Source organism: Siphateles boraxobius, unplaced genomic scaffold (genome assembly GCF_051911475.1).
Source record: "Siphateles boraxobius isolate OS27281-9 unplaced genomic scaffold, OSU_SipBor_1 1, whole genome shotgun sequence".
Lineage (NCBI taxonomy): Eukaryota > Metazoa > Chordata > Actinopteri > Cypriniformes > Leuciscidae > Siphateles > Siphateles boraxobius.
In genome coordinates this window covers 28,170,169-28,242,257 of record NW_027508699.1, presented here as the reverse complement: position 1 = coordinate 28,242,257, position 72,089 = coordinate 28,170,169, and the positions used below count along the sequence as shown (strand labels likewise).

At 45.4% G+C, this 72,089-nt stretch overlaps 1 protein-coding gene across 1 annotated transcript; it reads left to right on the top strand.

The window, feature by feature from the left end:
• The first annotated feature begins 42,041 nt into the window (after positions 1-42,041).
• On the top strand, positions 42,042-51,585 carry LOC143738138 (uncharacterized). Its single transcript, XM_077230455.1, has 6 exons — positions 42,042-42,099; positions 47,572-47,937; positions 48,138-48,203; positions 51,174-51,244; positions 51,399-51,442; positions 51,521-51,585. Exons 1-6 carry the CDS (start codon positions 42,042-42,044, stop codon positions 51,573-51,575), a joined length of 660 nt encoding a protein of 219 aa, XP_077086570.1. The 3' UTR covers positions 51,576-51,585.
• The last annotated feature ends 20,504 nt before the right edge of the window (positions 51,586-72,089 follow it).

Here is a 72,089-nt window from a genome sequence, read left to right as displayed (position 1 = left end):
TGAGAGTTGTAGCCCAGTGATACAAAACATGAAACATGTCGTACAAAAACCTTAAGCTCTTTTCACTTTGAACCACTCTAGTGAAAACCTAACGCATTCTCATCCTTTGGCGTCATATGTGACGCCATATGACAAAATGGCGAAATACTACGCACATGGCACCCTTTATCGTCAATATTACACGCACTGTGATGGGTAGGTTTAGGTGTGGGGTAGGATAGGGTCTGCGTCTCATATTCACTCTAAAGGATGCCAGTCAACTTTATGACGCCTTGGGTTCGCGTGTTATATTCACGCTAAAGGGTGCCATGTGCGTAGTATTTCGCCGTTTTGTCATATGGCGTCACATATGCCGCCAAAGGATGAGAACGGGCTCTGAAAACCACAATCAAAACCACAATCTATCCAGCCCCGAATATAATAAAATATGTGGTAACACCTGTGTGAGGAAATTAGGCCTGTTAAAAAACTTGAGGGAAACATTAAATATATTTAGATATCACGTTCTATTTGGTTCCTTAAGCACAAATACAGTGTTAAAATAATTGCTTAATTGCTTCATTGCCATCATACAGTAAAATAGGGAGCCAGTAGAGGGAGATCAGTTAAGCCTATCATTTGTTGTAGTGGTGCTGAGATCTCACACGATATTGGGACTCTTTAAGCAACTCTTTATTTCTTTAAGCGACTGTGTCTCTCAGCACCACTCCTATTGAGTTCATAGCTCTGCTGACTCTCCAACAACATCTAACCAATTGTTGGGTCTGTAGGGTTTATTTTCAAGGCAATGACTATTGAGTTTCTTCTGACAAGCCACAGTCAATGCTCAAATCTAGTTATCAAAAAACAAAGCCAAATATATTAAATATAGCTAAATGTATGTAAAAATCACTTTAAAGTAATAGGCTTTGTTATTCCAGTAAGTTTATATTTATTAATTTAAGACGCTTTTATCTAAATTGTCTTTATAATTTCTGTCAATAACATTCTTTAATAACAATTTAAAAACATTTGTTTTCATTTTACAGAAAGTCAAATAAACCTTTAAAGTCAGATAGAAAGTCAGAAGCTTTTGTCTCTCAAAAGAACACTTTAAAATTGAATGAAAACAATGTAATTTCAAAAGTTGGCCACTGTGTTGAGCAGTTTCCACCTCCATCTTGAGATGCTCAATGAAGTTCCTGCTGTATGTGTGTATCCTCTACAAACAGTTGTGCACTGGTAAACTTCAGTCTGATATTTTTATTTCCTGCTGTAGGCCTACATAAACATGTTAATCCTGGCTGAGGATTTTCCTTCGATGGCTGTAGTACTTGGTAAGTAACTTAACTGTTAAGTGAAACAAAATTGTATCCTTATGAGAAGATATATGAAAACCGTTTTGTTTTTTCTACTTTCTTTTATATTTCCAGACAGAATGCAATACACAATATTCTGTTGATCAGCCAACAAGAGTACAAACAGCTTCTGGTTAAACTTCACTGCACTTACAGTACCAGTGACCAATACCCTTTATTGTTACCAACATAAAACCAGTGGATTCCCAGTTTACATGCTCTAAAAACTCTCAACTGGATCAAGCAGCAGTGAACAAGAATTTGAGGAAAGATTTCATGCAGATCTCAACAAATCCTCAAGCTCAGTTTCTCTGACAATCCAGGATGTGTGTGTGTCTGCTGTTCACTGTGCTCTAAAGCCCATTGGACTGAAACGCATAAATATTCTGACAAGAACTAAGAGCTCTGACTTTTTAACATGAGCACTTTTTTGTCCTACTGTAATAGAATAAACCACTCCAGTGGGTGGAGCTGATTCACACTGTTGAGAGTATGAGACAGTGTTAAACATTTATTCAAATATTATTTATGTCTTCGCTGTCTGTCTGAAGACACAATGTTTCTCTTTACTTGGATAATAATGCAACTTTGCATGGGTAAGACATTCATTCATTCAATCAATCAATATTTTTATTATAAAAATATAAAGGCTTGTATATTTAGTTAAATTGAACAAATTGTATAAATCTGTTTAACTGTTTGATTAATTAGGGTCATTTGCTTTTTCACAGGAAATTGTTTTGGTGATACAATACAACCATTTACTTCAGAAAAACTTGTTTTTGGGGATGAAAATGTGACTCTCTCCTGTAATTACAGTCTCACTAGTGGCACTAGTGTTTCTCTCCATTGGTATCGTCAGTATCTGGGAGCAAAACTTGAATTTTTACTTCTTGTCACTGAATATTCTGGCAAATCTGAGCCTGATCTTCGTCTGAATTCAAAAGCTACAAAAGAGATCAAACGTGTGGATCTGGAGATCTCCTCTGCTGAAGTATCAGACTCTGCTGTGTATTACTGTGCTCTGGTGCCCACAGTGACAGGAAACATGACAACACTGTACAAAATCATTTCCTTATCTTGTTTAGTGAAAAAAGAAGGATACACAAAGGCAAAGACTAAGAGAGCTGTGATTAATACAGTACATAAAGTAGAACATATATAATTTGATAAATATGTAATGAGTCTAATACCAAGTCTACAGGAACCTATAGTTTAAGTTTCAATGCATTATCATGCATTACACATTGTGCAGGTGTAATGTGCCAAAAGATGGCAGTGCTCTCAGATAATAACTAAAGGAACTGCAACAATGAATAACAGAATTGAATTCACAGATTTAGAACTTATAATGTTGCTCAGAGAGGAGGGACTCAGTGTTCATTGATCTGACATGGTCTCATCGTGTCTGAAAGAGACTGTGGATGAAACGATTCAGTCTGACTCTTCTCACAGTGAACACTTGTACAATGGTTCTTCATTAAATTATTCTGTTCTTTGCTTCAGCTGGTGTTTGTTTGGTTAATTAGGATATCAGTTTTATATGTATATCAATGAGTTTTGTTTAAAATCTCTAACTAAAAAGTAACAAATGTACTTTTACAAATGTTTGCTTTTTTGGAAATGTCATAGAGCCAAACAAAACAGAAGTTGAAGTATGACCATATTAGTCCGGTTCTGTCAACACTGCATTGGCTCCCTATTAAACATCGTATACATTTTAAAATATTGCTGATTACTTACAAAGCACTAAATGGTTTAGCTCCCCAGTACTTGAGCGAGCTCTTAACGCATTATAGTCCTTCACGTCTATTGCGATCTTAAAAAGTTCTGGCCAGTTGATAATACCTAGAATATCTAAATCGACTGCTGACGGTATATCCTTTTCCTATTTAGCACCAAAACTTTGGAACAATCTTCCTAACATTATCCGGGAAGCAGACACAGTCTGTCAGTTCAAAGCTAGACTAAAAACACATCTCTTTGACCTAGCATTCACATAACACTCAATAGACTTCTATAATTCAATATTAGGCTGCTTAGATTAGGTCAGCTGGAACTGGGAACACTTCCTGATGATCCTGATGTACTCGTTACATCATAAGAAGAATGGCATCTACGCTAATTTTAGTGTCTTTGTTTATCCAGAGGTTTTCCCGCAGCCTGCCGGATCCAGGCCGTTTCCAGATCTGACGAAGGACTTTCGCCTGGACCTGATGACAATGCAGTGCTGAAGTGCCAACTAGCCTCTCCCTATGGAGGATCCCTATACCACTCTATAGATAAAGCATTGTGGAATTTTTCGGTTCGCGTACATACCCAAAGTGATAAGATAAAATACAATTCTGCATCAAAATTTATAGACAAGACAAGTAGTTTGTTTAGGCATGGTTTGTAAGGAATTACAAACCTGCGCACATATATACAAATGCACATAACTATAGAATCAATTCTTAATGCGCATCTGAACGCCATCAGCGTCTATCACAGGTTCACGTTTAAAGTCTGTTTAGAGAGAACGGTGTCGTCTTAGCGGCCCCTAATTTAATAACAAATGACCATTTAGACGGAAGTGAATCAATCAAAACTAACTTTAGCTGGAAAATGTTTTTTTCAAGAACCACTATAAAACTAAACCAATCTCTGTTACCTTAAATTATATTTTTATCTCTGTAAAGCTGCTTTGAAACAATCTACATTGTTAAAAGCGCTATATAAATGAGGATGACTTGACGTGACTACAGTGGTGGCTCAGGACCAAGGGATTCTCCCCGAGGGGAAATCCGCTCCGCACGATAAAAGTCACGCGGCCTTCGTGCTCTGGGCATGTGGAAATAAACTTGGTTCCTATCCAAAGGTCCTGTGCTGGGGGCTCTTTGTCGTCGCGTAACGCTAACGATGGATGCTTCCCTCACAGGGTGGGGGGCGTTCATGAGTGGTCGTCCAGCCCAAGGTCTGTGGCAGGACCATCATCTATCATGGCATATAAATTGTCTAGAGATGTTGGCGGTGTTTCAGGCTCTGAAACACTTCCTAGCAGACCTGAGAGGTCATCATGTGTTAGTTCAGTCAGACAACACGTCGGTGGTCTCTTATATACATCATCAAGGGGGCCTCCGGTCTCGCCGGCTTTACAAGTTGGCCCGTCAGATCCTCCTGTGGTCCCAAGGGAAGTTTCTATCACTGAGAGCAATGTATCTTCCTGGGTACTTGAATGTGGTAGCAGACTCCCTGTCGAGGCAGGGGCCGAGGCCGGGGGAATGGAGACTCCACCCCGAGGTGGTGGAGTTCCTTTGGTTGAGTTTCGGTCGCACCGAGGTGGACCTATTCACTTCCAAGGAGACCACGCATTGTCATCTGTAGTTCTCCATCAGTCATCCAGCCCCTCTGGGGTTGGACGCTATGGTGCAGCCGTGGTAGAGGTCACGTCTGTACGCCTTTCCCCCGATTGCTCTGCTACCAGGAGTTCTGGAGAGGGTTCGCCGAGACGGGGTCAGCCTTCTACTAGTAGCCCCGTTCTGGCCGCCCCCTCTGAGGGGGCCCAGCTCATAAGTTTAGGTCTCTCAACCGAGGCTGTTGAGACCATTCTTCACTCCAGAGCTCCATCCACAAGGAAGCTTTATGCCTTGAAGTGGAAACTCTTCACTTCTTGGTGTGGAGAACACCTGCAGGACCCAGTTAACTGCCCAGTGGGTGCAGTGCTGGAATTCCTGCAGGAGCGCTTCTTCACAGGGTTATCCCCCTCCACACTAAATGTGTATGTGGCGGCACTAGCTGCTTACCACGTCCCTTTCAGTGGAGTTTTTCTTGGGAGACACCCGCTTATAACTCGTTCCTTCGTGGCACTTTGAGGCTGAGGCCAGCAGTTCATACGAGGGTGCCGACCTGGGATCTGGCCATTGTATTAGAAGGTCTTTCCCTAGCTCCCTTTGAACATATCGAAGAAGTTACTGAGAAGTTTCTCACTCTTAAAACTATCTTTCTTCTTGCTATCTCCTCACTAAAAAGAATCGGAGATTTGCAGGCTCTGTCGGTTTCACCCTCATGCCTGGAATTTACGCCTGGCATGGTTAAGGCTTTTCTGCATCCTAGACAAGGTTACGTTCCCAAGGTCCCTACTAATGTTGTTAGACCTACAGTTCTGCAGGCTTTCTGTCCTCCTCCATTTTTTTCATCAGACCAGGAGAAACTTAATTTACTCTGCCCTGTTAGGGCGTTAGACGCTTATGTCCACAGAGCTGCCCTGTGGAGGAAATCAGAACAACTATTTGTGCGCTTTGGGCCACCTAGGAAAGGGTGTCTCGCGTCTAAATGAAGAATGAGCAAGTGGGTGGTCGAGGCCATCTCACTTGCTTATGAGTCGGCTGGTCAGCCTTCACCTTTGGCTGTACGAGCCCACTCAACCAGGAGTATAGCTGCTTCTAAAGCTTTATTGTCAGGAGTTTCCTTGAGTCATGTTTGTGATGCGGCTGGATGGTCTTCACCTTATACTTTTATTAACTCTCTGGGGTCGAGAAACGCGCCGGCGCGTTTTGCTGTTTTTTTTTCACATAGCAGCAACATAGACTTAAAATACTCCGTCATTTTTGGTCATATAAATAAAATCAATACATGATTATAAACTATAGAGGGTCTTCTTTTTTTGTGTACACTCACATTAACATCAAAACCGTGTGCTTTTGTAAAATGAAGAAAATAAACAGGGTGTGCTTTCTGCCTCTCTGTCTCCGTTAAATTTTTTTCTGGTGCAGGTCTCTAAACTTAAACAAAGCTCAGCGAATACTATTCACACAAGCATGAGCAAAATATCTTTATAATCATTTAAGTTTGTACTTTTAAAATATCTAATTCAAAACTAAAATAAATATTCTCTGTTTATGTAATCTATTAAAAAAGAGAGAGGTGTCAGCCGATCTCATTATCGTTCTCTTAGCTCATTATTCTGCTAATCTGACATGCCCACGGAGAGCGCGCGGTATTCAAACGCAAATGATCTGAAGCAACACATGCAAAGTGTCAACGCCCCTCATAAATGCGATAACACAACAAATGTAATCATCAGATTAATGTAGCCTACTATTTCTTCTTGCGAGGCTGTGTGAGGAGTAATCCTGGGACATTTACCTCAGAATGTGCTGTTTTTTTTCATTCCGAGGAGCAACGGATCCATCTGATAAGTAAATTCTTTATTATTATTGTTCTAATCTCGATATCATAGTGTATGTAAACCGCAAAAAGACCGTTTAAATATGAATCGCGTCTGTGTGTGAATGAATGAACTGAACAGTTTTTACCAAACCCTATTACTATACTGAGATGAGTGAAAATCGACTGAAATATGTTGAAATAACGTTAAAATGTCTTTGTATTAGCAACGTATTAAACTGCAAATTAATATTTATGCCCTAATATAGGCTCATAAAAACAACAAACGATATGTTACAGACGAAATATGAAAGACAACATTTTGTTGACTAGTTTTGGATATATTATTAACTGTATAATGTAAAATATGCTACTGCCACATTGAATAAGCTTTTGTTCACCAATTTCTGCTCAAATGTTATATATTAGGCTATGTTTGTTTTGTCAAAAATAGAGTCATCAAGTAGGATGCTATTATCCCAGATAGCAATGAGTCGGCGGACCGCCGGCGGCGCTCCGGATGCAGTAGAAGCGTCAGAATGGCGTAATCGCAAACACGTTTGACGGCGTTTTTAAAAGCGTTTTTAAAAGCGGCAGCCGCCTTCCTACCGCCTTCGTTCCGCGGCCGGCCCGCAGGCCAGCCGCCGTTCCGCCGCCGTTATACCGAAGGCAGACCTTCCGCGGCCCGTCTGAGGCAAACGCTATTTTCGAGCGAGCTGTCCCGCCGCTTATTGCACTTATATATATTTTTAATATTTATAGCATGCAGTTTATCAAGAATAATGATTGATCAAACCAGTCAAATTTCCATTTGGCATTTTAATTCCACATTTCAAAGTACTGTAACCGTCATTAAAACAAGATGTCAGATCACTGAAATATAACAGAAAAATACAAATACATATATACATACACACACACACACACACACACACACACACTAACATGCAGGTTTCCAATTAAATTTTGGTAAAAAAAAAACACTTGTAAAAAAACACAATTTTAAAAATTACAATACTTGCTAATAATATAGGGGGTCAGCTCTGGGATGAAAAGAATTACCAGTAAACACAAGTAATGAGGATATTTGGTACCAAAGAAAGTGAAGGATACCAAATAATTTGAGGTATAACATCATATTTACAAGTGATTTCTAACAATAGGATAAGTGGTAATAATTTAGAGTAAAGCTCTGGAGTAGAATATACCATTATAACTGCAATGCTGACCTGTGGCACAAGTATTTACAAGCTATATTTAACAATAGAATAACAGTTAAGCACTGTGACGGAATGAAGTAGAATATTTGGTACCAGGTAATGTGCAATATCAAGTATCAGAGGTATGAAATAGTATTCCAAGCTATTTTTAATAGAATAACAGTTAAGCACACTGATGGAATGAAGGTAGAATTTTTGGTACTAGTTAATGTGCAATATAAAATATCAGGCACGAAATAGGATTTACAAACTATAATAGAATCGTTAAGCACTGACGGAATGAAATAAGCCAATACTGAAGTCACGGCAAGTAGAATATTTGATACCAAATAATGTGCAGATATCAAGTATTAGATGTATAATCTAGGATTTACAAGCTATATTTAAAAATAGAATAGTTAAGCACTGTAACAAGTCTTTTTTAGAGGTCTTGATGTTACTGACTGCAGGATAAAAAAAGGGTTCCAGTTGTCAGTGATGCTGGGGTGTCAGCCTAGGTTTAAGGGGTCAGCTGTGGGTCCCTCTCAGCTGTGCGGCGCCTTTTTCCACCTTCACTGTCAGATGCTCCATTCAGGTAACGCATAACTAGGGCTGCAACAACTAATCGATAAAATTGATTATGAAAATCGTTGTCAACGAATGTCATTATCGATTAGTTGGTCTGCTTACGTCACGGGGAGCGTTTACTGGTACGCACACACACGCAAGGTCTCTCTCCCTCAGGCGCTCTGCCGAGCGCGCGCGCTACACGGTTTGGAGCAGTCTCTTCTGTCTCGCATGCGCGCTCTTGCTTGCGCGCTCTAGATTTCGGGAGTTTGAACTAATTCGCGGGCATCAGGGAGCCGCAATCAATATGCGGGAGACTCCCGGGACTTCCGGGATCTTGGGATGTCTGTATTTTGTCTCGAGCATCAGGTTGCGCAATCAGTTCGCTCGCAACGTAAGTGATGGATTAAAATAGCGCTACCGCAGAAATAGGTTAAATTAAAACGGTCTTTACAAAGCGAAGCACTAAATATAAAGGCAGTTAATAACAGCAGCAGTAAAATATTGTTTTTTAGTCACTGTACTCAGTGGTTTTCAGCGAATGCTTGTGCACTAATGCATCATTTCTCCTGTCCTTTACTCAAGCCTGTTAGCTTGCTGGGTAACGTTACCTCCATTCCGTTCTCTTTTTATAGCATTTGTCTACTAAGTTTTAATTGTTTTTCAAACGCGATCTACTGCGGCTCTACATTCACACAATTGTTTTCAGTCTTTCTATATTTATTTAATCAATTTATCCTTATATTATTTTTTTATATATTATATATTATATTCTTTATCCTTATATTCCTTATATATAATTAATTTTAAATAAAAATTAAATGAATTATATATTTTAGATGTTTTTAGTTTGTTTTTAGTTCAGATATTCACATCTGAACAACATGTCTGTGTAAATTTGTTTTAACAAAAATTGTGTTAAAACATAATATGTTGGATATCATTTTTTTTAACAATAATCATGTTTGTCAACTTCCATCAGCAATTATCATTAAAAACAATGCAAATATTGATATTAGTAAAACTCAATGTGTGGCTTTTGCACTTTTTAAAGTACACTTTTACACATAAATACCCTGATTTACGGTTTTATTTAGTTATAATAAAAAAAAATCTAATTTAATTTCTATCCGATTAATCGATTAATCGAAAAAATAATCGTCCGATTAATCGATTATCAAAATAATCGTTAGTTGCAGCCCTACGCGTAACGTTAACCTGGATCGCTTCAACAGTGGCATCCTGGGTCGCCGGGTTCTTCCGGATGGCTCCTGTAGAAAATAAAGATCTGTCATTCCATTTGAATGGCATAAGGTCATACACATCTACTTAAATATAAAAAAAATATCCAACTTACTTTGAACAATGGTCTTCAGGAAAAGGTCTCTAAAACATGCTTTATCCCCTACACCAGTCCAGGTTGTATTGATGGAAAGGTGATTAGAGAAGATACTCTGAAGCATTCGCCACACGGTTGTCTTTAGGTCCCTCCCACATGCGATTTCCAAAAACCGAAGCTGAAAATACGAAAATACAAAAAAACAAAAGTGTAACAAATTACATTTCTCTGAAGCTTCTCATAAATTTAAAATGTAACAGGCTGTGGATTCAGACTGTAGAATATGCAGTGTACAATCTTAATTTTTAGAAGAAAAAAAAAATGACTGTTTTTTTTTTTTTACTATGGTGTAACCCTGTCAATTTTGCCCCAATTAAGTCCTGAAATTATCTTTAATGCAAACACTTACAACTAGAGTAAAGTGCAATATCTAGTTCGCCAATAGGTGGCAGTGCATAGTAAATCGTTCTTCTTCTGCGGGTTTTCTAGATTCGTTTTTGCTTAGAAGAAGGCCTGGAAAAACGGGAGCCAGAGCAGAAGTAAACATTAAGATTTAAATCGATTTAGAAACGAAATACATTCTCGAGGTTGAACTACATTGGAGAATAGATGACCCCTGTTGTAAAACAAAGTTATCTCGGTGAGTGAAAACTATCAGTCTGTGTTGATTAGCTTGAAACTAAATTGGTGAAATGACTAAAAAAAGTTTACATTTCAACGTTACAGTGGATTGACAAAAAAACCAGTCTGGCTATCTACAATAGCTGTGGATGTTATTTAACAGGTACATTTTTGTTGTAAATTCTAATTTTGGTACAATGAAGAATGCATTTTGAAAGGAAATAATTTTGTTTTGTGTCAAGTATGCCAATTTTGAGTTACTATGCTATACTGTACTTTTGTTTGTCCAATTCCATTTTATTGATTTTTATTTTAAGTTGTATTATTGAACATATGGACTTTTAAATGATGAAAGATGGAAAAAGGACATTTAGTTGAACATTAGTTAATTTTCTGCACAATTCTGTGTAGACTGGTTTTTTTGTTAGGCTTTTCCTGGTCCGGGATCCCTGGTGTGTTTTCCACTGAAGCTGGATTCCTTTCTGCCCGCCCTGGTGCCTGGGTTTCTGGTCCACTGCCTCAACCAACAGCGCTGCAACGATTCCATTTGGGTGTTTTGATATGGACGCTAAGTATTGAAGGGGTGGTTGGACAGTTAAACATTTGAGTGCACTCAAGGGTAACTAATTTTTTTCCTTGAAAGTTTTTTTGTATTTTGTTTCATGAGATCTCAAAAGTGTTGTTGATCTGTTAACATCAATGGTATTAATGCTGTGTAAACTGAACTGAATATTGAATTTTTGAATAAGGAAAATTATTTGAATAAGAACTACATTCAATATTTAATCTATTGTCCTGTGCTTCCTTTGGAGTGAAATATTGAGTCTTTTGACTATATAATTTGTACATAACCAACCTCCTCATTGAATCTAGATTTAGATAACTCCTATAGTGGGTGTTTAGCCTGCCTATGCGCAGTACTACCACCGGAGGGTTACAGCGTTATAAGCGAAATCAGCACACTTACAAATTGTTCCTGGAGCTCTTTATCCTGCCTCATACTGTTGTCAAGTAACGCCAAATCTTCCTGGTTGTCTAGGGGGAGTAACAGATCCCCTGGTAGGGATAACTCTCCAACAGACACATTGGCACTGAAAATGTTGCAGCATAGTGTCCATTTTGTTGTCCATGCTACGCACACCATCACCACACTCTCCAAGACGTTGCAGCATTGGGGTCTGATCTGCACCTACAGGGGTTCCCAGAATAAAAGAATAAAGTAGTCAGTCCTGGTCCCTCAATTACTAAACTATGACAGTTATATCTAGGTCTACTACATGTACAGATGGCCCCAGTGGGAATTAAACCAACAACCAACGCCTGCGTTGTTTGCAAGTTGTACATGATTGCCCAGTGCGAGCAAACATCTTCAACATTGTCCCAACTTGCTTAACCTGCTCTCGAAGTGAGCCGCTGTCATCTGAAGCTACAAAATGAAAGGCATATGGTAATTTTGGACCTACATCACACACAAAAAAAGTTAAATTTAAGAAAGTGTGCATGTTCTCACCTGCTGGTGCATTGCTTTCCCTCAGGGCTTGTTTTCCATTCTGGAGTCTCTGGAAATCTACATTAAAAAAAAAAATATACAACTAAAGGCACTATTTTCAATACTGTTAAAACACTGGACACTAAGACATAGGCCTAGAATATACCTTCATAGCAGAAAACTTCATGCTGTACACGAGGTGCCAGGGGGGTCCAAGGGCCAATAACTGAGCGATGACTTTCTCCTATTGTTTAATCAGGCACCCAAGGAAGTTTTCAAATGGGAAGCATGAGATGTTAAAGGACACCATACTTTTTGGCATCTTGTCTGAGGTGCACCAAACCAATCCATGCATGTTGTATGTCACATGTTCTATTCCATAAAGCTTGCTGCAGTGATCAAAGAGAACCAATATTAACCACTGTTGCTACATTGTGAACTGAACTAGCAGCATACTTGTTCGGACAAACAAAATAATTTACACAACTTATATACATTATTATGTTATGTTTTGTTAGAAAAAAACACAAGTTATACGTAGTCTTTCTAGATGTAAAGCTTTGGCTAACTACTGTAAGTAGCGAATTACATTTCTACATGTAACGTTACTAGCAACATTGCTTAACCTCAGTGTGTAAAGTAACAAAGGCAAAACAGCATGTGTTAGCTAACACTTGCTAACGTTAGCTACTGGACTAGCAGCATACTGCAAGAACAAAGATTACTAACTTAGATATTTTAAAAAGATAAACTAAAAACAATGTAAACATAATACTGCGTTACACAAAAAGGAAACATATACTTACTTAAACGATGGTAGTCGATAACTTTGCTAGCTAGCAAACTGTAGGCTGTAGTAACTTCGGCAATCTTCTTCTTCTCTTGATTAATGGCGGATTGTAAGTTGGAACCAACTTTTAGGTGCATACCGCCACCTACCGTACAGGAGTTTGTAACACCGTGCTATTTAAGTGTTCTAATCTAACTGCGGCAAACTGATGCAATGTGCTCTAGTCATATCGTTAGGAGAGGGGCCAGCCTCAGTGGCTCCAGTGCGTCATCGAGCCACCGTTTTAGCCCCGCCCAAAAAATCCTGAACACAGCAATGGTGCAAAACTGTACGGCCTAACTCCACAATTCAGTACTTCACAGTTCACAGTCTTTGTAATGTGTTTTAGTAATACATTTTTAACATTTATATGTTATGTGTTTAGATTTTTTTAATTGCCTTTAAAAAAATAATCTGCTAAATTTTTCATACCATTAATTAAATATCTATTTTAAAACCTAATGAGAAAGATATTTCTTGCCAAGTAAGTTTTATTGCCAAATTATTTTTGGTTTATTGGTGCATGTCTCAAATGTGCATCAATCAAAGAAATGTAAATAATTTGTACCTGCATAAAATAATTCAATATATTTTACTGTATAATCTTCAGAGTTTCAAAGTAATTTAAATGTCATTTCCTAAACCTTATCATGGAATCAAGAGTCAAGAATCTGTTATAGCCTAAACCCTAATGGCTTTGGAGCAAAAAAAAAAAAAAAAATAGCCATGGCTGGTCGATTTTGAGAGTAGAAATCCTTGTATTTCAAAGCGGCTTGCCGCCAGCCGGCCGCGGTCCATTAGACGGAGGCAACCGCCAGAGAAAATGAAGCAGTCGGCCCGCCAGCTATTCGCCGGCGGCATCTCGCAAAAAATGTGAGTGACGAATTCGGCGGCAAACGTTTCATCCCCGCCAGCGAGACGCACCTATAGCCGACAGCTTAGGACCGGCGGCAAAAAGAAGCCGTGCGGATATTTTTTGCTATCTGGGTATAGTGTTTGTTCCAATGTAGGCTTTATTCAAACTAATGAATCCTTAACTTTGAAATATGTATGATAAAATGTATACTTTAGTTTTTACAAAGAAATATGAAATATCCATCTGAGAAGTAAGTTTTTTTATTAGTGTTCTAATTGCGATATCATAGTGTATGTAAACCGCAAAAAGACTGTTTAAATATGAATCGCGTCTGTGTGTGAATGAATGAACTGAACAGTTTTTACCAAACCCTATTGCTATACTGAGATGAGTGAAAATTGACTGAAATATGTTGAAATAACGTTAAAATGTCTTTGTATTAGCAACGTATTAAACTGCATATTAATATTTATATGCCCTAATATAGGCTATCATAAAAACAACAAACGATATGCCTATGTTACAGAAGAAATATGAAAGACAACATTGCGTTGACTAGTTTTTGGATAGATTATTAACTGTTTACTGTAAACTATAGACTACTGCCACATTGAATAAGCTTTTGTTCACCAATTTCTGCTCAAATGTTAAATATATTAGGCTATGTTTGTTTTGTCAAAAATAAAGTCATCAACTAGGATGCTATTATAGTGTTTGTTCCAATGTAGGCTTTATTCAAACCAATGAATCCTTAACTTTGAAATATGTATGATAAAATGTATACTTTAGTTTTTACAAAGAAATATTACACTTGAAATATTGTTATTTTAATTGTAACCTTTTTAATAAAATAGCAAATAATATATTTACAAGGTAGATGTAAACAAAATCTTAAAAGGTCAATATAAGCCTTCTCTTCAAATTATTTGTATTGTGTTTTATTAGTGAAAAATTTGGGGAGAGGATACATATCCAAAACTTTCTGAAAATACAGTATGAGAATTAACTACACAATTACTAGAAATGTTCACCTTGGATATTATACAATTTGCAAGCAAAAATACAAGTGGAAAAATACTATTTTTTTATAGATGTTTCCAACTGTGAACCAATTTTGTAGTATATATACACATTTCTTTTCTTGTGTCCTTGTATTCTTTCTTCAGTGATGGCTCAGTGGCTCAGTGACACACCTGTGAAAAGCTCATTATGCAGGCTCATTAAGCAGGTCTTTTGTCTTCACAGGTGTGAATCAGAGCATTATACATGAGTCACGCCCATTTCGCATATTGCCTTTCCAAACAAAAAGTGTTTTACTAAATTTAAATCAATGTATTGTTTTATGTGAATGATTTGGAAGGATGATTTTCAGATCATTTTGAAGCAAAAATCCTAGGCGAGAACATCCATTAGTCAAAGGTCTTGTGGACACATATTTAGTATGTGTTTTGTGGCCTTATTTCAGAGACTTTAAGTTTTAGTTTTTTCAATAACCATGCATAAACAATATTCTCTCAAAAATACAAACATGTACATACATCTTGCTAACATATTATGGTAGCCCTGTTTGTGCTATATAGAGTGAATTTACACCTTTGCTATTAACATGTTTATAAATAACCTTTAAAAAGCACAAATGTCAGAACACCTCCAGGACCCCAAAAACACATAGGACCCCAGAGGGTTAAGTTCTATGACCTAGACTTAAGTTCTACCCCTGGGGCACAGGTGCTCCCGTCCTCTGTGTGCTGGTTCTCACATGACGGTCACTTGGTCCTATGGCGACGTGGGTATTCGCGTTCCCGCAGCGTTCGACGCAGCTCGAAGTTCCCTTGAAAGGGAACGTCTCGGTTACGTATGTAACCCTAGTTCCCTGATAGGGAACGAGACGCTGCGTCGTTCCGCCATACTCCCGGCATTCCCGTTAGCGCTTCCTTCAGGCCTATCAGAAGCTGATGCGCTTGTGTTTTTGGGGTGCTTTATAGTTTCCTGGTCGATGACGTCACCCGCCTATGACGTTCCATCTCTCCATTGGGCTGATTCCATATGTGCTTCATACGCACAACGCAGGGGCGTTCCCGCAGCGTTCAACGCAGCGTCTCGTTCCCTATCAGGGAACTAGGGTTACATACGTAACCAAGGTGTTTCTTATACTCACCGAAAGTACTTCAAAAGATTCTGAGGTGTCTCATGTAAATCCAAGATTCACTGTTGAAAAAAAGGAACAAAACAAGTGTATCTGCTGATCTCCTCAAAGTATCAGACACTGCTCTGTGCTACTGTGGCCTTGAGCCCGCAGTCACAGGAAACACATCAGCTCTATACAAAAACCTGTTATAATGAGAGAGAAGAAAGAAACATAGAGACAGGGATGAAGACAGATGTAACTGACAATCACAGTATTATATATGCCAGAAAAGTAATAGAACCAATGAATGCAGGTACAGTAGCTACCAAAATCAAAAGGCAGAAACATATTTCTTTTATTTTAAATTATGAGGCCTGGATTTTTATGACAATGTGAAAGATGTACATTACATTCAATTACATAAAATTTTACTATGCAAAAAAAAAAAATTGTGTCCGCACAATTTGCCATTTGATAATTAATTGCGTTATCACAAATAAAACAACTCACTCCAAGCATGCAATATGCTTACAAAATCTTTAAAAATAATAATAATAATATTTGAATAGAGAGGGAATATCTTCAGGATGGCAGTTTTCACACACATTCACATAAAGATACTGCTGTTTCAAATCTTATATAATAAGAGACGATATTGTCATTCTACAATATTATGTTATGCATTTATATAGTATGACCTGTATTGAAAATATACTTGTATAATAAAAATCTAAAATACAACTGACATATTCTTTATGTAAAATGACATTCTATAACTAATTTTCATTAGTTATATTATGATATGTATGCTTATAATAAATAAGGAAACTAGACAAAGTGAAAAATATTTATTAAGTTAAAAAGTATTTAAACCAATATAGTCTCAATAAACTAATAACATTGGTATAATATTTCGGTGTACAGTGTGTTTCACTGGCCGAGAGTTGGACTTCATTGTGGCACTTGTTGAGTAGACTTTTTTGAACATTAATTTTTTTTTGTAGAAATACTCCATAGCATGCACTCTATGCATCATCATGGTTATCAATATCATGTTTGCACACATTCAGACAGCGGAACTGCATCAAGACAGTTTAATTAGCATTCTTCTCATGTTGTGTGTTATATGCAAAATTCTGTAATATTTCAAATAAAATCATAAACAGCAGCAGGAAGTTCAGCAAGGAGGAAGTTCCTGTGTGTGTTTCTGTGTGATCTTCAGTGACTTACAGCTCAGAGAACTGAGAGCCTCAACAGAGAACTGACCTGATCTGATTCAACATGGACAGATGCCTCATACTTATTCTCATTGTGGGAACAGGTGCATTAAATAATTAATGAAATTCTGTACATAAATAATGACTTTGTTTTTAATTCTCAATCCCCAAAGGCTACATTTATATACATTTATTTTTATGAATTTAGTCATTTGTATTCTTGTGAAACATGATTTGAAATGTGTTTGCAATATTATTTGTCAACCTTGCTTTCAGAAATCATTTCATTGTTGACAGGTTTGGTGTCTGGAGACAACATTGAGCCAGATAAAGGGACAGAAAAAAACTCTAAAGAAACAGAAACTGTCAAGCTGAGCTGCTCATATAGTGCAAGTAGTGAATATGTTTGGCTTTACTGGTACAGACAGTATCCAAACAAAGAACAACAATATTTATTACTCAAAAATGCACCAGCAGCTCCAGCATATGAAGACACCTCTGACCCTCGGTTTCAGTCGACTACATCACAAACATCCACTGAACTCACTATTAATGCTGTACGTCTGTCAGATTCAGCTCGCTATTATTGTGCTCTGAGAGTTGTAGCCCAGTGATACAAAACATGAAACATGTCGTACAAAAACCTTAAGCTCTTTTCACTTTGAACCACTCTAGTGAAAACCACAATCAAAACCACAATCTATCCAGCCCCGAATATAATAAAATATGTGGTAACACCTGTGTGAGGAAATTAGGCCTGTTAAAAAACTTGAGGGAAACATTAAATATATTTAGATATCACGTTCTATGTGGTTCCTTAAGCACAAATACAGTGTTAAAATAATTGCTTAATTGCTTCATTGCCATCATACAGTAAAATAGGGAGCCAGTAGAGGGAGATCAGTTAAGCCTATCATTTGTTGTAGTGGTGCTGAGATCTCACACGATATTAGGACTCTTTAAGCAACTCTTTATTTCTTTAAGCGACTGTGTCTCTCAGCACCACTTCTATTGAGTTCATAGCTCTGCTGACTCTCCAACAACATCTAACCAATTGTTGGGTCTGTAGGGTTTATTTTCAAGGCAATGACTATTGAGTTTCTTCTGACAAGCCACAGTCAATGCTCAAATCTAGTTATCAAAAAACAAAGCCAAATATATTAAATATAGCTAAATGTATGTAAAAATCACTTTAAAGTAATAGGCTTTGTTATTCCAGTAAGTTTATATCTATTAATTTAAGACGCTTTTATCTAAATTGTCTTTATAATTTCTGTCAATAACATTCTTTAATAACAATTTAAAAACATTTGTTTTCATTTTACAGAAAGTCAAATAAACCTTTAAAGTCAGATAGAAAGTCAGAAGCTTTTGTCTCTCAAAAGAACACTTTAGAATTGAATGAAAACAATGTAATTTCAGAAGTTGGCCACTGTGTTGAGCAGTTTCCACCTCCATCTTGAGATGCTCAATGAAGTTCCTGCTGTATGTGTGTATCCTCTACAAATAGTTGTGCACTGGTAAACTTCAGTCTGATATTTTTATTTCCTGCTGTAGGCCTACATAAACATGTTAATCCTGGCTGAGGATTTTCCTTCGATGGCTGTAGTACTTGGTAAGTAACTTAACTGTTAAGTGAAACAAAATTGTATCCTTATGAGAAGATATATGAAAACCGATTTGTTTTTTCTACTTTCTTTTATATTTCCAGACAGAATGCAATACACAATATTCTGTTGATCAGCCAACAAGAGTACAAACAGCTTCTGGTTAAACTTCACTGCACTTACAGTACCAGTGACCAATACCCTTTATTATTACCAACATAAAATCAGTGGATTCCCAGTTTACATGCTCTAAAAACTCTCAACTGGATCAAGCAGCAGTGAACAAGAATTTGAGAAAAGATTTCATGCAGATCTCAACAAATCCTCAAGCTCAGTTTCTCTGACAATCCAGGATGTGTGTGTGTCTGCTGTTTACTGTGCTCTAAAGCCCATTGGACTGAAACGCATAAATATTCTGACAAGAACTAAGAGCTCTGACTTTTTAACATGAGCACTTTTTTGTCCTACTGTAATAGAATAAACCACTCCAGTGGGTGGAGCTGATTCACACTGTTGAGAGTGTGAGACAGAGTAAAACATTTATTCAAATATTATTTTTGTCTTCGTTGTCTGTCTGAAGACACAATGTTTCTCTTTACTTGGATAATAATGCAACTTTGCATGGGTAAGACATTCATTCATTCAATCAATATTTTTATTATAAAAATATAAAGGCTTATATATTTAGTTAAATTGAACAAATTGTATAAATCTGTTTAACTGTTTGATTAATTAGGGTCATTTGCTTTTTCACAGGAAATTGTTTTGGTGATATAATACAACCATTTACTTCAGAAAAACTTGTTCCCTTTCGTTGTCACTCCGAGTTACGTCGGATGACGACGAATGGGGTTTCGCTTAGAACACCTATCGACTTCGAGTATTACAAAACGAGCCAATGGCAAAGAAATGCCATGGGTCTGCGGAATTTGCATGGCGTAACTCTGCCCCACCTCTTGGGTATAAAAGGAGGAAGCCGGCAACAAGCAGATATGTTTTCGCAACGGAGCCAAGAGTATTTCTTCACTCCACAGTCATCTCTGACTTCGCTCTACGAGACGAGCTTCTCTCTCCGGTGTTGGTGTGACGGCGATCTGCAGCGAGCTCACAGTGCCTGCTGATCTGTGCAGTAATCTGCCAGTGTGTGTGTGTCTCCCTGTGCGCGTCAACATCGCAGAGTTTTTTTCTCTCCTCTCATAAAAGAGCTCGCACGCGGCACGTCTTTTTAAAGACGGCTCGCCCCAGCATTTCTGGTTGCAGCGGACTGGTATCGGACTCTGATGGGCACGAGCGCTGTCTAGTGTGTTTGATCATGCTTGAACAGCGCTCGTGGGTGACTCATGTTCTCGCAAGGGAACGTGATCATCGCGTCATATATAGGTCGAGACTCGGTGAACTCGCAAGAGTGAGAGTCCCCTCATCCACCCCCCGATCTTCGGCTGGTGGCCAGGGTGACCTGAGGGTTACGGTCTGGAACAAGGCGCCGACTATGTGTCCCTGACCCCAGCCCCCCTCTTCAATGACGGTGCCCGCTAGTGAACTGCTGATTCCCGCGAGTCTACCCTCTGGTGGCCCGCGTGTTTCAGTTGAAGCTACAGAAGAAGATGCCATGTCTGTTGCAGCATCACTAGGTGGGCTTCAGTCTTCTGGAAGTGAGGGCTCGTCACAGCTGCCACCTTCTGGTGTGCATACGGCTGTGTCTGAGTCTGATCCGGAGATGACGGCCATGCTTTCCTGGGACGATTGGTTTTGGGTAAGGCCGCCGACCCTCGTCCGCGGCAAACCCCAATACCTCTCTTCCCGGACGTGCATGAGGAGATCTCGAAGTCCTAGAAGACCCCCTTGTCTTCTTAGGACCGCTCGCTGATCTTATCCGCCTTTCCTCCCCTCGATGGGGCCGCTGCCCTTGGGTACACTGGGGTTCCCCCGGCTGAACGCTCTGTTGCGATGCTATGTGTCCTCAGAGTGCTTCTTCTCGGCGCAATCCTAAGCACCCGCCCGTGGCCTGTAGTTTTTCGTCTACGCTTGTGGCGAGATCCTATAGTGCCACGGGACTGGCTGCCGCCTCACTGCATACCATGGTCATTCTGCTGGTCCACCTGACCCAGATGCTCATGGACCTGCACGAGGGCGGGACTGACCCAGGGCTCTTCACTGAGCTGCGCACCGTCACTGACCTTGCTCTCCGAGCGACGAAAGTGGCCGTACGCTCCCTGGGTCAGGTGATGCTCACGATTCTGTGGCTGAACCTGTCTGATGTGCTGGATGTCGCGCGGACCCGTCTGTCCGACATTCCCATATCCCAGGTCGGCCTCTCCGGCGGTGCGGTTGAGGGCTGGACCAACAGCTCTCAGCCGCTCATGAGCAGACTGACGTTGATTCTGTCCCGACGGCCCCGCCGTCCGCCCAGATCCCTCGGTCTGCCCACCGCCGAAGGCGCCCTCCCACGGCTCCCACCCCGCCCGTTCACCCGGGCCGGCTCTGGGGGCCGCGGGCGGACGCCACAGCCCCTCTCCAGCACCGCCCCCCGCCACACGGCGGGTTAAGCGGCGCTCCTGAGACGGGCTCCTCGGGGATGGAGCACACTGAGGTTGACTCTGTCCCGACGGCCCCGCCGTCCGCTCCGTACCCTCGGTCTGCCCACCGCCGAGGGCGCCCCCCCCGCGGCTCCCACCCCGCCCGCTCAGCCGGGCCGGCTCTGGAGGCCGCCGTCGGATGCCAAAACAGTCCTCTCCAGCCCCGCCCCCCGCTACACGCCGGGTTAAGCGGCGCTCTTGGGATGGCCTCCTCAGAGATGGGACTCAGTTCTTTCCAGGAGCTGGTAGCAGGACCACTCCTTTCCCCGGGTGAGGGCCGGGGAAGAATCCTTATTCTCCAAAGAACTGACTCTCCCGTCTCTGAGCACAGAGAGTTCGGACGTCACAGAGCGCCGCCCACATACCGTGCTCTCCTCGTCCCCCTCTGTCCCGGAGGTGGTTGACACGGCGTGCCGTCCACGACCGCTTCGCCCCTGTCCCCCTCTGTCGCCAGACCCTTGACAGAGCAGGCCCCCGTGGAACGCTGGTCCTTCCCTGGCCTCCTCTGTCAGGGTGCGGTTTTGACCTTGCCCCCACACCGGGCCGCTATGCCGTCCACGTCTGGGCCGGTCATCCCGCTTCGCTGCACCACCGGGGGGACGTCTGTGGTTCTCGACGCCGCTGGCACAGTTGGGAGCCTGCCTAGAGCTTCCCTATCTGTTCCGCTGGGTCGCGCGAACCATCGGCTCGGCTATGCGATTCAGTTCGCACGGTCTCCTCCCCACTTCAGGGGAGTCCGCTCCACTTTGGTCGATGGCTATGCCCTATCATGAGAGCGGAGGTTGCTACCCTACTGGCGAAGGGTGCGATTGAGACTGTCCCTCCAGCCGAAAGGAGGTCCGGGTGTACAGCCCCTACCTCATTGTCCCGGAGAAGTCTGGTGGGTTACGGCCAATCCTGGTCCGAACCGCTCCCTTCACAGGCTGCCGTTCAAGATGCTCCTGGCCAAACGCACTTCTGGATGTGTGCGGCCACAGGATTGGTTTGCAGCGATCGACCTGAAGGACGCCTACTTTTATGTCTCCGTTCTCCCTCGACTCAGACCATACCTACGGTTTGCTGTCAGGGCGCGCGCATATCAGTACGCTGTTTTCCCATTCGGGCTAGCCCTGTCTCTTCGCGCCTTCACAAGGTTGTTGAGGCTGCCTTTGTTCCTCCATGGGAACACGGGGTTCGCATCCTGAACTATCTCGGTGACTGGCTGTCTTAAGCTCACTCCTGAGACCAGGTTTGCGAATACAGGGACCCAGTGCTCCGGCACCTAGCTCGTATGGGCCTTCGGGTCAACCGGGGAAGGAGTAAACTTTGCCCCGTGCAGAGGGGCTCTTTTCTCGGTATGGACTTGGTCGCCTTCTCCACTCAGCCATTGCTGACTTGCCTGAGACTATCAAGCGCAAGAGTGCGGTTCCACTGAAGTTTCTTCAGATGCTCCTGGGGCATATGGCATCTGCAGCCGCGGTTCGCCGCTCAGATTGCTTCATATGAGACCGCTTCAGCTTTGGCTCCGCGACCGAGTCCCGAGGTGGGCATGGCAACACGGCACCCTCCGAGTACCAGTTACTCCGACCTGCCGTCAGACCTTCACCCCGTGGTCGAACCTCAGTTTTCTACGGGCCGGAGTGCCCCTGGAACGAGCTTCGCGGCATGTTGTTGTAACGACAGATGCCTCCTCCACGGGCTGGGGTGCCATGTGCAATGGACGTGCTGCCGCGGGCTCCTGGACAGGACCCCGACGCCTCTGGCACGTCAATTGCCTCGAGTTGCTGGCCGTACGTCTTGCTTTGCGCCGCTTCCGGGCCGTGCTCAAGAACCAACACGTACTAGCCCGTTCAGACAATACCGCCACTGTAGCGTACATCAACCATCAAGGTGGTCTACGCTCCCGCCGTATGTCGCAACTCGCCCGCCACCTCCTCATATGGAGTCAGAAGCATCTGAGGTCGCTTCATGCCATTTATATCCCCGGAGCCCTGAACTGTGCAGCCGACGAGCTCTCACGGCTTCAGCCCCTCCCGGGAGATTGGCGACTCCATCCCCAGTCGGTTCAGCTGATTTGGGACCAGTTCGGGGACAAACAGTTAGATCTGTTTGCCTCTCACGACTCGACCCATTGCGACCTGTATTATTCCCTGACCGAGGGCACGCTCGGCACGGATGCACTGGCGCACAGCTGGCCGCGGGGCCGCAAATATGCGTTTCCCCCAGTGAGCCTTCTTGCGCAGACCCTGCCCAAGGTCAGGGAGGACGAGGAGCAGGTCATTCTGGTCGCACCATACTGACCCGCCCGGACCTGGTTCTCCGAACTAGTACTCCTCGCGACAGCACCTCCTTGGCCGATTCCCCTGAGGAAGGACCTCCTTTCTCAGGGACGGGGCACCCTATGGCACCCTCGTCCCGATCTCTGGAACCTCCACGTGTGGCTCCTGGACGGGGCGAGGCAGGTTTGAGTACCCTACCACCAGCGGTGGCGGCTACTATCACCTCCGCTAGAGCGTCGTCCACGAGACACGTCTATGCGTTGAAGTGGAACCTCTTCGTCAACTGGTGCTCTTCTCACCGAGAAGACCCCGGAGATGTTCGATTAGTGTCGTGCTTTCCTTCCTTCAAGATAGGCTGGAGCGAAGGCTGTCTCCCTCCACCTTGAAAGTCTATGTTGCCGCTATTGCCGCACACCATGACCCGGTCGAAGGTAAGTCTGTTGGAAGGCACGACCTGATCATCAGGTTCATGAGAGGAGCGAGGAGACTGAATCCTCCTCGCCCTCCTCTCGTTCCCTCTTGGGACCTCTCAGTGGTTCTAACTGCCCTGCGGAGTGCTCCATTTGAGCCGTTGCAATCAGTGGAGCTTAAGTTCCTGTCTATGTAGACAGCGCTCCTGGTTGCATTGGCCTCCATCAAGAGGGTGGGGGACCCCCACGCATTCTCCGTTGACAAAGCGTGCCTGGAATTTGGGCCGGCTTACTCTCACGTGATCCTGAGACCCCGGCCTGGATATGTGCCCAAGGTTCCTATCACTCCCTTCCGGGACCAGGTCGTGAACCTGCAAGCGCTGCCCCCGGAGGAGGCAGACCCAGCCTTGGCACTGCTCTGTCCAATGTATGTAGACAGGACGCAGTGTTTCAGGACCTCAGACCAGCTCTTTGTCTGTTATGGTGGGAAGCTGAAGGGAAAGGCTCTCTCAAAGCAAAGGTTGTCTCACTGGATAGTGGACGCCATTGCTTTGGCATACCAGCAGCAAGGTCGACCGTGCCCCCTTGGTGTGACTGCCCACTCCACCCGGAGTGTGGCATCCTCTTGGGCTCTAGCGCATGGCGCCTCGCTAACAGACATCTGCAGAGCTGCAGGCGGGGCGACACCTAAACATTCGCCAGATTCTACAATCTCCGAGTGGAGCCAGTGTCCTCTCATGTACTCGCTTCAACCAGCTAGTACTGGACCCCCTCAGGTGTCTTCGCTTGCTCGCCATTCCACTCCACGGACTGCATACGTGCGATATTCTCCTCAGGTGAGCTTCCCCGAAAGCCCTGAGTTCCTCCAGCACTCCTGACGTTGGCGCCAGTGTCTATTGCCTGTGCGTCGGCTAGGTGCCTCCCGTGTGCATGGTCCCTCCCCTGAGCGACCCCCACATGCGTATTCCACTGTAAGCCTCTTGAGCATGTGTCTTTCCCTTGGCAAGCCACCTTGCCACCCCTGGGGTTGAAATATTCCACCTGCGGCTGGACACCCCAGTGTTCTCCATGTCTCCTTCGGGTCACATGTGTATTCTCTAAGTCCCCCCCTCTGGGTTGGCAATAATTGCATATTTCCTCTAAGCTATGGGATATGCTCCCCAGTGTACCTTGGTATTCCTGTGCTAAATAGGAGTCCTTCATCCGTGCCAGTCTCACGACAAGGATCTCAGATTTACGCAGGGCACTGGAAGACAGCCGAGAAGGTGGCGTGATTAGACTGGTAACCCCATTCGTCGTCATCCGACGTAACTCGGAGTGACAACGAAAGGGAACGTCTCGGTTACGTATGTAACCCTCGTTCCCTGAGTAGGGAACGGAGACGTTACGTCTGCCTGCCACTTTCCGCTGTACCGCGGGGATCGCCTGAGCTCAGTCTTGGCTCCTCAGCGAAGAAACATATCTGCTTGTTGCCGGCTTCCTCCTTTTATACCCACGAGGTGGGGCGGAGTTACGCCATGCAAATTACGCAGACCCATGGCATTTCTTTGCCATTGGCTCGTTTTGTAATACTCGAAGTCAATAGGTGTTCTAAGCGAAACCCCATTTGTCGTCATCCGACGTAACGTCTCCGTTCCCTACTCAGGGAACGAGGGTTACATACGTAACCGAGACGTTTTTGGGGATGAAAATGTGACTCTCTCCTGTAATTACAGTCTCACTAGTGGCACTAGTGTTTCTCTCCATTGGTATCGTCAGTATCTTGGAGCAAAATTTGAATTTTTACTTCTTGTCACTGAATATTCTGGCAAATCTGAGCCTGATCTTCGTCTGAATTCAAAAGCTACAAAAGAAATCAAACGTGTGGATCTGGAGATCTCCTCTGCTGAAGTATCAGACTCTGCTGTGTATTACTGTGCTCTGGTGGCCACAGTGACAGGAAACATGACAACACTGTACAAAACCATTCCCTTATCTTGTTTAGTGAAAAAAGAAGGATACACAAAGGCAAAGACTAAGAGAGCTGTGATTAATACAGTACATAAAGTAGAACATATATAATTTGATAAATATGTAATGAGTCTAATACCAAGTCTACAGGAACCTATAGTTTAAGTTTCAATGCATTATCATGCATTACACATTGTGCAGGTGTAATGTGCCAAAAGATGGCAGTGCTCTCAGATAATAACTAAAGGAACTGCAAAAATGAATAAGGGAATTGAATTCACAGATTTAGAACGTATAATGTTGCTCAGAGAGGGGGGACTCAGTGTTCATAGATCTGACATGGTCTCATCGTGTCTGAAAGAGACTGTGGATGAAACGATTCAGTCTGACTCTTCTCACAGTGAACACTTGTACAATGGTTCTTCATTAAATTATTCTGTTCTTTGCTTCAGCTGGTGTTTGTTTGGTTAATTAGGATATCAGTTTTATATGTATATCAATGAGTTTTGTTTAAAATCTCTAACTAAAAAGTAACAAATGTACTTTTACAAATGTTTGCTTTTTTGGAAATGTCATAGAGCCAAACAAAACAGAAGTTGAAAGAGTTTGTTTAACAGCAGTGGGCAGACAAACATGTAAATGGAAAACACAATGTAAAGGAGTGCACAGGACACAGACACTGGAGAGGAATGCTGGGGATGAACACTGGAGAAATCGCTGGAGAGGACACAGGAGATTGCACAAATAAAAACACGAGAGGTATGGTTTCAAACGTTCCACACCGGCGGGATAAACAGTCTTGGAGGTTTCACACACATAGGTAAAACGAGACTAGACAAAGCAGCGTTGTGGATTAGGTGACTATATGGAGCTGGTGATTAGCTGTGCTGAGAGCAGTCAGGTGTCGGTGACAGGTGATGATGATTAGTATTCTGGTGATGGCTGATGGTGTGCAGATGGTCTCCCAGCCTGGCCAAGCTGATGAACATCTTACCTAATTACAAATTAATCAGATTTCATAGTCCATATACAGATAAGGTTTTAAAATCATAGTTAGGCTGGCTAGATGGTACAGCCTAAATTATTATAGTTGTTAATACAACAGTATATCTGAACAGTATTAAAAAAAATTATATTAAAATTATTAAATTAAATTATAATAAATTAAGTATTAAAATAAATTATAGCATAAATCTGTAGCATGCCCGGACTCGATTCAGATTCAAATATCGTTTGAACAAACACATTCACCATAGTTGTCTGACCAAGTATAGTCCGCTTTTTTATTTTTAATAAGTGTTTCAGTTGTGAATAGACTTGTTCACAAATTACAAGTGAAACAATGTCTCTATACAATGACCAATTTAATGTCATATGTAATCGCAAAACTAGATAAGCTGTACAATATCTTAAGACACCAAACACATGATAGACATAATCTGATACAGGTTTATTTTACTTTAAGTTCCATTCACAAATTCCACAAACATAAAAGTGATTGTGTCATTGAAGACTGCAGTTAGGGGAGAACAATATGAGTTGAACTTAACGTATGATAACATCAGTTAAGGCTAGTGTAAAGATCATTGCCATATAAAGTCAGCATAGTCTACAGAGAAGCAATCATTTTCATATTGAGAAAGAAACCATTTTCTTGGTTATATAGCTGAATTGAGAATCATATTGTATAAAATGTTCACTGAATGAAAATGAAAAGGTTTCTACTACTTTAAAAGAAAATAGTAATTTAACTTGCCAGTGGTTAATAAAACTAATTTAAAAAACAAATAAAATACTTACTCTACCAAAGAGAATTGTTTTCTCATCAAGCATTTTAACAAATGCTTGAAAAGACATCCCTGGTGATGCCATTTTCATCTCTTGAAATGAGACAAGCACATCTGTTGTGAACATCAAACTTGCAGGAATGTTGCCAGGCCAGTAACCACTCCTCGGAAGTTCTGACAAAGACGTCTCTCGTGAATGTCCACACGAAGCACAGGACAAATGAGGCATGCTTAGGTTGTAACGGCCTAAAGGAGTAAAACAAGCTACATGAAATTATGAGACAATAAGGAAATGGTAATAAATATTAGAAAAAATATGATGCAAACATCTTCCTTTCCATTCATAGTGATGAGAGTCATGGGCCTGCCTGAAGAAACAAGGACTGTCCCATTACTGCAATCACAAATATGGGCAGGTATTTCTACAGGCAGCAGTCGAACTGTGCAACAAAGAAGATATATTTAAAAACATGATATATTAAGAGCACAATAAAACAACAATAATACAACTAAGCATAACATTATCTTACCAAGATGTTTAACAGAAATGTGACCAGCTTCCTGGCAGAATCCTGTGGATGGAGGTAAAGGTTGTTCAAAACCTGAGACAAGAGAATCCCGATTATGGAGAACAAAGAAGCTACCATGTCTTTTCTCATCACAGCCTGCACAGAGGTAAGGGTAAGGGAGACAGTCCCTACAGCGCACAATAGATGCATTTGATCTGCACTGTTGGCAGGATGAGGAACTTGCATCCTCTCCTTTCAAAATGTTCTCCACAAGTGAAGATCTAGCTTCTTTCCATCTCTCCTCCCTCATTTCAGTTCTAATGGCGCAGTCATTGGATGCAGACCCGACGTTGATGATCTTGAATTGGCATAACATTAGCATCACCTTCCTCAGTGTCCAACAGCCTCTTTAGCTCTTCAAGAATGGTATCTAAGTCAAATTAATAAACATATTTAAAAGATTTACATCTAAAAGTATATAACTGTGTATGCACTTAAAAGTCTAATGATGGATTTATTCACATCTATATAAAAAAGTATATTTAAATATCAAACACAAATCAATATGTTGCTTCAGTGTATACCAGTTGTCTCAGAGGCATTCGCAGGTCCACCATTCAAGTCATCTTCTATAACAAGTGGACCAGCTAAAAATTTGTGAGAAAGAAATAAACACACAGCCTGATTTAGCTGGTCAGCAACTTAGGCTGGTTTTAGCTGGATTTTTCAGCAGGGTCACACACACACACACACACACACACACACACACACACACACAGATTCTCTTTCTCTCTCACACACACACTCTCGATTATGTTTGCCACTTATCCCGCGATTGTCTTACAATATTGTAAAAACGGCTGTCCCCAAATCAATATTTGACGCGCTTTGCCCCGTATTCTTGAGCAGAAAACTGTTGATTTCTCCGTCACTTGCCGCATCTAGGTTTCCTAATTCCTTCGGAGGAGTTTTGCCGCTTCACACAACCAAATGTAACAGCCTCTCACAAGTTAGAAAGAAAACACAGAGCCAATCAGTTTAGCGATGTTCAGGAGGTGGGACTCAGATCTATTAAACGTTTGTGTAATTGGCCATTTTTTGAACCATGACAAGCCGAAATGAAAACAAGCCGAAATGAAATAGGAGTAACGAGGCTATTTATAAAATGTAAGGAGTAGAAAGTACAGATAATTGCGTGAAAATGTAAGGAGTAGAAGTAAAAAGTCGGCTGAAAATTAATTACTCAAGTAAAGTATAGATACCCAAAATTTCTACTTAAGTAATGTAACGAAGTATTTGTACTTCGTTACTTGACACCTCTGGGTGTCTGCCACATTTGACATTGATTGAGGCATAATCGAACAGACCACTGGGAGGTGGGGATGGGGGGGGCACCAGAGGGAGACTGGCACAGGAGATTCACCTCTTTCTCGACTAATTTGGTCTAGGCCTATATTACTTTTGTATTGCTTTTGTATATTAACATGCTTTAGAATATTTTATTTGTTATTTTTACTAGTAGCCTATTGTGATGATTTTTCACTACCCAGATTTGTTGGTGCCCCCCCAAGCACTTGGTGCCCTACGCGCAGTGCGTGATGTGCGTGTGCGGAGCGCCGGCCCTGTATTTGGGTAGCACACATATTCTGAATGCCTTCGGCAGAATTCAAATGAGCCATTTTAATTTAGATTCATTCCAAGATTCCAGTGAGATTAATCTAGATTAAAAAAATTAATCTATGCCCACCTCTAATATATATAGATATATAGATATATAGATAGATATAGATAGATATATATAGATATATTATTTTTTTATTATTTTTTATTTATTTATTAATAATATAAGCAATATCCAAAACCTCTTGTCGGGTGCTAATGATACCTGATACTATGGTGCTATGTATATAACGTTAGTGCTAATGGTACCAATGAGGCCTACATCAATTTCAAGTGTTAGCATGTTAGCTAATACTTTATATAATTTGAGGTTTATCAGATACTTTATGACCTGGGATTTGTGTCAGACTGCCATTATAGACCAGTTAAATAATGGATGGTTTACTTTTTATCATTTACATAGAATATCGACTTGGTTCATGCACAGACATATTTAATTTATACAAGTGTATGTATATGTACATTTGTTATACATATGTGACTTATATGTGTTTATATGGTATTTACATTAATACACATACAGTAATGATACGTCAAAAAATTCAAAAACTTCTTTGAATGAATTATCATTTAAAGTATTTCTTTCACATGATCTACATTCTGTCATCCATTCAAATAAATATTATCTAATTATTATCTAATTGTCTGTCCACACCACTACACCTTCTCTTATACATCCAAACAGAAAACATAAGGTAGAAAACTCAAATTGTGCTCTACCGAATGATTGAAAGGTCTGTTAATAGGTTAAGAGCTTAACATGTTTTAAACTGTAGCAGTTGCCTGCACTTGTTTTGTTTGCATTGTAATTTTTTTTTTTCTTTTAGAGCAAAATGACAAAACCAAAACATAAACCATGTCCCCACTGCCAGGCACTCAACAATGCAAGCTGCAAAACATGTAAAACATGTTTTGCTAGTTTAACTCTCAAACGGGGAGTTAAAAACAAGCAAAAGTATATTGAGGAGAGTTCATGGAAGTCCAGGACAAAAAAACATAGAAATGCTGCTCGTGTGGTGGATTCTGCCCGCATTGCTGTAAGTCTTGTTCTGCTTTTGTAGTATTAGTATGCATTATATTCTGTTCATAGTAGCCTATACTGTACTGAAATGAATGAGGTAAATACAAAATTATACAGATAACATTATTCACTGGGTATATGTGAAGTGAATATATATGTTGCATTTGCCCATCCAAGTATTCTCATATTTATAAGGCATATATTATATGCCAATGTACAAAACTGAATAATTAAATAGTAAAAATCTGTTAATTTAAAAAAAAATCATATATATATTTTTTTTTTCTTACTTGTAGTCACTCATAATGGTTGTAATAAAATGTTCATACTGTAATCATTTTCTCAAAACGTAATGAAATCCTGAGCTCGTAATGTAATAACAATTTTTACAGTTTGAGAAATGTACCAAAGCGTATCATATTTTCATTACTGTAATAGCTTTTAAAACATAATATTAGTATTCCCTTACAGTACATTTTAAAAATCTAAATCCAGTCTTAAACTACCTGCAAAATGCAACACTTTTTATAACAACTGTACATGATTTTAAATTGTACAGTATTTTTCAACTTTCCTCTGATGTACATTCAGGCTTTGTTTTGCTGTAACTTGTATTAAAGTGAATAAATGCTTGCTTAAATTGCGCTCTGTGTAACATGATGTACACACACACACAATCAAACAAACACACACACACACACACACACACACACACACACACACACACACACACACACACACACACACACACACACACACACACACACACACACACACACACACACACAAAAAAAAAAACAAGGAATACAAATGTTTTTTGTTAAATAAACGTATGTAATAACAATTGCATGCATATTTCAGTGTTGCATTTTGCAGGGAGTTTAAGTCTGGATTTAGATTTTTTAAATGTACTGTAAGGTGATACTAATAATTTTATGTTTTAAAAGTTATTACAGTAATGAAAATATTATTTGTTTTGGTAAGTTTATAATTTAATATATTTCTCAAAATGTAAAAATAGTTATTATAAAAAAATAGTTTTTATTTCAATATGTAATATTTATTTCATTATGTGCAGTTTTTACATTTTCTGCAGTTATTACATTATGAGTTTTTATACATTTCTCAATTAAACATTTAGACACCTTTCTTTTTTACTTTGATAATCCAGTTGATTTGCTACAGAATTGTCTGATAAGTCCCTGCTTACCATTATGAATACATAGATATTTATTGACTGTCTGTGCATTTGTTTTACAGGTCAAGAAATTGGATATACTTGGCTATAAGCCAATTCTCTTAATTTCTAAAGAGAAAAAAAATGGGTTTGTGGCTGAAGTCATCACTCCAATGGGTCCATTTGCAGTTGGACCAAATCAAACCATCTTTAAAAGGATGACTAGCCTTTATGAATGTTTTATTAAAAGTAAGTTTTTCGTTCATATAATCTAAACATGCAAAATTCAAAGAAATGTTTTCTAATTTTCTTTCAAAAAAATTCTCATAGATTACCAGAGGATTCAAACCCACACCAGTACTGCTGAAACTGTCTGCCAGCACCAGACTTCCTCCCTTCCTCCTCTATCTTCTTCCTCCAGCCTTCCTCATCCTCCTCCTCCATCTTCTTCCTCAAGCCTTCCTCATCCTCCTCCTCCATCTTCTTCCTCAAGCCTTCCTCATCCTCCTCCTCCATCTTCTTCCTCAAGCCTTCCTCATCCTCCTCCTCCATCTTCTTCCTCAAGCCTTCCTCCTCCTCCTCCTCCATCTTCTTCCTCCAGCCTTCCTCATCCTCCTCCTCCATCTTCTTCCTCAAGCCTTCCTCATCCTCCTCCTCCATCTTCTTCCTCCAGCCTTCCTCATCCTCCTCCTCCATCTTCTTCCTCCAGCCTTCCTCCTCCTCCCCCTCCATCTTCTTCCTCCAGCCTTCCTCATCCTCCTCCTCCCTCTTCTTCCACCAGCCTTCCTCATCCTCCTCCATCTTCTTCCACCACCCTTCCTCCTTCTTTCTCCTCTTTCTACACCCTTCCTCCTACTCCTCCATCTTCTTCCTCCAGCCTTCCTCCTCCTCCATCTTCTTCATCCAGCCTTCCTCCTCCTCCTCCTCCATCTTCTTCCTCCAGCCTTGCTCCTCCATCTTCTTTCTACACCTTTCTTCCTCCATCTTCTTCCTCCAGCCTTCCTCCTTCCTCCTCTTTATACACCCTTCTTCCTCCTCTTCCATCTTCTTCCTCCAGCCTTCCTCCATCTTCTTCCTCCAGCCTTCCTCCTCCTCCTCCATCTTCTTCCTCCAGCCTTCCTCCTCCTTCCTCCTCTTTTGAAACCCTTCCTCCTCCTCCATCTTCCTCCTCCAGCATTCCTCCTTCCTCCTCTTTTGAAACTGTTGTGGCTTTTTTTATCATCAAACAAACATCATCACTGAGTAAGAGACACTCTGAGTCCAAATTGATAGTTTATAAAGTATTTATTCTCTTGCAAGAGAGATCCTCGTCACCAATACACATTTGTGAGTCAGTGAGGAGAGATAAGGAGAAGCAGTGTCTGTCTTTTTTATATCTCATGTTCTCCAAGGCCTTATTTCTGCCCTCCCCTCAGGGAGAGAGGTATACTTTGTCTTTTCTATTCCTCCCTGGCCCTGAGAGGTAAATGCCCCCTTAACCCTTTAGGCTATAAAGTACAAATGCACTCAAGATGACCCCTTGACCATCTGCTTTTCCTTACCTCCACTGACCACCAACCACAGTAAATTATCACACAAGCCCCCCTCTCACTACAAGTGAGAAAACAGATGAGACCATAATTAGGAATCACTGAAAGAAGGGTAATAGATGGAAAATTCCATAACAACTCCTCTCTGTTTATCATACTATGATAACTGATTAATCAAACATTGCAATAATAGTAATAATAAATGCAAATTCAAGTCACATAAAATCACTCTCCTTGAACCTGTGAAGAAAGTTTTAGAATGAAGAAGCATAAGGCTGTTTTTGTGGGGGAAAGGCCCCGTAATATTTTAGCAAGCAAGTAAACAGTTTATCTAAGGCCGGGCTGAATGAATAAGCACTGTTATTGCACTCCCGACCTAGATCGGACCCTCAGTCACCTTAGTATAAACAAGAAATAGTTATAATACAGTAAGAAAACAAACAGAAAAACTATAATAAAAATCACTCAGTTTCAAACCCTGTCCTTGTACGCCATCTCGTGACAAAAAGGAAACACATTTTCTTTACTCAATTAGCACGTTTCGCGTAACTTCCGCTACTTGTGTCATCATATTGTTGTTCATCAACATCATCATTCGGATAGGCTGTCATTTTCACCAATTGAACAGACATTCCAACTTTAACCAGTCTTTGCACTAAGCTAGACACACATTGTATAATGCATGGTATACATAACAGAATCAGTACTACTATGACTAATATTGGCAACACAGTCTGAGCTAACCAAAATCCCCAGCCCCCTTTAAAATTCATTATCCAGGTCAGCCAGTTCTCTTCCACTGGTTCAGGCTCCTGCACCGCCCTTCTCATGTGCTCAATCACATTTGTTATGTTGTCACTGTAATCTGGAATATTGAAACAACAAGACACACCTAACATCTTACAAATGCCCCCCCGTTCTGCAGTAATTAAATCCAAAGCTAATCGATTTTGAATAACTGCCTCTCGTAAATGTCTCATCTCATCATTTATCATGTTTATAGCATTTTCAGTGGAATTTGCTATTGCTAGTACAGACCATGCTAAACCATTAACCTTATTAATCGTCACCGTCGTTCCCACCCCCAGGAAAAGGGACCACCCCACATTTGCCCCAGGTGTTGTCCATGGATCAGATAATGTATACCCCGAATAATGTTTTGGCAGAACCCCAGGCAAAATCTTAACATTTCTTTTTCCCCTTGCCCTTGGTGTTTTGTTTGGCAAATACACAGATGTTCCCACATTTATCAACGCTGGATAACAGCACCCTGACCACCCGTGTTTAGGCATTCTGTGAAACGCCCTGTCCCCACATACCCACACAGCTGCTGGTGAAGTCTCATGCAGCTCACCAAATGGACATGTGAAACTAATTTCCTTGCCGTCGAGTGTCGCTGTGCAATTGTTCACTGTTCCGCCCTTTGTGTTAATTCTGACTCTGCAGTCAGACCATCCTGTCGTGAAAAGTCTCTGCGTGTCTGAACAAACGCACACATCGCCTTTCTCGTGTGTTACTCTCAGTGGTGGAATTGCTATATCAGTGTAGTTATATCGTCGAACGTTGTCACAGCTGTCCTCAGGTCGTTTCGTCGGTGTCTCTCCTTTCTCCAGTTCAGCTGCTGCTAAAAGCACATCAGTCATTTGTTTTGGAATTAGACACTTTGTTTCATTAGCTGTTGCTATAGTCAGTGGGACAACCTTCCAAGCGTGTGACATCTGTAGACACAGCCAGCAGCTCGTTGATATTTCTAACTCTTCTTTCTGCAGCATAGCCAGAGCACAGGCTTTGTTACCTTGACACTTCATCATGGCTTTCTACACTTCAGGGTTCCCCTGATCTCGTGTCACGTCTCCGTTCCCCATCCATGCCAGCTCGTCCCTCGCTTCTCGTTCGACCTCAGGTGCTACAAAAGGTTTTAAAGTTGGAACTGCCTCGTTTACAATAATGTCAATTTCTTCGTACCAATCCTTTCCCTCTAAATCTAGTCCACAATAGTACTTGCCTTGGTCTGACAGTCTTACTTGTGCTAGCTCGACTGTCATCCCATACCTGTTGTTGCTTAGTCTGTGTTTTGCAAATACTTGAAATCTTTTATCTGTTCCCCACTTGTAGTTGGAGGCATATGCTCTCATGTCGCTCCACTTACATGGGTGTTCACAGAAGTAGAAGCCTGCATAGTCTTCGCTGCGCCCCTGACAGCCTGGACAGTTCGTTTGATAGGGGTTGCACCCGAAACTCACATTTGATCCTTCGTGAACTGTCACCGTGCCCCCCTCGAGGCCTCTCACTGGCTCCACCTCTTTGAATGCGTCTCTCCTAGCACGTTGTCGACCGGTGTCGTTCCGCTCCGTTGTCTCAGTCCTGTTGGTCTGATCTCCTGTTGGTAATACTTACAGGCCTGCTGTAAAATGCATTATTATCAAGCAAATTGTCACTGACAACACAGTCATTATGCCTGTAGTCTTAACCAGGCCACACATTCCTGGCACTCTGAATGGGTGCCAGGGTCTGGTACGCTCCATGTTCTCGGTTACTCTGATCTGTTGTATGACCAGAAAGTGTTAAGACCGTTCAGTTCTTAAAAGCACTACCAAGAAAGTCTTATCTGTTCCGTTGGCCACACGGTTTCCAGCTGGATACCGCTTGACGAAATCAAAGTTGTTTGCTTCCTCCTGTCTCCTCCCTGCTGCTTCAATGCAAAGGTCTGTATCTGCAGGCTCTGTTATGTCTTTTGCATGGCCTTGCTCTTGCGCAGATAACGGTACCTTTTCTTGCTTGTCAATAACTGGACCTTGACGATTATGATCGTTGAACCCCCTCCTGCGATTGCTCCGCCTCCGCAATGGGCGGCACCTTCCTGCAATGGTTCGCGTGCACCCACGTGGCCCTCTCTGCGACCTTCACCGCCGTGTACGTCACCAGAAGCACCTGGAAAGGCCCAAGCCACCTTTTCGCCTTCCAGCTCTTTCTCCTGTGATCACGAATCACCACGAAATCACCTGGCCTGACCTTGTGCAGAAACATCTCAGCAACTTTCCCCTGGGCAGCTTTCACCTGCACAGAAATTTGTGATAACAGACAAGACATTTCTTTGCAGTAATTCAACATGTCATTCTCACACACATCCTTGGATGGCAGCCTTTGTTTACCCCCTTCTATGCCCATGAATGGCGGCCTGCCGAACAAAATTTCAAATGGGCTCAGGTTTGTTTTCACTCTTTTCCTCATTCTCATGTACATCAGTACGATTGGTAGGGCCTTAACCCAAGACAGACCCGTCTCTTCGCAACATTTTGCCAATTTGTTCTTGATTGTTTGATTTGATCTCTCTACCACCCCTGCTGACGAGGGAGCGTAACTGCAATGTGTTCTCATATCAATGCCCAAGAACTCTCCCACCTGCTTTATTGCAGCATTTACAAAATGTCTGCCATTGTCAGAGCTGATTTTTCTTGATATCCCCCATCTTGGCACAATTTCGGTTAGCAGGGCCTTTGCCACTGCTGCCGAATCTTGCTGTGAGGTCGGGAAAGCCTCCACCCAATTTGACCACATGTCTACCATTACCAGACAGTGTTTCTGTTTCCCACAAGGGGTTAATTCGATGAAATCCATCATCAGATACTCAAACGGACCTGCTGGGGCTGGTTGGGATGCTAAGGGTGTTTTTATCCCTCTTGCCACATTGTGTGTGTTACAAGTGACACACCTTTTGCAAAAATTTTCAGCAAAGGCTGTAAATCCTTTAGTATACCATAAATCTTTCATCTGCATTACCATACTCCCCTTGGACACGTGGTCTAACCCATGTGTCAACTTAGCGTAATGCTGAAAGATGTGTTTGGGTAAACAAGGAATGCCATCACTCATCCATACACCCCCCTGGAGGCTGCAGCCAGACGACCTCCATTTCTGTTTTTCTGCTCCTGTGTAAAAAGTCTGCATGCTTTCTAAACAAAGAGAAATGTCAGGGTTAGGCACAGATACCAAAGTACAAGTCGTTTCTTTTGTCTCCTGCGCTGCCGCGGCCTTCGCTGCCGCGTCGGCTCTCGCGTTTCCTGTGGAAATAAAGCTTTTATCGTTAGAGTGCGCTGCGCATTTACAGACTGCAACCTTGTCTGGCAAAAGAATTGCCTCCAAAAGCTTAGAGACTAGTGAGGCGTTCAATATCGGATGTCCATCCGACTTAAAAAAATTCCTGTGCTTCCAAATTGCTCCGAAATCATGTGTAATCCCGAAAGCATAACGCGAGTCTGTGTAAGTCGTCACAAATTTGTCTGCCATTATTTTACACGCTTCTGTCAGTGCAACCAATTCAGCTGCCTGAGCTGAATAAGTTGACGGCAATTTCCCTGATTTTACAACTTCAAATTCAGTGGTCACCGCCAAACCAACCTTATTCAGGCCTGTTTGTGGATCTTTGGATGCCGATTCATCCACAAAGAGGACATTATCACAATTCTCCAAAGGTGTGTCCAACAGGTCTGGACGTGGAGTACACACCTGCTCCAAAACAGAAAGACAACAGTGATGTTCCTCCCCATCATCTTCTGTTGGCAGAAGTGTGGCAGGATTCAAAGTTGTGCATCTTTTCACAGTTATGTTCGGCATATCGAGCAAAATTGTATGGTATCTCAACCATCTGGCTGAAGATAAGTGTGATGTTTTCTGTTCTTGCAAAATCATGGTAACTGCGTGTGGGACCATCAAAGTCAAATCAGAATACCCCACAAATTCTCTTGAAGCCAGCACAGCCAGCTCAGCAGCTGCCACAGCCCTGAGGCAGAGTGGCAGACCTGCTGCAACTGCATCAAGTTTCGTTGAAAAATATGCTACTGGTCTTAGTCTGTCACCATGGGTTTGCAAGAGCACTGAACTCATAAAGCCGTATTTTTCATCTACCATTTGTGTAAATGGTTTGTCAACTGCTGGAAGGCCCAACGCTGGAGCCTGAGCCAGTTGCATTTTCAAAGTTTCAAAAGCTTCCTGTGCTTCTGCTGGCCAATCAATCTTGTCACATGATCTCAGCCCTTTCCCTGCTGTCAGGGCTCTCAAGGGCTTTTCCAACAGTGCATAATTTGGAATAAACGTTCGACAATATGCACACATTCCCAAAAATGACAACAATTGTTTCTTTGTTATTGGTCTTGGTACATCTTTGATCGCTTTAACCCGTTTTTCAGAGAGAGCTTTACTGTTTGGTGTGATCGTGTGACCCAAAAAGTTATTTTCTGCTTCACAAACTGCAGCTTAGCCAGACTGACCTTGTGCCCCTCCCTTTCCAAATGCTTCAGGAGAGACACACTGTCAGCCACACACACAGCCTCATCTCGTGCACAAATCAACAGATCGTATTTGTTTGAAGCGCCCTCGCTGGCGACCCCTGCTGGTCAAAACAGTGGAAGTGTAGCGGAAACTCAAATCAACGGAACACCTTTTACAAACCAATCGCAAAGGTTTTATCAAAAGGTGTAATCAGGTAATGGCAATCCGCGAGCTACCTAATATCGTTTAATATGAGGTGTCTTTCAAGGCATAATATCTTAGTAAACCGTAGGGCTCGTTTTATGAAAGCTTGACTTGAAAGTCAATCAGACCCTTTATCAAATGCGTCATTAAATGTGTACGAATCTATAAAGTGATACGAGATCACATAGAGACCAGATACACAATGGTTCACGAACCGTTGAAATTTAAAACAATTTCGAAACAGCTATGACGCGTAACGAAGCCCAGTTTAATAAAATCACGTGACCTTAGCAGTGATACACTCCGAATGATTTGAGACGAATGATTCACCCTGGTGTCAGAGCTTCACGAAGCACGTCTCATAAGAGGGTTAAACCACCCTCTTCTCTCTCTCTTTCTCTCTCTCGACCCCTTCCTCTTGGTTTCACTTTCAGATTGAAACCCAGATACTTTGGGTTTTTATTTGTGTTTCTTTTATTTTTACTTAAATCTACCCCTATTTTATTTTGTGTATTTACACCTGTTGAGCCTGAATAGTCCTATTCAGTTAAATTGAATTTAATTAAATTGGGAATTTAATTAAATCAATTTGCTTAGTCAAGTTCCCCTCTAGTTACCAGAGCTATGAGAACACACAATGTTTACATAAATTTTTTTATTTTTTTTTATTTTATTTCAATTTAGTTATTTACGTTTGTTTCAGCCTGAATTCTTATATTCAGCTAAAGAAAAAAAGAAGGGCTTAACTAAATTTGAAATTTAATTAAATTACTTGATTTTAAATTACTTGATCGCTTCCCTTTCCTTTTAGTTTTCTTAGAGCTATAAGGACGTTCTAACTTTACCTTTACCTTATTTTAGATCACTAGTCACTATCCTCATCTTCTCTCTCTCTATAGGATTACAATATCTAGCGACTGTTGTTTCCATAGCGAGTTACACAGGTCATTAATATCCTACTTCCTGTCTGTGTTTTACCCATCCTCACTCCTTAGCACCAAGCTAAGTACATGAAGTACGGCTAAACACAAACGCACAGTAGGCCCCAGACAGAACTGGAAACACTTCCCATTGTTTCTTCTTCTTCTTTTGGACCTTGAGATGTCTGATGTGTCCCTGGTAGCTTAGTCTAACAGCAGCATAACCCATAAGTGACTCCTGTTTACCTATGTCTCCTAGCTAAACCTAAATAGGTAAAACACTCCTTTCTTCCTCTTCTTTTCTGGTTTCATCCCATTGTTTTATTTTGGTTTTGCTCTATCTGTTACTCTCGTAGCACAACATGTGAGAAGAACCATCAGCATTTTTGAGTAATAGGTTATGACATGTAAGAGCCCAGTCATCAGTCGATGCTGCTTAAAGCACGTCAACTAAGATACTCAAAACTTTTTTTTTTTTGTGTGTGCTCACCAACAACTCCAATCACCCATCCTTCCGACTTCCTCACTTCTCCTGGGTGCTCGGCGTGGCCTCAACAGAGTCCCAGGCCTTCACCAAACCAGTCATGCGTTCCTGGAGAAAGAGAACGCTCAACCAACTTCCACTTGACACTGCCGGAACCATCAACGACTCCAATTTTCAACAACTTCAAGAATTGTTCCCATTACAAATGCAAGTATTCAATTCAATGAAATGTGAAAATGAAATTCTGATGGTTCTTCTCATAGACCCTCTTCTGGTTTCCAATTTCATCCTATCACTAACCTATTTATGTATTCATGTGTGTATGTTGTTTAGTTTATTTATATTCATATAAATATCTATATTTAGTTAATACAACTTGTACATAATATGTATTTGGTTCTGTTTTGTTTGCAATACAAGTCACTTTACGATCACGGTTTTTGCTACTGGCTCAAAGTACTGTACAGGCGAAGAAATAATTATTCTTCGGTGGCCATGGAAGATACCCTTTATTAGAATAAATTAATAATCAAAATAGTTCGTTGGAAGAACTGATTAATTGATTGTAATATTAATTCAGCCACATCAAGTTAATCCAATTAACTGACCCAAATATTTATAATTAATAATAACAAGATATTATTGATTATTAATATTTCCAAAAAGCTGAGTTCCTTACACTCCGGACAATCCTTTGCCCAGTGTCCATCGCCCTTGCACACTCTGCACTTCGTGCATCTGACAAATTCATGTTCGTTGCTTTCGCACAGTCCACATTTCCACTTTCCATGATACACTTTCTTCTTCTTGTTGGCCCAGTTCTGCCGCGCTGGTGGTGCGCTCGTGCTAGCTTTGATCTGTACAGCAGCCAGCTGCAGCTCTCTCTCCACCTTTACTTTCGCGGCTTTGTCCTTCTTTGTCAGCAGCTGTTCCTCGGCGTGCACAGCATGCGCTAGGGTGGTTGTTAGCTGCCCGTTCTGCCACTCGATGTAACTTGCTCTCACCGCTTGTGCGATTTCAGGTCTCAGTCCATTCAGGAAACGGCTCTGCAAATGGCACTCCCATGTGCCTGGCTGCTCTCCTCTCTCCTCCGGCTCAGGCATGCCGCTGTGTTTCTGAAATGTTTCAAAAAGTCTTGCATAATAGTCACGAACAGACTCTTCTCTCACCTGGCAACAGCTGTTGATTTTTTCTGTGTCCACTCGTGGTGGGAAAGCCTTCTTTATTTCTTCGGCGAGTTTGCCCACTGTTGTTCGATACAGTTCGTTGGCATCATTCATCCACTCTCCGTGCGCTCTTCGTCGTTCGTCTGTCGGCATGTGGCTGCTCACTTTGTGCCAGCTCGTGGCTCCCAGTTTCACGGCTAGCAGCCGTTTCAGTTCTTGTGTGGTGGGGCTGAACTCTTGACAGAAAGTGACTAGTTCGTTTGAAAATCTGTCACCTGCATCGTCCGGGTTTGGCAAATGGGCCATTGCTTCTTTCATGTCTGTCACCGTCCACGGTCTATAGACCATCACCGGTCCATCCGGCCCCGCCACCTCAATCATGGGAGCCGTGATGTTAGCTGTTTCATCTCTGACCTGTGATCTTGTGAAGATTTTCTTCGGCTTGGCTCCGCGTTGCTCGTCCGTGTTCTCTGTGATTTCTTCCTTCTCGCCCTGGGTCACGTGACTGGACGCTTGTCCCTCTGCTTGCACTTGTTGCATCGCCTGCGCCGTTTGCATCGCTAGTTGCTGGAATGCCAACGCCATCTGCGCTGTTTGCTGTTTTTAAGCTACTGCTCGTGCGGCCTCTCTCGCCTCTTGTTCCTCCCGCGCGGCCAGCGCTTCAGCTCTTGCTGCTCGGTCATTTTGCTGCTTGTGCTTGTGCCTCTCTCGCTGCTGCTTGTGCCTCGGGTTGCGGTTCGGCTTGTGCTCGCGGCTGGGTCGGTCTCGATGGAGAACAGTCAAGGTCGGGGTCGAACTTCAGTGCAGTCAATCCGGCTCCTGGGAAGTGTGTTTTGTACTCCGGCGGTGCCGGTCTCACCGCCATTTCATGTGGGGAAACACAAACATACTGTGGGTTAGTCGGTTCTGGTGGTGAAGACACACATACAGGCAGACTTTCACACTTTTCATTTTTCCTTCCTGCTAATTCTTTTTGCAGTTGCCTTCTTTCTCTTTTATCTGCTTCCTCAAGCCAGCAATCGACTGTGTCTTCACATTTTTTGCATACATGTTTAGCACACTTGCAACAACAAGCTAATTGTTTCTCACTACTCTTTTCCACTGAGTCTCTCACCACTTTCAGCCTCGTGCGGCTCAATGTTCCCCCTTCGGGAAAATCATGATGCTTGATTAATTTCTCAATATCTAACATACATTTCTGACCATAATGTTTTCTCATTTGGTAGTACACCGGTGTATCATATTTCATAATCTTGCTCTGAGATTTCCCCATACTGGCCGCATTTCTGTTCTCTGTGGATTTCTCTTCAACGCGCGTTTTCTTGATCTGTTAGGCGTCCCCAACAGACCCGATTTTTTCTTTTAACCCAAATCGGTCGGGTTGCACTATTAGTGCCCTCCTAATTATGGTTCACCAAAAAAATCTTTTCTGGTTCCCCCCAATTAGCCTCAGCACCTAAAAAACAATTTGCTCCGTGGTGGAACAACTGATTTTCAGGTTACCTATCTGTTTGAAATCTCTTGATCTGTTACAGACCTCAATTAATCTCAGATAATTTCCTCTCGTATCTGTTTGAAACCTCTTGATCTATATATAGATCTCAATTAATCTCAGATTACGTACCACAGAAACAGCCCTCAGCCAATATGGTTAAATTTCACTCTTCCCCCCTTTAAACTGAATTTAATTCGCTTACCCAGTTCTGTGCCACCTTGAGTTCTTTTGATTCCAGTGGCCGGATCCGGTCCTAACGGCGGACACGGTCCCTCGTCTCTTAATGTTTTTCTCGAGGTAGGGTTGGAACTTTGTCAGTTCCTAGGTGATCAGCCTCCGTCCGTCCGTCAGTCCCGGAATCACGTCCAAGGATCCCACTATTCTGACACCAAAACTGTTGTGGCTTTTTTTATCATCAAACAAACATCATCACTGAGTAAGAGACACTCTGAGTCCAAATTGATAGTTTATAAAGTATTTATTCTCTTGCAAGAGAGATCTGTCACGGAACACACACTGGAGGCAGAAAATCCAAAAGCAGTAGTTTAATATAAAAGGGCAATCCAAACTCTTAGTCATCCAGGCAGGGGTCAAAAGTCCAATAAGGCAATCCAAAACATAAAATACAACGAGAACCAGAATGATACAAATAACGGAAGTGTGGGGACATAATACAAGGACTCCGTGACACATACTGAAACAGACAGGGTTATATACACAGGGAATCGACAATGATAATGGGGAATTGGCTGAGTGCAATGATCAGTGATAAGAAACAGCTGAGTGCAATGATGAGACAAAGGATCGTGGGAAATGTAGTTCATAAGTGAAGGACACCGTGGGAAAGGAGGACATCTAGTGGACATCAGGGGAACACAAACCCAACACTGTGACATAACCCCCCCTCTACGGAGCGGCTACCAGACGCTCCATGACAACAACAAGAAACACAGAAAACACAACACAATATAATACAAGAGGTTCAGGAGGGAGGTGGAACGGTGGAGGATCAGGGGGAGGGAAGGTGGGCCAGGTCCATGAAGGGAGACAGGAACAAGGAGTGAGGGTTTAATCGGGGACCGGGGCAAAACAAAAAATCTATCGGGCATCCAGGGGTAAACACAAAGTCTATCGGGATGCCAGGGCGAGACGCACAGTTCATCGGGAGGCCAGGGCGAGACGCAAAGTCCATCGGGCGGCCAGGGCGAGACGCAAAGTCCATCGGGCGGCCAGGGCGGCGAAGACCCCTCGGGCGGCCAGGGCGGCGAAGACCCCTCGGGCGGCCAGGGCGGCCCCTCGGGCGGCCAGGTCGGCGAAGACCCCTCGGGCGGCCAGGTCGGCGAAGACCCCTCGGGCGGCCAGGGCGGCGAAGACCCCTCGGGCGGCCAGGGCGGCGAAGACCCCTCGGGCGGCCAGGGCGGCGAAGACCCCTCGGGCGGCCAGGGCGGCGAAGACCCCTCGGGCGGCCAGGGCGGCGAAGACCCCTCGGGCGGCCAGGGCGGCGAAGACCCCTCGGGCGGCCAGGGCGGCGAAGACCCCTCGGGCGGCCAGGGCGGCGAAGACCCCTCGGGCGGCCAGGGCGGCGAAGACCCCTCGGGCGGCCAGGGCGGCGAAGACCCCTCGGGCGGCCAGGGCGGCGAAGACCCCTCGGGCGGCCAGGGCGGCGAAGACCCCTCGGGCGGCCAGGGCGGCGAAGACCCCTCGGGCGGCCAGGGCGGCGAAGACCCCTCGGGCGGCCAGGGCGGCGAAGACCCCTCGGGCGGCCAGGGCGGCGAAGACCCCTCGGGCGGCCAGGGCGGCGAAGACCCCTCGGGCGGCCAGGGCGGCGAAGACCCCTCGGGCGGCCAGGGCGGAGCAGACACCGGCTCAGGAACAGCAGACACCGGCTCAGGAACAGCAGACACCGGCTCAGGAACAGCAGACACCGGCTCAGGAACAGCAGACACCGGCTCAGGAACAGCAGACACCGGCTCAGGAACAGCAGACACCGGCTCAGGAACAGCAGACACCGGCTCAGGAACAGCAGACACCGGCTCAGGAACAGCAGACACCGGCTCAGGAACAGCAGACACCGGCTCAGGAACAGCCACAAGAACTGTAATAGTCACAAAAACAGACACAAACACAGGAACAGACACTGGCTCTGGAACAGACACTGGCTCTGGAACAGACACTGGCTCTGGAACAGACACTGGCTCTGGAACAGACACTGGCTCTGGAACAGACACTGGCTCTGGAACAGACACTGGCTCTGGAACAGACACTGGCTCTGGAACAGACACTGGCTCTGGAACAGACACTGGCTCTGGAACAGACACTGGCTCTGGAACAGACACTGGCTCTGGAACAGACACTGGCTCTGGAACAGACACTGGCTCTGGAACAGACACTGGCTCTGGAACAGACACTGGCTCTGGAACAGACACTGGCTCTGGAACAGACACTGGCTCTGGAACAGACACTGGCTCTGGAACAGACACTGGCTCTGGAACAGACACTGGCTCTGGAACAGACACTGGCTCTGGAACAGACACTGGCTCTGGAACAGACACTGGCTCTGGAACAGACACTGGCTCTGGAACAGGCATTGGCTCAGCCTCCGGCTCTGGAACAGGCATTGGCTCAGCCTCCGGCTCTGGAACAGGCATTGGCTCAGCCTCCGGCTCTGGAACAGGCATTGGCTCAGCCTCCGGCTCTGGAACAGGCATTGGCTCAGCCTCCGGCTCTGGAACAGGCATTGGCTCAGCCTCCGGCTCTGGAACAGGCATTGGCTCAGCCTCCGGCTCTGGAACAGGCATTGGCTCAGCCTCCGGCTCTGGAACAGGCATTGGCTCAGCCTCCGGCTCTGGAACAGGCATTGGCTCAGCCTCCGGCTCTGGAACAGGCACTGGCTCAGCCTCCGGCTCTGGAACAGGCATTGGCTCAGCCTCCGGCTCTGGAACAGGCATAGGCTCTGGAACAGGCATTGGCTCTGCCTCCGGCTCTGGAACAGGCATAGGCTCTGGAACAAGCATTGGCTCTGCCTCCGGATCTGGAACGGGCAATGGCTCTGCCTCCAGCTCTGGAACAGCAGACACTAGCTCCGGCTCTGGAACAGCAGACATGGGCATGTCCAGGATCCGAACCAGACGCTCCAGATAGTCCAGATCCAAGAAGGCAGACGGCACTGGCTCTGCCTCCGGCTCTGGAACGGATACTGGCTCTGCCTCCGGCTCTGGAACAGGCATTGGCTCTGCCTCCGGCTCTGGAACCGGCAATGGCTCTGCCTCCGGCTCTGGAACCGGCAATGGCTCTGCCTCCGGCTCTGGAACCGGCAATGGCTCTGCCTCCGGCTCTGGAATGGGCACTGGCTCTGCCTCCGGCTCTGGAACGGCCATTGACTCTGCCTCCGGCTCCGGCTCTGGAACAGCAGACACTGGTTCCGGCTCTGGAACAGCAGACACGGGCATGTCCAGGATCCGAGCCAGACGCTCCAGATAGTCCCGGCCCAGGAAGGCGGACGGAACGTGAACAGTCTCTCGCTGGGCAGACGTGACGTGAACAGTCTCTCGCTGGGCAGACGTGACGTGAACAGTCTCTCGCTGGGCAGACGTGACGTGAACAGTCTCTCGCTGGGCAGACGTGACGTGAACAGTCTCTCGCTGGGCAGACGTGACGTGAACAGTCTCTCGCTGGGCAGACGTGACGTGAACAGTCTCTCGCTGGGCAGACGTGACGTGAACAGTCTCTCGCTGGGCAGACGTGACGTGAACAGTCTCTCGCTGGGCAGACGTGACGTGAACAGTCTCTCGCTGGGCAGACGGAACGTGAACAGTCTCTCGCTGGGCAGACGGAACGTGAAGATTCTCTGACTGGGCAGACGGGACGTGAACAGTCTCTGACTGGGTAGACGGGACGTGAACAGTCTCTGACTGGGCAGACGGGACGTGAACAGGCTCTCGACCACCTCCTCCACTGCGACCTCCACGGGTTCCACGAAACTTAACTAATCGGGTCCCCTTAAAAAACTCCCTTCTCTCCCGCTCGGTGGCTGGGGAAGAGATATTGAGAAACATACCGCTGGATCTTGTGTGACGGAGTCCTTCTGTCACGGAACACACACTGGAGGCAGAAAATCCAAAAGCAGTAGTTTAATATAAAAGGGCAATCCAAACTCTTAGTCATCCAGGCAGGGGTCAAAAGTCCAATAAGGCAATCCAAAACATAAAATACAACGAGAACCAGAATGATACAAATAACGGAAGTGTGGGGACATAATACAAGGACTCCGTGACACATACTGAAACAGACAGGGTTATATACACAGGGAATCGACAATGATAATGGGGAATTGGCTGAGTGCAATGATCAGTGATAAGAAACAGCTGAGTGCAATGATGAGACAAAGGATCGTGGGAAATGTAGTTCATAAGTGAAGGACACCGTGGGAAAGGAGGACATCTAGTGGACATCAGGGGAACACAAACCCAACACTGTGACAAGATCCTCGTCACCAATACACATTTGTGAGTCAGTGAGGAGAGATAAGGAGAAGCAGTGTCTGTCTTTTTTATATCTCATGTTCTCCAAGGCCTTATTTCCGCCCTCCCATCAGGGAGAGAGGTATACTTTGTCTTTTCTATTCCTCCCTGGCCCTGAGAGGTAAATGCCCCCTTAACCCTTTAGGCTATAAAGTACAAATGCACTCAAGATGACCCCTTGACCATCTGCTTTTCCTTACCTCCACTGACCACCAACCACAGTAAATTATCACACAAGCCCCCCTCTCACTACAAGTGAGAAAACAGATGAGACCATAATTAGGAATCACTGAAAGAAGGGTAATAGATGGAAAATTACATAACAAAACCCTTCTTCCACCTCTTGCATCTTCTTCCTCTAACCTTCCTCCTCCGTCCTCCTCTTTCTACACCCTTCCTCCTCCTCCTCCATCTTCTTCCTCCAACCTTCCTCATCCTACCTCCTCTTACATCACCCTTCTTCCTCCTACCTCTTCTTTCCCCACTCCTCCTCCTACACCATTTTCCCCCACCCCTACTCCTACCTCCTCTTGCATCAGCCCTCCTCCTTCTTTCTATGATTCAAATCTTCCATCTACAAACCCTTCTACAAACCCTTCTTCCCACTGCCAGAACAGTCATGCTGCCCCATCTAAGCCCAAAGATGCAGGTGATTTTTTTTTCACTTCATGCAAAAACTGCACAACATGCATTAAGTTCTATTTAAGCTTGAACAAAGTTATATTCCCAATTTTAGTAAAGTCAATGCATTATTTCTTAGTTTTAATCCAGATTTAGTTCTGACTTTATTTTGACTCAAATTTAAGTAAATATATATCGTGTGTGTGTGTGTTTGTGTGTGTTTTACAGACAATTCCTCCACAATAACTGCAAGGACAGGAGGCAAACAAAGAAAATGGATGTATAAACAAGCAGGTTTTGTGTATTTGCATTTTTAATGAAAACTGAGTAACCAACCCGATCTCATGGCAATTCGTACGAATTTTACGAGGTGGCTAATTCGTACGAATTCATTCGACCTCACTCGTACAAATTCGTACGATTTTTGCTAATTCGTACATATTTTACGACTTACCAAATACGGATGAATTCGTACAAATGACCTACCACTGACCCCGCCCCTAAACCTACCCATTACATGGGTTTAGACAAATCACATGAGTGAGGTCGTACGAATTAGCCACCTTTTAATCACTCGTACGAATTGGTCCTGAGATAGCGTTGGACTAACTACAAAGTAAAACACAAGTTTCTTATTTCAATGTCATTTTTAAAAGGCTTTTTTTTTTTAAGTTGCGAAATATTGTTAAATTCCATAACTAATAATAGACAATAATGTCTATGAAGCTGAATATGTGTATGTAACTGAATATGCATAAACAGGAATAATCCCCTTCAATGTTCAAACTTAGATCTTCTTGATTGTAAAACAGTGTTTAAATGCGTACAGGCGTCATACTATTCCCGTGTGCATGGTTGCTGTTTTAAGTAAATGCTTTTAAATAATGACAAATGAGTTATAAACAAATTTCAACTATTCTATTAATGGAACTTATATTTAAGCCCTTGTTTAAATTCTTGATCGAGATAAACATCCTATGGTGGCTTGATGATAACAATAAAGTTATTATTACAGTTTTTTTCAATCGCTAACAAGCGCTTACCCATACTTCAGATACTTTTTCTAAACTCTTAACACAGACTCACACCTACAAAACACAATTGGCCAAATGGATAATTTTCTTCTCAAATACTCATTTTGTTAAATATATACTAACTCTTCATTTCAAAATAGAACACATCTTTCTCTGCACACACTAACTTTACCAAAGCACTGGAAATCTGACTCAAAATGAAATTATTCTGTCAAAGAATAACACTTGTTTTCACTTCACAAGGTACATGGAGTCAATCAAAGTACACCAGGTTTCAAAATACTAGCTATTGTTGACATTTCAATAACTGCATAGACTTTGGTGTTTCAGTTTTACAGGTATTTGCATGAAAAACATGCAATACAATGTTTTTACACTACATTTCTTGGTTGGGAACTGTATGTCCACATGTACAGTAATGTTCACATTCAAAAGCATTCCAGTAAAAAGCAAATCAGTTTTTTTCACCTCTCACTGCATCTTTCACTGCACCTGCACCTCTCACTGCAACTCTCACTGTATGGCGTTATTTTTTAGTCAAAAGTTATGAGCGTGTAAGACATGCACACGAGCACATTATGTTATTTCACACGCGCAAAAATGAACCTTCAGCTGGCATGATAAAAGTACTCGCGCACAAATTCAACAACCGAGAGGTGTACAGGTAGCTGCGAGCGAGCGCCTGGCATACTCTCATAGGTTAACTCTGCTTGTACAGTGGAATCCTGCTCGCGCGCAGCGGGCTTCTGCTCGCGGAGTGCTGTTTTGCTCGCGCAGTGGATTTCTGCTCGCTCAGCTGATTTCTGCTCCCTCGAGTCTACATGACTTTTGACAATTTGGGGGCGGAAACCAAGGAGGGCACTGACCCTCTTATGATTGGTCACTTTCATCGTAATCGCAACCACAGGGACATCTTTGTACCTTGATGGACAGCTCTCATTACAGGAAGTCAGAGTCAAAGGATCTGACGGAGTTTTTTTTTTTTAGTTTTTTTTAAAAATGAATTTAAACTGTATATAAAATCCTTAAAAACTTTGAAAGGTCCTAAAGCACAAAAAATATATGATACCCTAAAACACTTCCCAACTAAGATAAATGGATGAACAAAGACTGAATTCTCCCCTTATGTCATGTTATATTATAATTCCTTACCGTTTATTTATTAAAATGTTTATTTTGCTTACAAATATCCTTATTTTTGTACTAAGACTACATTTATATTCTTGTTGTATTAAGAGCTGCTCCCTCTGACTATATTGTACTTGTATCATATTCTAAAGAAAAGGAAGTTATGTAGCCATGTTGTCAGTAAATCTTGATATTTCAATAAAAAATAAAAAAAACTCCGTCAGATACTTTGACTCCGTGCTTCCTGTAATGAGAGCTGTCAATCAAAGTACAAAGATGTCCCTGTGGTTGTGATTACGATTAAAGTGACCAATCATAAGAGGGTCAGTGCCCTCCTTGGTTCCGCCCCCAAATTGTCAAAAGTCATGTAGACTCGAGGGAGCAGAAATCAGCTGAGCGAGCAGAAATCCACTGCGCGAGCAAAACAGCACTCCGCGAGCAGAAGCCCGCTGCGCGCGAGCAGGATTCCACTGTACAAGCAGAGTTAACCTATGAGAGTATGCCAGGCGCTCGCTCGCAGCTACCTGTACACCTCTCGGTTGTTGAATTTGTGCGCGAGTACTTTTATCATGCCAGCTGAAGGTTCATTTTTGCGCGTGTGAAATAACATAATGTACTCGTGAGCATGTCTTACACGCTCATAACTTTTGACTAAAAAATAACGCCATATCACTGCACCTGCACCTCTCACTGCATCTCTCACTGCACCTCTCACTGCATCTCTCACTGCACCTCTCACTGCATCTCTCACTGCACCTCTCACTGCACCTCTCACTGCACCTCTGCACCTCTCACTGCACCTCTCACTGCATCTCTCACTGCACGTCTGCACCTCTCACTGCATCTCTCACTGCATCTCTCACTGCATCTCTCACTGCACCTCTCACTGCATATCTCACTGCACGACTATTAACAAACCACACAACCAATTCAACGCAAACTGTGCTTCAGATGGTCTAAGGACACCCAGGTCAGCTGGAACTTTAAACAGATATATTTATGCATTCTATTTATAAAAAATTGCTTACTGAACTGTTAATATATCATGAGTGTAAACATTTCATAATGATATATTATATCCTTTAATATTTTTCTGTTGTAGAATGCCAAGTACATCCCACATTAAAAACATTTCCATATGACAAGATCATAAGGAGGAGGATGTCAAAGGAAGTAAGAATGAACTCATATTTTGTAAATGTTTGTCAGAAGTGTGTGTGTGTGTGTGTGTGTGTGTGTGTGTGTGTGTGTGTGTGTGTGTGTGTGTGTGTGTGTGTGTGTGTGTGTGTGTGTGTGTGTGTGTTAATGTTGCTTATGTTTCTTAAAGGGTGTCGGAGAGGTCAAAGTGAGATGGAAGCCTTGTTCAGGATGGTATGTATCACATAAAGCATGTATAAGAGTGCACTACGATAATTGTATATGATCAGGTTTTTTTTTACTGTTTTGCAGTGGGATGAAATGGACGGACACCTGGGAGCCCTACAATCTTTTCTTCCCAGAATAAAGTTTAGTGTAAAGTTTTTTACCTGTTCTTGGTTAAGTTACTGTGTTTGTTTGTTGTTCTTGTTTTCTTTTCTACTTTTATTGCATGTAACTGTTTCTTTACTGTTTTCTAATAAATCTAACAATCGATTGATTACTTTTCACTTTAAAAATCACTTTTATGGTAATTAATGTTAAATAAATTATCAAACATTGGTACTGTGAGTGTCTTTTTTCCCCCTGGAATTCCATTTTGGAGTAATATTTTTACCTGGGTGTTACAAAGGCTGTACATTATTAAAACTTTACACGATCATCTGGTAACTGTTATTGAATTGTTAAGTGTTTTTTTATTGTAACTTGAATAAGTGAATTTACATATTCTTGTTTTATGTATTTAACATTTTGCCAGCAGTATTTTATAAATTAACGATATATTCGAGACCTTTGTTAACATTGTTTTTACAATACACAATAATATCCTTTAATGTGTGATTCCGGGGAGTCTAACGTAAAAACCTCAGATTGGGCATTGCGGTGATGGGCACAACATATATGGCTGTGATTGGCTACAATGTTCAATGCTGTAAAAACAAAACAAAAAAACACACACATAGTAAGGTAAGGTGCGGGAGTCAATGCCAGCATCTTAGGAAACAACCCAAACGGATGGCCAGTCCATTGCATGGCAACACAGACAGACAAATAAACATTAACATTCTCATCTACATGGACAATTAAGTGTCTCCAGTGTCAAATATATTACCTAAATGTATTTTCCGCGGTGTTATCGCAAATTTACATTCCAGCAGCTTTATCTTGTTCTGATTTCAACCTTGCCACCTCTTACTCAATGGATCATTTCTTTTTAAATCTGGGTTTTCACTGCATTTGGACCTGTTGAGGTCTTAAAGCCATAGGCTAGTATGGCTTTCAAAACGAATCCTGTTACAAAGTTTTGCTGTTATTATTACGTCAATAATACATTAAGTTAACAATGGGGTGTTGCAATGTTGAGATAAATTACTCATTTACAGAGATCCTAACCCTAAGCATGACTATACACTTCAATGAACTACAAATAGCAGCGCCATGTTTTCCTGCTGCATCAATTGAATGACTGAGGTGCATGGGTAATGTAGTTTAAAACGTTTAGTAACTAAATGAAATAAATAGTATATTTAATGAACAAAGGCATGCCTAAATATGTTCATTGTGCAAACCTCAATGACATATTTTAGCCCAAAATTTGTTATTTTATAATAATAATAATAATAATAATAATAATACATTTTATTTATAACGCACTTTACATCAATTCAATGACCTGGTGGAGCAGTGCCATGGAGGCACTGATGGGACAGAAGGGAAACTTTGAATTCAATCCTGTACTGGATAGGAAGCCAATGGAGCAATTTAAGGATGGGTGTAATATGGTGGTACTTCCGCACGCCCATCAGGATCCTAGCCGCACAGTTCTGGATGTACTGCAGCTGCTTGATATTCTTGCTTGGGATCCCGATATGGAGTGCATTGCAATAGTCCAGCCTGGAGGAAACAAAGGCATGGACAAGTTTTTCGGCATTGGGGAAAGTGAGCATTGGACAGAGTTTTGCAATGTGCCTGAGATGAAAGAAAGAGGTTTTACAAAGATGTTTAATATGGGCCTCATAGGTCCAGTGAGGGTCCATTCTAACACCAAGGTTTGTGACTGAGGGTGAGAGTTGGATATCATGACCAGAGAAGGTGATGCAGGTGATGGTGGATGACCGGGTCTGGTGCCGAGTGCCAACAAGAATGGCTTCTGTTTTTAAGCTGTTGAGTTGCAGAAAGTTAGCCGCCATCCACGTCTTTACCTCCTCCAGGCAGGTTGAATCCAGACAGGGGCTACATACTCAGTTCTGTCCGTGAGATATGATATAAACCAGGCCAGCGCAGTATCAGAGAGTCCAATGGAGGAGTGGAGGCGGTGTAAAAGAATATGGTGGTCCACGCTGTCAAATCCTGCGGTGAGATCGAGAAGGATGAGGTGTGATGGAGAGCCAGCATCAGCCGTCATCAGCAGGTCATTAGTGACCCTGACCAAGGCAGTTTCCGTACTGTGGCCAGAGCGAAAAACCAGACTGGAACTTCTCATAAAGACTGTTTGTTGCGAGATGATTGTGGAGCTGAGCAGAAACGTCTCGGTTACGTATGTAACCCTCGTTCCCTGAGTAGGGAACGGAGACGTTACGTCGGATGACGACGAATGGGGTTTCGCTTAGAACGCCTATCGACTTCGAGTATTACAAAACGAGCCAATGCCATGGGTCTGCGGAATTTGCATAGCGTATCTCCGCCTTACCTCGTGGGTATAAAAGGAGGACGCCGGCAACAGGCAGATATGTTTCTTCGCTGAGGAGCCAAGACTGAGCTCAGGCGATCCCCGCGGTACAGTGGAGAGTGGCAGGAAAACGTAACGTCTCCGTTCCCTACTCAGGGAACGAGGGTTACATACGTAACCGAGACGTTCCCTTTCGTTGTCACTCCGAGTTACGTCGGATGACGACGAATGGGGTTACCAGTCTAATCACGCCACCTTCTCAGCTGTCTTCCAGTGCCCTGCGTAAATCTGAGATCCCTGTCGTGAGACTGGCACGGACGAAGGACTCCTATTTAGCCCAGGAATACCAAGGTACACTGGGGAGCATATCCCAAGTTTAGGGGAAATATGCAATTACTGCCAACCCAGAGGGAGGGACTTAGAGAATACACATATGACCCGAAGGAGACATATGGAGAACACTGGGGTGTCCAGCCGTAGGTCGAATATTTCAACCCCAGGGGTGGCAAGGTGGCTTGCCAAGGGAAAGACACATGCTCAAGAGGCTTACAGTGGAAATACACATGTGGGGGTCGCTCAGAGGAGGGGCCGTGCACAAGGGAGGCACCTAGCCGACGCGCAGGCAATAGACACTGGCGCCGACATCAGGAGTGCTGGAGGAGCTCAGGGCTTTCGGGGAAGCTCACCTGAGGAGAATATCGCACGTATCCAGTCCGTGGAGTGGAATGGCGAGCAAGCGAAGACACCTGAGCGGGTCCGGTACTAGCTGGTTGAAGCGAGTACACGAGACGACACTGGCTCCACTCGGAGATTATAGAATCTGGCGAATGTTTTAGGTGTCGCCCAGCCTGCAGCTCTGCAGATGTCTGTTAGCGAGGCGCCATGCGCTAGAGCCCAAGAGGATGCCACACTCCGGGTGGAGTGGGCAGTCACACCAAGGGGGCACGGTCGACCTTGCTGCTGGTATGCCAAAGCAATGGCGTCCACTATCCAGTGAGACAACCTTTGCTTTGAGAGAGCCTTTCCCTTCAGCTTCCCACCATAACAGACAAAGAGCTGGTCTGAGGTCCTGAAACACTGCGTCCTGTCTACATAGGCGCGGAGAGCGCGTACTGGACAGAGCAGTGCAAGGCTGGGTCTGCCTCCTCCAGGGGCAGCGCTTGCAGGTTCACCACCTGGTCCCGGAAGGGAGTGGTAGGAACCTTGGGCACGGATCCAGGCCGGGGTCTCAGGATCACGTGAGAGTAAGCCGGCCCGAACTCCAGGCACGCTTCGTCAACGGAGAATGCGTGCAGGTCCCCTACCCTCATGATGGAGGCCAGTGCAACCAGGAGCGCTGTCTTCATAGACAGGAATTTAAGCTCTACTGATTGCAGGGGCTCAAATGGAGCACTCTTCAGGGCAGTTAGAACCACTGCGAGGTCTGAAGAGGGAACAAGAGGAGGGCGAGGCGGATTTAGTCTCCTCGCTCCTCTCAGGAACCTGATAACCAGGTCGTGCTTCCCTAACCGACTTACCTTCGATGAGGTCATGGTGTGCGGCAATAGCGGCAACGTAGACCTTCAGGGTGGAGGGAGACAGCCTTCGCTCCAGCCCCTGTTGAAGTAAGGAAAGCACAACGCTGATCGAGCATCTCCGGGGGTCTTCTCGGTGAGAAGAGCACCAGCTGACGAAGAGGTTCCACTTCAACGCATAGACGTGTCACGTGGACGACGCCCTAGCGGAAGTGATGGTAGCCACCACCGCTAGTGGTAGGGTACTCAAACCTGCCTCGTCCCATCGAGGAGCCACACGTGGAGGTTCCAGAGATCCAGAGATCCAGAGAAGAAGGTTCTTCCTCAGAGGAACCGGCCAGGGAGGTGCTGTCGCGAGGAGTACTAGTTCGGAGAACCAGGTCCGGGCGGGCCAGTGCGGCGCGACCAGAATGACCTGCTCCTTGTCCTCCCTGACCTTACGCAAGGTCTGCGCAAGAAGGCTCACTGGGGGAAACGCATACTTGCGGCCCTGCGGCCAGCTGTGCGCCAGAGCATCCGTGCCGAGCGTGCCCTCGGTCAGGGAATAAAACTGGGCGCAATGGGTCGAGTCGTGGGAGGCAAACAGATCTATCTGTGCGTCCCCGAACTGGTCCCAAATCAGCTGGACCGACTGGGGATGGAGTCGCCATTCTCCAGGGAGTGGCTGAAGCCGTGAGAGCTCGTAGGCTGCACAGTTCAGGGCTCCGGGGATATAAATGGCATGAAGCGACCTCAGATGCTCCTGACTCCATATGGGGAGGTGGCGAGCGAGTTGCGACAAACGGCGGGAGCGTAGACCACCTTGATGGTTGATGTACGCTACAGTGGCGGTATTGTCTGAGCGGACTAGTACGTGTTGGTTCTTAGCACGGGCCGGAAGCGGCACAAAGCAAGACGTACGGCCAGCAACTCGAGGCAATTGACATGCCAGAGGCGACGGGGTCCTGTCCAGGAGCCCGCGGCAGCACGTCCATTGCACATGGCACCCCAGCCCGTGGAGGAGGCATCTGTCGTTACAACAACATGCCGCGAAGCTAGTTCCAGGGGCACTCCGGCCCGTAGAAAACTGTGGTTCGACCACGGGGTGAAGGTCTGACAGCAGGTCGGAGTAACTGTTACTCGGAGGGTGCCGTGTTGCCATGCCCACCTCGGGACTCGGTCGCGAAGCGAAAGCTGAAGCGGTCTCATATGAAGCAATCCGAGCGGCGTTGCTGCGGCTGCAGAACCCATATGCCCCAGGAGCCTCTGAAAAAGTTTCAGTGGAACCGCACTCTTGCCCTCGAACTTTCTCAGGCAAGTCAGCAGTGACTGCGCGCACGCTAGCTCGTAAGCTGCGCGGACATGGCGACCGAGTCGATATCCATACCGAGAAAACAGCTCAGTGAAGAGCCCTGGGTCAGTCCCGCCCTCGTGCAGGTCCATGAGCATCTGGGTCAGGTGGACCAGCAGAATGACCATGGCATGCAGTGAGGCGGCTGCCAGTCCCGTGGCGCTATAGGATCTCGCCACAAGTGTAGACGAAAAACTACAGGCCACGGGCGGGTGCTTAGGATTGCGCCGAGAAGAAGCACTCTGAGGACACATAGCATCGCAACAGAGCGTTCAGCCGGGGGGACCCCAGTGTACCCATGGGCAGCGGCCCCATCGAGGGGAGGAAAGGCGGATGAGATCAGCGAGCGGTCCCGAGAAGACAAGGGGGTCTTCTTGGACTTCGAGATCTCATCATGCACGTCCGGGAAGAGAGGTATTGGGGTTTGCCGTGGACGAGGGTCGGCGGCCTTACCCAAAACCCATCGTCCCAGGAAAGCATGGTCGTCATCTCCGGATTAGACTCAGGCACAGCCGTATGCACACCGGAAGGTGGCAGCTGTGACGTGCCCTCACTTCCAGAAGACTCAAACCCACCTAGTGATGCTGCAACAGACATGGCATCTTCCTCTGTAGCTTCAACTGAAACACGCGGGCCACCAGAGGGTAGACTCGCGGGAATCAGCAGTTCACTAGCGGGCACCGTCATTGAAGAGGGGGGCTGGGGTCACGGACACATAGTCGGCGCCTTGATCCAGACCGTAACCCTCAGGTCAGCCTGGCCACCAGCCGAAGATCGGGGGGTGGATGAGGGGACTCTCACTCTTGCGAGTTCACCGAGTCTCGACCTATATATGACGCGATGATCACGTTCCCAGCGAGAACATGAGTCACCCACGAGCACTGTTCAAGCATGATCAAAGCCCAAACACACTAGACAGCGCGCGTGCCCATCAGAGTCCGATACCAGTCCGCTGCAACCAGAAATGCACGGCGAGCCGTCTGTAAAAAGACGTGCCGCGTGCGAGCTCTTTTATGAGAGGAGAAAAAAAACTCCGCGATGTTGAAGCACACAGGGAGACACACACACACTGGCAGATCACTACACAGATCAGCAGGCACTCTGAGCTCGCTGCAGATCGCCGTCACACCAACACCGGAGAGAGAAGCTCGTCTCGTAGAGCGAAGTCAGAGATGACTGTGGAGCGAAGAAATACTCTTGGCTCCGAAGCGAAAAACATATCTGCCTGTTGCCGGCGTCCTCCTTTTATACCCACGAGGTAAGGCGGAGATACGCTATGCAAATTCCGCAGACCCATGGCATTTCTTTGCCTTTGGCTCGTTTTGTAATACTCGAAGTCGATAGGCGTTCTAAGCGAAACCCCATTCGTCGTCATCCGACGTAACTCGGAGTGACAACGAAAGGGAACTACCTTTTCCAGCACCTTTGACAAGAAAGGGAGGTTGGAGATGGGGCGGTAGTTGGCAGGTACTTCGGGGTTAAGGCATGGCTTTTTGAGTATTGGCTTAATGACCGCAGTTTTCAGAGACTTAGGGACTTGGCCAGATCGGAGAGACTGATTAATGATGTTGGTGATCATGGAACTTATTGCAGAGGAATGACTTTTTATCAGGGCTTAGGGAAAAGGGTCCAGATCACAGGTGGAGGGCTTCATCTTAGAAGGTCTTCGATGTCATGCTGAGTGATATCCGTAAAACAGCAGAGGAGCTCTGTGATTTTACTGTGAGCCCTTTTTTAAACGCCTTTATACCACCTTTCCATGTCTGAAAACTTTGTCCAACATTATTAGGTAAACATAGCATAAATAGTTAGACTTACAGTCATTTGAAATATGCCCTTTTTTGCTCTTTCGGAGAGCGCTATGGGCCCTTGGGGTGTAAGGACAGTAAAACATGCGCATTAACATACACATATATTATCTTACATACATGCATGCATAAATGCAGACTTAATCATGGACAACGAACTGTGTTGAATCACATTTATATTTGAATACTGTATTTTCTTTTTCCACCCTTTTCTATACTTACATCATGCTTATATTAGTTGTTGATGGGTATAATGGGACTATCTGATAAAATACAGAAATATTTGACAGAAATGTTGTAAAAAAAAAAATACATACATATATATATATATATATATATATATATATATATATATATATATATATATATATATATATATAACTAGGCTACAGCCAACAAATTATTATCCAATTCATAGTTATAGCAGAAGGGCCTATGGAATGAGCTTCTCCATTTATTTCTCGAGCAATGACTTTGGCCTGTGGAACAAGAACAAGAATACAATGTCCTCTTTAATTGTTGGGCATCAGTACTTTGCATAATATTGCTTATAATTGAGTAAAGGGTCTATTTTGAATTGAAGGTTTGCCTTGATTGTCTTTTTAGCAATATAGCACTTGAGCCTCTTGTAATGCACTGCTCATCCTTCCATCCATGTCACTGAACTTTGGCATATTTCATTAACACGTTACTAAGTATGTGCAATGATAATATTTTGGTGTTTTGTCCCAAATGTCATTGATGTGACTAAAAAAAAGATTGTCTCAGTAAGAGTCATGGAAATTGTATGTAGTTTTTTAAATAAATCAATAATTGAAAAAAAGAGCTCAATCAATCAATCCACATTTATTTGTATAACACATTTAAAAACAAGACATGTTGGCCAAAGTGCTTTACATACCAGAACACATTCATTCTATCTAGGATTATAAGACTATGTGTGAATATACCAGTTTGTTTTGAGTATTGTATATATTTTTGGAGTACATTTTATTTCATTTGGACAAGTACAATATGTGCCTTGAGTAACTGTAAAGTGTCAAAATATGCACACTGAATGTAAACTGCATAACTGAATATTTTATGTGTAGACAGCTCCATCGATCTTAATCATCAATATAGTTCCCTTTCGTCCTGGGAACTCCGACGTGTCGTCGGGGGAGTTCCCTGACGAATTGGGATCACGCTAGGGAGACCAATTGCCTTCGAGTGAATTAAAACGAGCCAATGAAAATTGGCATGCAAGATTTGCATTCCGCGACCCGCCTACCAGCGCGGGTATAAAAGGCGGAAGTAAACATTGCGCAATGCTTTTAGCTTCGGAGCCGACCGATTGTGTCCTCTCTGAGTGAGTGAGCTTTAAGATTGTATTTTTCTTACGGCTACGAGTCTGCTGTTTCGGGAGGGGATCTCTCTGTGTTGGTGAGATGGCGTTTCAGCGACCGCGCGGTTTCCTGTCTGCCGGCTGCGTCTATATGCTGTTGATTCAAAAGCTGTTTTCACAGCTGGTAAACGGTTGAGTGCGCACAGCGGGCTTGCAGTTTCCCTGCTTTGTTGCCGCGTTGGGTCCCTGTGTGCTTCAGCACGATAGAGAGAGTACTTTCTTCCTGAAAGAGCAACACGAGTGAAGATTGCGTCCTTTTCAGGATGACGTTTCACTCGTGTGTTTCTGGATGCGATCGTTTCCTTCCTTATTTGACGGCCACGTTCATTGTTTCACATGCCTAATCAGTGTGTGAGACTACGTTCGTGGGTGGTTCATGTTCTCTCAGGAGTGCATGACCACGTCGGCACGTTGTTCGTCTCCCCTTTCTCGTAAAGGCTTGAGCCGCTCAGCGTGCCGTGTGCCGTCGAGCGCCGGCTGACAGCGCGGGTTGTCACGGCAACCCAGCACGCGTCATTCGGCGCTCAAGATGCGCGGTCAAGATCAAGACTCGCGTGCCTCTATGAGGTGAGTCCCTTTGCTTATTTCCCGATCTAGTTTCTCTTCTGGTGCACCAGAGGAGGGCTACTTTGGTGAATAACATTGGTGATCTGAGGGTTTCAGTGAGCACGAACCACTCACTCCTCTAGCGCATCGTAAACATGTTGAGACTGTTTTCGTGGGTGGTTTATGCTTTCTTATGAGAGCATGACCACGTCGGCACGTTGTTCACCCTGCCTGAAGGCTTGAGCGCCCAGCGTGCCGTGTGTCATCGAAGCGATGGCCACGTTCACTATCTTGCATGCCTGGTTGACGGCCACGATCACGGTTTCACATGCCTAATCAGTGTGTTGAGACTGCGTTCGGTGACTGCGTTCTCTCAGGAGTGCATGACCACGTCGGCACGTTGTTCGTCTCCCCTTTCCCGTAAAGGTTGAGCCGCTCAGCGTGCCGTGTGCCGTTGAGGCTTTCGGATGAGAATCTGGTCCTTCTCATGAGGGACCAAGCATTTCATTCGGGGCCCCAGGGAGGACAGATGTCGATCGCTACGTCGGAGAGAGGGCTGTTATACTCTGAAATGATGCTGAGTTCCTACTATAATGGTGTGTTCTCATGCTGAAGATTCAGACTTAACAGCCACACTTTCCTGGGCTGTTCTAAAGTGCCTGGATGTGTGTGAAGAATTTTGGCAGCATGCAAGCATTTTTGGTGCCAATATGGCAAGCCAAACATCTGCAGAAGTTTTTCCTCTCTCACTACCACTGCACGTGCGTAGTTCTAACTCGGGGTTGAGCTGTGCTTAGTGACTGACCGTGATTAGTCACAGCGCTGGCCCTCGGTTAGAGGATGTCCACACTGGTGGTCCAGAAGCGCCTCAAAACCAGCCCGCTCAGAGTTTGTTTCCCCCAGCGCAGGGAAGCAACCCTGAGATGAGCGACCCAGAGTGTGTGACAATCTGCTCTCTGGGAGTGCGTGTCATCACCACTCCTTCCCCCGGGGGAGGGCCGGGTGGAGAATTTTTCTTTTCTGTTCCGCCGCTGTATCAGCGGTACCCAAAGTTTGAGCAGTCCACTTCCTCTGAGTCGTTCACGGGCCCCAGCGCTCAGATGGCAGTGAGGGCTACGGCCTTGTCACTCTCGTCTCTCGCTGGGTGAGGGGAAACCAGGACTCGATGCCCCCGGGCCTCGTCCCTCGTTCCCCTCACGGTCGAGACTGGCAGTATAATAAGACCAGTTTCCTCCGTCCGAGAGGGTCAGAATGGCAGTGCGTGCCGCCCCCGAGCTGCACCACTCCCGTTCCCCTCTCCCCAGCTTGCAGATAGCAGTGACGCAGCCTCGGCTGCGTCGCTCCGGTCTGCAGCTGGGCCCGGAGGCGCAGAGACCAGCATACGAGGAGTCAGGGCCTCGTTCCTCGTCTCTCCCCCTCCCCTCGCCACCGGGCAGTCCGCAGCAGAACGCCCACGAGCCTTCTCTGCCGTCTGCCCCTCGGTGGAAGCAGGTTGGTGTCAGGCGCAACCAGACCCCCGCTCTCGGTCGCTACAACGCCAACAGAGCCGGGTCCCTGTCTTCCACCTGGCTGCCCCTCCGCGGGTACGCCGGTGGTTCGGGTGGGTTCATTGCGACGGTATCAGGGAAGCCTGGCTAGAGCGCTTCCGGGTCTGTCCCGATGGCTCATCCGCACCGTCCGGTTCGGCTATGCAATTTAGTTTGCACGCCGGCCTCCCAGGTTCAGGGGCGTCCACTTCACCCATGTGCGGTCGGTGGACGCCCCTGTCTTGAGGAAAGAGATCGATGTCCTGCTGGCGAAGGACGTGATCGAGCCGGTCCCTCCTGCCGAGGTGAGGTCTGGACCTTTTCTTCGGTTTGCTTTCGACGGTTGAGCATATCAGTACAAGGTCCTTCCCTTCGGGCTGGCCCTGTCACCCCGCGTCTTCACGAAAGTCGCGGAGGCGGCCATTGTTCCCATGAGTGAACAAGGCGTTCGCATCCTCAACTACCTCGACGACTGGCTCATTTTAGCTCACTCGCGAGATGTATTGTGCGATCACAGGGACATGGTGCTTCGGCACCTCAGCCGGTTGGGGCTTCAGGTCAACTGGGACAAGAGCAAACTTTGCCCTGTGCAGAGGATCTCTTATCTCGGTATGGAGCTGGACTCGGTCGCCCGGACTGCGCACCTCACAGAGGAACGCGTCCAGTCAGTGCTCACCTGCCTCAGGTCTTTTCGAGGCAGGACAGCGGTTCCACTGAAACAATTTCAGAGTCTCCTGGGGCATATGGCAGCCGCAGTAACGCCGCTCGGCCTGTTACATATGAGACCGCTTCAGCGCTGGCTTCATGATCGAGTCCCGAGGTGGGCGTGGCACAGCGGCACGTTCCGGGTCAAAGTGACCCCGCACTGCCGCCAAACCTTCTCCCCGTGGTCGGATCCTGTGTTTCTACGGGCCGGAGTGCCCTTAGTCCAGGTTTCCAGACATGCTGTGGTTTTCACAGATACCTCTGCCACCGGGTGGGGGGCCACGTACAACGGGCATGCAGTTTCAGGTCTGTGGACGGGGCCTCAACTGCATTGGCATATCAACTGCCTAGAGTTGCAAGCAGTACGCTTAGCCTTGCGTCGCCTCAGAGGGGTTCTCAGACACAAGCACGTACTGGTCCGTACGGACAGCACTGCGACCGTTGCGTACATCAACCATCAAGGTGGTCTACGCTCCCGTCGTTTGTCGCGACTTGCCTCCCACCTCCTCCTATGGAGTCAGAAGCATCTGAGGTCGCTTCGTGCCATTCACATTCCAGGGGAGCTCAACCGTGTGGCAGATGAGCTCTCACGGCTGCCTCCCCTGCCAGGAGAGTGGCGACTCCATCCCCAGTCGGTCCAGCTGATTTGGAGTGTCTTCGGAGTCGCACAGGTAGACCTGTTTGCCTCTCCGGACACGACCCATTGCCAGTGGTTTTATTCCCTGTCCGAGGGGACCCTCGGCACGGACGCCCTGGCTCACAGCTGGCCCCGGGACCTGCGCAAGTATGCGTTTCCCCCAGTGAGCCTTCTTGCACAGACTCTGTGCAAGGTCTTGGAGGACGAGGAGCAGGTCCTTCTTGTGGCGCCATATTGGCCCACCAGGACTTGGTTCACCGAACTCATGCTCCTCGCGACAGCCCCTCCCTGGCTGATTCCTTTGAGGAAGGACCTTCTTCCTAAGAGACGGGGCACTCTATGGCACCCGCGTCCAGACCTCTGGAAACTCCATGTCTGGTCCCTGGACGGGACGCGGAGGTTCTAGGTGGTCTACCACAGGCAGTGGTAGACACCATCACTTCCGCTAGAGCCCCCTCTACGTGGCGCCTCTATTCGTTGAAGTGGAACCTGTTCGTCGATTGGTGTTCCTCCCGTCAGGAGGACCCCCGGACTTGCCCGATCGGTGTCGTGCTTTCCTTCCTGCAGGATGGGTTGGAGCGGAGGCTGTCCCCCTCCACCCTAAAAGTGTATGTCGCCGCAGTAGCTGCGCATCACGATGCAGTGGAAGGTAAGTCCCTAGGGAAGCACGACCTGGTCATCAGATTCCTTAAGGGTGCCAGGAGGTTAAATCCACCTCGTGTTTCGCACTCTGTACCCTCTTGGGACCTTGCTCTGATACTTAGAGCTCTTCAAAGTCCTCCCTTTGAGCCTTTGCTGACGGTGAGATAATATCCTGTCCATTAAGACAGCACTCCTGTTGGCATTGGCCTCTTTCAAGAGGGTCGGGGATCTGCAGGCTTTTTCGGTCGACGAATCGTGCCTAGAGTTTGGGCCGGGCCTTTCTCACGTTGTGTGAGACCCCGGCTCGGATATGTGCCCAAGGTTCCTACCCCTCCCTTCATGGACCAGGTAGTGAACCTGCAAGCGCTGCCCCAGGAGGAGGCAGACCCAGCCCTGGCTTTTCTCTGTCCCGTCCGTGCCCTGCGGGTTTATATTGACAGAACGCAAAGCTTCAGAACCTCAGATCAGCTCTTTGTCTGTTACGGAGGCCAGCAGAAGGGGAAGGCCGTCTCCAAGCAGAGGTTAGCCCACTGGTTAGTGGATGCTATCATCCGAGCATATGAGTCTCTGGGTGAGCCTTGTCCTCCCAGGTTGCGCGCTCACTCCACTAGAGGTGTTGCCGCTTCCTGGGCTTTGGCTCAAGGCGCCTCGCTGACAGACATCTGTAGAGCTGCGGGCTGGGCGACACCTAACACGTTCGCTAGGTTCTATAGCCTTCGTGTGGAACCTGTTTCCTCCCGAGTTCTGGCTACGGCCAGTGGGTCGAGGGAATAGGTTGTGTCGGCTTGCTGCGCCACTCCGCCTCAAACAGCGGATACGTGCGTTCTTTGCTCCGTATGGCGCCCTACGTTGATGAGCCTCGTGAGTTCCTCCTTCACCCCTCCGGTGCTGGGCGTGGCGGACCGCCCGGCACCAGGTCTGCTACCTCTAGTAAGGAGCTGCTAGTAGACTGGGTGCTCCAGTGGTTTCTATTTGTGACCCATGAGGCCACGTGCAGTTCAGCCGTGTCTTCCCCTTGACGGACTCGTTCGTCGTCCCTGTTGAGTACGCTCCCACTTCCCTTGGATTGGGACTACCTCAGGGACTGCCATATGTTTCACTATTCCTTCGGGCTAGTACATATGTGTATTCCTGGCCTTCCTCAGTCAGGCTGGGGCTTCCGCAGCGTTCCTTCCTCTCTTGAGGGAACACTTTCCCAGTGTTATCCAATATCCACTGTGCGGGTCTCGCGGAACAGCAGTGTGTTTCCCGTGCTAGCTCCCGCAACTTATTTCAGGAAACTGCTGCAGGGTAGCTTTGCCGGGCGCTGCAAGGGGCCAGCACCATGGCGTTTTATTAGGGACCCCAATTCGTCAGGGAACTCCCCCGACGACACGTCGGAGTTCCCAGGACGAAAGGGAACGTCTCGGTTACGTATGTAACCCTCGTTCCCTGAGTACAGGGAACGGAGACGTGTCGTCCCTTCGCCATGTTGCTGTACCTTCGCGGAGGACTGGACACCGTTCGGCTCCTCAGCGAAAAGCATTGCGCAATGTTTACTTCCGCCTTTTATACCCGCGCTGGTAGGCGGGTCGCGGAATGCAAATCTTGCATGCCAATTTTCATTGGCTCGTTTTAATTCACTCGAAGGCAATTGGTCTCCCTAGCGTGATCCCAATTCGTCAGGGAACTCCCCCGACGACACGTCTCCGTTCCCTGTACTCAGGGAACGAGGGTTACATACGTAACCGAGACGTTTTGTTAGATGTGAAATTAGCCATGTGGAATTTATAAGGTTATTGTTCACACAAAGACACACTTGCATCAAGCAGTTACAGAACAATTGACACAATGGACACCAATAGACAACAAACAAGCCTTCTGATCTAATAGCTCTATTTGACATTTAAAGGCAAAGTCTGATTCACATTCCCAATCATGTAGAATTATCTTTGTATTTAGCGTTTTGCGCTAACAGAATTGTGTAATTTATTCTAAAGCTGGGTGCACACTGTACGATTTATAATAGTCCCCTGAGTTTTACATCATTAATCAATGACGTTCGGTGACAGCGATCTGCATTACACGCAGGATTGAGATGGTGGCTACAAATCAGCATTTATCACAGGTTCGCGTTTAAAGTCTGTTTAGAGAGAACGGTGTCATCTTAGCGGCCCCTAATTTAATAACAAATGATCATTTAAAAGTGAATCAATCAAAACTAACTTTAGCTGGATAATAACATTATTCAAGGACCGCTATAAAACCAAACCAATCTCTTTTACCTTAAATTATATTAAGTTTATCTCTGTAAAGCTGCTTTGAAACAATCTAAATTGTTAAAAGCGCTATACAAATGAGGATGACTTGACTTGACAAATAAATCTGTAATGTTAATTTTGGTAATGACTTGTCTTGAAGTGGTCGTGGTCGGTCGTAGGAGAAGTAAAATCTTAAGAGGAATCTTCAAGGTTTTGCAAATTCTGTCTCAGACAGAAAAATCATGACCAAAATGTGCCTTATTAAGGAAAATCATGTTCATCATCTGAGCTGTTGTCACTTTCTGAGAGCCCTTCCTCTTGCAAGTCTTCTTCCTGTTCAAGCTTCTCTTCTTCAGACACCAAATCTTGTTGGCTGAAGATTTTCACATAGCCTGCCTTTACCAACTGCATTAAATGCCTAAGTTCATAATGTTTCCTTCGATCAATGCACAGGGGACCTTTGCATGCAGTGTCAGACAGTGTTGGAAAAAGAGCTGAAAAACAAAAGTATACATTAAGAAAAAATACAGTGCAATATATACAAGCGCAAATAAATGAATGTTTAAAGACATACATTTTGAACTTATCTCATCAATCAGTGCTTCGAATTTGGACAACTTGTGTGTCAGGACCATCCAGTGCTGTTTCATCTCCTTACAAATTTGACTTCTCTCTTCCTGAAGGCGTCTGACTGCCATCATCTTGTCAAACACCTTCCTCTTGGTGAGAAATGGAGCCAATTCTGAAATAAGGTTAACAAAAGAGTCACTATATACAGTACCTGCTCATAAAAACAGTGACATAGACTTGTTTTACAGAATAGGGCTATTAAAAATTTTTCCTGGTCAAGGTCTTCAGGATTGCTTGATTATTACAGGCAGATGTGTTTGATTAGGGTTGCAGTGATTAAAGTGAAAAAAATTCTTCTGACTGAATTTTTTTTCTGGCCAAGTCATATTCCTTTAACTTTATTTAAATAGTCGGGACCAATAACGTTTTAAGGGGAGATGTTATTATTGCTTTAATATTGCCAGTTTGCGTATTTTAAAAGCTATTTTAATTTATGAAATTTTTTTAATTAGCTTGACAAATAATCAACCATCTACATAACTTTTCAGTACATGTTTTTATTTATCTTATAAGACCAAACTAGGGGTGCGCCGATCCGATATTCGGTATCGGTATTAGTCCGATACTGGCCAAAATCACTGGATCGGATATTGTATGAATCGCGGGAGTATATTCCGATCCGATACGACCACGGACCTAGTCCTAAACTGTCAAACAAATGCTTAACAACACCTGAGAAACATGCCGTAAAGAGAGATGAGCAACATGCGTCACGCTGCAGCTGCACGCAGGGTCGCCAGATTTTCACAACAAAACCCGCCCAATTGCATTTTAAAAAGTAGCCAATCGCGTTTCGGGGTGTGAGAGGGAGCGCGGACTTGGCAACACTGGCGTCACGTGAACAGTAGCTAGAACGAGACTGAGTAAGGTGAGACCTGTCAGCAATTATCATGTCAGCTGTGTGGAGTTATTTTAAAAAAAGGTGTAATGGCCTAGTAGAGTTTAATTTGTGAGTGCCTTATTGTACTATTCTGTTCTATTGTACATTTTATAATGGAGATACCATTATTTTTATGGTAGGTTATACTTATTTAAGTTATGACTACATAGAGTTTTGTGTTACATCCAGTATTTGGCACTGGAATTATATATTTTTTTATTTGCACAGTTGGACTTTAAATTTAATTAATTGAATGGTGCTGAATAATTAAAAATGCTGCTACAAGTTCTGTTTAAAAATTATTTTAATAAAAATTAAGCAGCAGTAGATGTTGTGGGCTACGTATTTCTTCCTTTAGGGGAGTAGAACATTTATTGCACTATTTGAGCATGATGCTTTTTAGATGGCTAGGTTAATCACAGTGCATCCTCCTGACAAACGTGTTATTAACAGCTTAATTAAGAGGGAGAAAAATATGGTATGGTATTGTATCAGTATCGGTATCGGCAGATACTCAAGTTTGTGGTATCGGTATCGGTATCGGACATGAAAAAGTGGTATCGAGCCACCCCTAACTTTAACTTTGTAGCCTATTAGAGAGCTGACTTATGTTTGACTGAATTGTTTGATTTATTTCTCATTGTATAGCTTCTTATAACCTACCTATTAGGCTACTTATACTTTTATACTGGATATTATTGTCACAGTGTTGGGTTTGTGTTCCCCTGATGTCCACTAGATGTCCTCCTTTCCCACAGGTGTCCTTCACTTATTAACTACATTCCCCACGATCCTTTGTCTCATCATTGCACTCAGCTGTTCCTTATCACTGATCATTGCACCCAGCCAATTCCCCATTATCATTGTCGATTCCCTGTGTATATAACCCTGTCTGTTTCAGTATGTGTCACGGAGTCCTTGTTGTTTATCACGCCACTTCTGATACCCGATGTTGCCTGTGTGTTCTTGTATTTGGATTGCCTTATGGATTACGACCTATTGCCTGGACTGGATGTATGATTACGGAGTTGCCCAATAAATATACCGCTATTGGATCTACCTGCTTCATTTGTGTGTGGATCGTGACAGAAGGACTCCGTCACAAACAGATCCAGCTGTATGTTTTGCCACATCTCTTCCCCAGCCACCGAGCGGGAGAGAAGGGAGTTGTTTCAGGGGACCCGGTTGGTAAAGTTCCGCGGGACCCGTGGAGGTCGCTGTAGAGGAGGTGATAGAGAGATGTATCACGTCCCGTTTGCCCAGTCAGAGACTGTTCACGTTCCGTCTGCCCAGTCAGAGACTGTTCACGTCCCGTCTGCCCAGTCAGAGACTGTTCACGTTCCGTCTGCCCAGTCAGAGACTGTTCACGTTCCGTCTGCCCAGTCACAGACTGTTCACGTCCCGTCTGCCCAGTCAGAGACTGTTCACGTCCCGTCTGCCCAGTCAGAGACTGTTCACGTCCCGTCTGCCCAGTCAGAGATTGTTCACGTCACGTCTGTCAAGTTAGAGACTGTTCACGTCCCGTCTGCCCAGCGAGAGACTGTTCACGTCACGTCTGCCCAGCGAGGACTGTTCACGTCTCGTCTACCCAGCGAGACACTGTTCACGTCACGTCTGCCCAGTCAGAGACTGTTCACGTCCCGTCTGCCCAGTCAGAGACTGTTCACGTCCCGTCTGCCCAGCGAGAGACTGTTCACGTCACGTCTGCCCAGCGAGAGACTGTTCACGTCACGTCTGCCCAGCGAGAGACTGTTCACGTCACGTCTGCCCAGCGAGGACTGTTCACGTCTCGTCTACCCAGCGAGACACTGTTCACGTCACGTCTGCCCAGTCAGAGACTGTTCACGTCCCGTCTGCCCAGTCAGAGACTGTTCACGTCCCGTCTGCCCAGCGAGAGACTGTTCACGTCACGTCTGCCCAGCGAGAGACTGTTCACGTCACGTCTACCCAGCGAGACACTGTTCACGTCACGTCTGCCCAGCGAGAGACTGTTCACGTTCCGTCCGCCTTCCTGAACCTGGATTATCTGGAGCGTCTGGCTCGGATCCTGGACATGCCCGTGTCTGCTGTTCCAGAGCCGGAACCAGTGTCTGCTGTTCCAGAGCCGGAGCCGGAGGCAGAACCAATGGCCGTTCCAGAGCCGGAGGCAGAGCCAGTGCCCGTTCCAGAGCCGGAGGCAGAATCATTGCCGGTTCCAGAGCCGGAGGCAGAGCCATTGCCGGTTCCAGAGCCGGAGGCAGAGCCATTGCCGGTTCCAGAGCCGGAGGCAGAGCCATTGCCGGTTCCAGAGCCGGAGGCAGAGCCATTGCCGGTTCCAGAGCCGGAGGCAGAGCCATTGCCGGTTCCAGAGCCGGAGGCAGAGCCATTGCCGGTTCCAGAGCCGGAGGCAGAGCCATTGCCGGTTCCAGAGCCGGAGGCAGAGCCATTGCCGGTTCCAGAGCCGGAGGCAGAGCCATTGCCGGTTCCAGAGCCGGAGGCAGAACCAATGCCTGTTCCAGAGCCGGAGGCAGAGCCAGTGCCGTCTGCCTTCTTGGATCTGGACTATCTGGAGCGTCTGGTTCGGATCCTGGACATGCCCGTGTCTGCTGTTCCAGAGCCGGAACCAGTGTCTGCTGTTCCAGAGCCGGAGCCGGAGGCAGAGCCAATGGCCGTTCCAGAGCCGGAGGCAGAGCCAGTGCCCGTTCCAGAGCCGGAGGCAGAATCATTGCCGGTTCCAGAGCCGGAGGCAGAGCCATTGCCGGTTCCAGAGCCGGAGGCAGAGCCATTGCCGGTTCCAGAGCCGGAGGCAGAGCCATTGCCGGTTCCAGAGCCGGAGGCAGAGCCATTGCCGGTTCCAGAGCCGGAGGCAGAGCCATTGCCGGTTCCAGAGCCGGAGGCAGAGCCATTGCCGGTTCCAGAGCCGGAGGCAGAGCCATTGCCGGTTCCAGAGCCGGAGGCAGAGCCATTGCCGGTTCCAGAGCCGGAGGCAGAGCCATTGCCGGTTCCAGAGCCGGAGGCAGAGCCATTGCCGGTTCCAGAGCCGGAGGCAGAGCCATTGCCGGTTCCAGAGCCGGAGGCAGAACCAATGCCTGTTCCAGAGCCGGAGGCAGAGCCAGTGCCGTCTGCCTTCTTGGATCTGGACTATCTGGAGCGTCTGGTTCGGATCCTGGACATGCCCATGTCTGCTGTTCCAGAGCCGGAGCTAGTGTCTGCTGTTCCAGAGCCGGAGGCAGAGCCAATGCCTGTTCCAGAGCCGGAGGCAGAGCCAATGTCTGTTCCAGAGCCGGAGGCTGAGCCAATGCCTGTTCCAGAGCCGGAGGCAGAGCCAATGCCTGTTCCAGAGCCAGTGCCTGTTCCAGTGCCAGAGCCAGTGTTTGTTTCTGTGTTTGTGTCTGTTTTTGTGACTGTTACAGTTCTTGTGGCTGTTCCTGAGCCGGTGTCTGCTGTTCCGGAGCCGGTGTCTGCTGTTCCGGAGCCGGTGTCTGCTGTTCCGGAGCCGGTGTCTGCTGTTCCGGAGCCGGTGTCTGCTGTTCCTGAGCCTCTGCCCTGGCCGCCCGAGGGGTCTTCACCGCCCTGGCCGCCCGAGGGGTCTTCTCCGCCCTGGCCGCCCGAGGGGTCTTCACCGCCCTGGCCACCCGAGGGGTCTTTACCGCCCTGGCCTCCCGAGGGGTCTTCAACGCCCTGGCATCCCGAGGGGTCTTCACCGCCCTGGCCGCCCGAGGGGTCGTCTGCTTCGCCCTGGCCGCCCGAGGGGTCTTCACCGCCCTGGCCACCCGAGGGGTCTTTACCGCCCTGGCCTCCCGAGGGGTCTTCACCGCCCTGGCATCCCGAGGGGTCTTCACCGCCCTGGCCGCCCGAGGGGTCGTCTGCTTCGCCCTGGCCGCCCGATGGACTGTCTTCTCCGCCCTGGCCGCCCGAGGGACTGTCTTCTCCGCCCTGGCCGCCCGATGGACTGTCTTCTCCGCCCTGGCCGCCCGATGGACTGTCTTCTCCGCCCTGGCCGCCCGATGGACTGTCTTCTCCGCCCTGGCCGCCCGATGGACTGTCTGCTCCGCCCTGGCCGCTCGATGGACTTTGCGTCTCGTCCTGGTCTCCCGATGAACTGTGCGTCTCGCCGTGGCCTCCCGATGGACTTTGTGTTTCCCCCTGGATGCCCGATAGATTTTTTGTTTTGCCCTGGTTGAACCGGTTAAACCCTCACCCCATGTTCCTGTCTCCCTTCATGGACCTGGCCCACCTTCCCTCCCCCTGATCCTCCACCGTTCCACCTCCCTCCTGAACCTCTTGTGTTGTGTTTTCTGTGTTTTTTGTTGTTTTCGTGGAGCGTCTGGTAGCCGCTCCGTAGAGGGGGGGTTATGTCACAGTGTTGGGTTTGTGTTCCCCTGATGTCCA

Coding starts and splice junctions, on each gene's coding strand:
- LOC143738138 (XM_077230455.1), top strand. CDS start 42,042: ATGGAGAACAGTCAAGGTCGGGGTCGAACTTCAGTGCAGTCAATCCGG. Junction 48,204..51,173: donor ATGGATGTATAAACAAGCAG/GTTTTGTGTATT, acceptor TTTCTGTTGTAG/AATGCCAAGTACATCCCACA. Junction 51,245..51,398: donor GGAGGAGGATGTCAAAGGAA/GTAAGAATGAAC, acceptor TGTTTCTTAAAG/GGTGTCGGAGAGGTCAAAGT.